Source organism: Cervus elaphus, chromosome 22 (genome assembly GCF_910594005.1).
Source record: "Cervus elaphus chromosome 22, mCerEla1.1, whole genome shotgun sequence".
Lineage (NCBI taxonomy): Eukaryota > Metazoa > Chordata > Mammalia > Artiodactyla > Cervidae > Cervus > Cervus elaphus.
This window is the reverse complement of record NC_057836.1, coordinates 22,945,412-23,006,359: the sequence shown is the minus strand read 5'-3', so window position 1 is coordinate 23,006,359 and position 60,948 is coordinate 22,945,412. Positions and strand designations below refer to the sequence as shown.

General features: G+C 43.8%; 2 protein-coding genes and 1 long non-coding RNA gene across 4 annotated transcripts; 2 read left to right on the top strand and 1 right to left on the bottom strand.

Annotated features, from left to right (window-relative positions):
* The first annotated feature begins 2,205 nt into the window (after nucleotides 1–2,205).
* Nucleotides 2,206–29,395, top strand: HEBP1 (heme binding protein 1). The gene is made up of 4 exons (XM_043882030.1): nucleotides 2,206–2,387; nucleotides 13,032–13,170; nucleotides 16,786–16,966; nucleotides 28,785–29,395. Exons 1-4 carry the CDS (start codon nucleotides 2,310–2,312, stop codon nucleotides 28,960–28,962), a joined length of 576 nt encoding a protein of 191 aa, XP_043737965.1. The 5' UTR covers nucleotides 2,206–2,309; the 3' UTR covers nucleotides 28,963–29,395.
* On the bottom strand, nucleotides 24,180–26,556 carry LOC122680535. Its single transcript, XR_006336711.1, has 3 exons — nucleotides 26,448–26,556; nucleotides 25,891–26,061; nucleotides 24,180–24,313 (listed from the first exon to the last, which is right to left on the bottom strand). It is a non-coding gene; the product is annotated as an uncharacterized LOC122680535 (long non-coding RNA).
* Nucleotides 29,396–44,622: 15,227 nt separating the features above from the next.
* On the top strand, nucleotides 44,623–51,640 carry GPRC5D (G protein-coupled receptor class C group 5 member D). Of its 2 annotated transcripts, XM_043881565.1 has the most exons (4): nucleotides 44,623–44,775; nucleotides 45,510–46,444; nucleotides 50,221–50,289; nucleotides 51,384–51,640. In XM_043881565.1, the coding sequence occupies exons 2-4, from the start codon at nucleotides 45,550–45,552 to the stop codon at nucleotides 51,389–51,391; spliced, it is 972 nt and encodes a 323-aa protein (XP_043737500.1). In that variant the 5' UTR covers nucleotides 44,623–44,775; nucleotides 45,510–45,549; the 3' UTR covers nucleotides 51,392–51,640. The 2 variants fall into 2 exon arrangements, with proteins under 2 accessions (XP_043737500.1, XP_043737501.1); XM_043881566.1 differs by lacking the exon at nucleotides 50,221–50,289.
* The last annotated feature ends 9,308 nt before the right edge of the window (nucleotides 51,641–60,948 follow it).

Below are 60,948 nucleotides of genomic sequence, written 5' to 3'. Positions count from 1 at the left end.
AATCTGAGGCCAGCAATCTTCTGAACAGATGTCTTCTGATTCCTAAATGTTTTTGCTACACGACCACATGAAGAATTCAGTTTAGTTCAGTGCTCGGTCTTGTCCGACTCTTTGCGACCCCATGAACCACAGCATGCCAGGCCTCCCTGTCCATCACCAACTCCCGGGTCCACCCAAACCCATGTCCATCGAGTCAGTGATGCCATCCAACCATCTCATCCTCTGTCATCCCCTTCTCCTCCTGCCCTCAATCTTTCCCAGCATAAGGGTCTTTTCCAATGAGTCAGCTCTTCGCGGGAGGTGGCCAAAGTATTGGAGTTTCAGCTTCAACATCAGTCCTTCCAATGAACACCCAGGACTGATCTCCTTTAGGATGGACTGGTTACATCTCCTTGCAGTCCAAGGGACTCTCAAGAGTCTTCTCCAACACCACAGTTCAGAAGCATCAATTCTTCTGCACTCAGCTTTCTTTATAGTCAAACTCTCACATCTATACATGAGTACTGGAAAAACCATAGCCTTGACGAGACAGACCTTTGTTGGCAAAGTAATGTCTCTGCTTTTTAATATGCTGTCTAGGTTGGCCATAGCTTTCCTTCCAAGGAGTAAGCATCTTTTAATTTCATGGCTGCAGTCACCATCTGCAGTGATTTTGGAGCCCAGAAAAATAAAGTCAGCCACTGTTTCCACTGTTTCCCCATCTATTTGCCATGAAGAATTAGGCCCCTTTTCACTGTACCTAGTTTAGTAACTAAAATAGATGATCAGCTCTAATATCAAGACCAGCTTTGTTAATCATTCTACAGTCATTATGCAATCCCTGGCTGTTGTGAGTGAGGAAAAGGCTAAAGCAAAATAGATCTTTACCCTTGAACATGTTCACTTATAACAAATGGACATGGCTATGAGCAGCCCCTCTCAGGGACTCTTGAGAGCAACATACAATTTCTTATGAATTGCAACCTGCACGCTACTTCACATTTTAATATCTCTGGATGCTGTAAAATCAACTGAACATGACAGTTAACTTGTTAGCATTTGTGTTCTATGTTAATGGGACGTAAAATAACATGCCTCTTATAAAATCAATGGCATCTTATAAAAGTCAAGAAAATATAAAATAATTAAGTGGCCACTTATTTTATAGCAATCAACAAATATTTGTCAAAAAGTAAGCCTTTTTATCCACAGGTAATAAAGTTAATATCTGTTACCCTAAAACTGGAAGTCATTAGTATCACCGTTATTGATTCCCACTACCCAACTCGGGTTCAAGGTCTTTCATCCCAAGATACAAGCACAGCAAGAAGTTCCTCAGTGTTGGTTCAGAAAAGCCTGCACAAAGGAGGCAAACAATTAGGTTGACAATCCCAGATGACAGTGTAACCAGTGGGCAAATATGCAAAAAGCATAATCATGTTGAACTTCGGGTTCCTCCTTTGTAAAATGACTATAAAATACGTTTAGTGGTGTGATGAGGAGAGAGAATGTTTGTAAAATATTTGGTAAGGACAGCACTCAATAAATGGTAATATAATTGGTTAGAATGTTTTGAATAGAATTAAATCCGAAAAGCTGTGATTTGAGAAATTAACGTAGTATCTGTGACTAAAACGGGTTGGATAAAGAAAGTGCTAAGTAGAAATCTAGTTAATATGCTTTTTCAACCGTCTGGATGAAAGGTGGAAGAGTAGGGAGGCAGGTGGGGGGCAAACTAGGACCTCTATCGGTGGAGATGCGGCAGTCGGGGGTCCCTAGGGGCGAGAGCTACAGAGACTGTGAAGCTGGTACGGTACCGGCCTGGGTACTGAGCCCGGTGGGTGGAGGCCCCGCAAAGCACGCGAGGAACCCGGAGGGTCTGCAGTCTGGCGCCCAAGTACCAGAGAGTGGACGCGGAGGGGGGAGAGACTGGGGGTGTGGGGGGGACAGGTGTTCACCACCGCTACCTAAGTCCCGCCCTGGGGAGCCTCTGTATCCAGGCAAAGAAGTCAGTCAGTACCGGAGGCTTGGACTGGCAGAAACCGGTTCCCCGGCGGGATACTGGCGGACAGCCGGGCGGAGGCGGAGCGCAGTCCCTGCTCCGCCCCTCTGGCCTTCCCGCTCCTCCGAGCGCGTTCCTAGGGGCGGAGGCCGAGACGCCCCGCCCACCGTGGCCACCCCCACTGAGGGGCGGAGCCCAGTGCGCCACGCCTATAAGGGCGGCGCCCCACCCTCCCGCACTCGCCCGGGAGCCCTGCCTCCGCCGGCTGCTCCAGCCGTTTTCCCCTTCCCAGCGTTTCCCCGCGCGTCCTGAGCACCGCGGCGACACCATGTTGGGCATGATCAAGAACTCGCTGTTCGGGAGCGTGGAGACTTGGCCTTGGCAGGTCCTGAGCAAAGGGGACAAGGTAGGCCCACAGGGCTGTTGAGGACCGGAAAGGGGGCTCTGCTGGGAGGAGGGGGGACAGAGACAGGATGGGTTTGAGGGGAGAATCCCAGCTTAACGAGATGGGCTGCGCCTGTTGAATGTACGGGTCCATTTATACATTACAAACATTCTGAATGTTTGTGTGCTGCGAGGTCTTCGGTTGCAGGAAGGACTGAAAAAGTGCTTATCTTTAAGAAGCTCCCAAACCGTCCTTGGTGGAGAGCGGAGTTTAAAAGAACAAGATCCGTGCCGCGTGGAGGTAACTGTGGAAGGCCAGGAGCACCTAGCAAGGAGCAGTCCAATTCTGCCAGTGGGTGACGGTGAGGCCTTCGCAGAGGAAGTGCCTTCAGCTGGGCCTCGGGGCTATGCAGGAATGCTCAGGAATGAAAAGAGCCTGTGCAAAGGCTCAGAGCTGTGAAATGGCTTGTTGGTCAATGGAACTCCCAGAACTGGGCGCCTAGAATACAGAATGAGTGAGGCATCAAAGCAGTTTTCCCCCAAACTGACATCAGAGCTCACCCAGGCAGATTGGACTCCTCCCTGAAAACAAGGAATCTGCCACTGGGTGATAAGCTCCTTGAAGCCAGGTACTTTGTGCTCCTCCTGGCTGGATACTGAGCTCCCCACCCAGTGCTTCTTTTGTTAAAAAACCATGTTGTCTGGGCAGCCAAGGCCAGGTACCCATTACACAATCATCACACAAAACCCTCAACTAGAGTCTGGACTGTCTAAGCAGCTAAGAGCCAGAGGCCTGTGCCTTTGTCTTTATCTGTCTCTTTACTCATATGTAGAATGAGCAGTTTAGATCTATCAAAGGTGACCTTTTCAGATGCCTACAAGCAGCCAGGCATGTGATGAAAATGGGTGACAGACTGAGGCAAGCTGAGGCTAACTGGAGTGAGAACTCAAGTTCCCATCTACAAAGAGTGATTCCAGGCAGTTGTCATGCAGTGGTAAAGAAGCCACCTGCCAGTGCAGGAGATGCAGGAAACGTGGGTTCGATCCCTGGGCCGGGAAGATTCCCTGGAGGAGGAAATGCAACCCACTCCAGTATTCTCGCCTGGAGAGAATCCCATGGACAGAAGAGCCTCATGGGCTACAGTCCGTGGGGCTGGAGAGTCGGCCACAACTGAGTGACTGAGCACACACGTCATGCATCGATGTGAACCAGAGTTGCCAGGTTTTTAAGGAAAACCAGCAATCCAGACTCTTGTGTGTGAAATCTCTAGATATAAAATTTATTCATTCAACAAATAACGGTTTGTTAAGTGCCAAGTGAGGGTCAGTTACTCTTATAGGCAGCAGGGTAAAATAGTGAACAAAACTGGAAAAAATCCCTGTCCTCGTGGAGTTTCTGTTTTAGTAACTAATGAACAATTAAATGTCAAGTATTTCATGTATTGGGTGGTGATCAGTACTGTGATCAAAAAAAAAAAAGCAGAGAAGGGGAGGAAGTACTACTAGAGAGTGTTAGGCTGAGGCTGTAGTTGGAATAGGGCAACTGTGTCAGTTTTAACTGTTACAAATGTTTGTAAACACTGCAGATCAGGTGGGCAGGAGGAGGTGTCTATGATGGGATGTCGCCCTTGTGCACACGCATGTGTGGACTCAGCCCAGTGACCTCCAGGGTCCTTGTTGGCCTTGACACTGAAGAATCCGCCTGTTACTTAAACCTCGCAGAGAACTTTCCTTTCTGTAAAAGACTTGGGCCCACTTTGTCTTTGGGGTACAGGATTATTTGCAATGCAGGCTGAGGGTTTGGTCTCCTGGGAGAAAGGACTAGAAGGAGCCAGGAGGATGGGAAGAAGGGAGAGACCAGGGTATTTCTCGTCTCCTCCACCCTATGAGGTCTCTGGAACCAGGAGCTTCTCTGGATCTCCACCTCTTGCTGGCCGGGTTACCATGGTTCTAGTTTTCCCCACATGACCCAGGTATCTGAGCTCAGGTAACAGATCACCCTCCCTCCACAGCCCTGTAGGGCGCTTGCAAACCTCTGGGTTGCTTCACTCTTCCCTGCTGGGCTTCTCAGCTCTTTTGCGAAGTTGTTCAGTCGTGTCCGACTCTTTGCAACCCCGTGGGCTGTAGCCCACCAGGCTCTTCTGTCCATGGGATTCTCCAGACAAGAATACTGGAGTGGGTTGCTGTGCCCTCCTCCAGAGGATCATCCCTATCTAGGGCTCGAACCTGCCTCTCTTACATGTCCTGCATTGGCAGGCTGGTTTTCTTCACCACTAGCACCACCTGAGAAGCCCCTTTCAGCTCTTTTAGTATCTGTGAAGTCAATTCCTTGAGTCAAGGTGCCTCTGTTCAAAAGTCTTTTTCCTTATTAGCCACTTCTCAGTACAGAGTCACCTGCCACTGATTTGTTGTCTCCAGGCATAAATGCACCTCCCTGATAAGCATCTTTTCTCAACATTTGGTAAGAATATGGGGCCAGTTTGCAGCAACATGGGTATACCTAGAGATTACCATACTGAGTGAAGTAAGTCAGACAGAGGAGAAATATCATATGACATCCCTTATATGTGGAACCTAAAAGGAAATGATACAAATGAACTTACAAAACAGAAAGAGACTCTCACAGACTTAGAGAACGAACTTATGGTTGCCTGGGAGAAGGATGAGGAGGAGGAATAGTTAGAGGGTCCTGGATGGATATGTACAGACTCTGCCATATTTAAAATGGGTAACCAAAAAATAAATAAATAAAAATAAAATAAAATGGATAACCAACAAGGGCCTACTGTATAGCACAGGGAGCTCTGCTCAGTGTTATGTGGCAGCCTGGAGGGGAGTTTGGGGAGAATGGATACGTGTATGTGTGTGGCTGAGTCCCTTCCATTCACCTGAAACTATCACAGTGTTGTTAATTGGCTATACCCCAATAGAAAATAAGAAGTTTGAATTATGGGGCCATACAGGGTATTATTACCAAGCCGAAGCAAATCATTTAACCCGAATGAACCTCAGTTCCTGCAGCTTAGAAGGGGTATCAATATATCTCCTCCATCCACTCCCAGAGTTGATAGAAATCTTACATTTTTTTTGAGAAACATGAAAATGACTTATAAACTAAAACACCCGACAAATGTAGTGATATTGTTATGTCAGAACTCAGCTCAACTCCGCTTTCACTAGCTGCGTGGTCCTGAGTAGCTTAACCTCTCTGATGCTGATGAGGGAGCAAAAATAATTCACGTCTTATTGAAATTTAAATGAGAACCACTTATAAATTGTGCAACAGAATACCTAGCACTTGATTGTTAGCTCTCCCTTTCTTACAGGTAATTTGGGGTAAGTTTCTTAACCTCTCAGGCTCAGCTGGTAAAGAATCCGTCTGCAATGCAGGAGACCTGGGTTCGATCCCTGGGTTGGGAAGATCCCCTGGAGATGGAAAAGGCTACCCACTCCAGTATCCTGGCCTGGAGAATTCCATGGACTGTATAGTCGATGGGGTTGCAAAGAGTCAGACACAGCTGAGCGACTTTTCACTTCACTTTGCTTAACCTCTCAACCTCTCTGAACCCTCAAATTCCTCAACTGTAAGATGAGAATGACAGTGCCTTGTGTGGCAATTAAACATTCAAAGACTCTTAAAACCCTTTTAAAAGATATATACACTTTCAGGGTGTTATTATTGTGAAGAGAATCTTTTTCTGAAATGATCTCTCCTCGGAAAGAGTCTTAAGTCAGAAACTGTTGTCCACTGTCCTGGGTCAATGGATGGAGCGCATGGTATGCACCAAGTAGCTTGAGGTTAGGTTCAGCCAGATGTTCAGGGCTGATTCCAGGTACCTGCTGGGCGCACAGGCTGCTGCAGACCTTATCAGGTGCCTTCTGCATTGCCTGGAGGGGGAGAAGGACGCACAGCTCTCTGTGTGGAGTTGGGTGGGACTTGTGGGTTCTCAGTGCAGGACTGATATTACTAAGGGATATCTTTATGGGATTTGTTTCCAGCCTGTGCACAAGGGTTAGGACCCCACTGCCTGGCTCGGAACCCTGGCTCCACTTCTTGCCACTATATCTTGGGCACCTTGCTTAACCTCACGTGCTCCAGCTTCATCTGAAAATGAAGATAAGAACATTTCACTGGGTGGTTGGAGAGTTGAATGAATGGATCCACATAAAATGTGTCAAATAATACAGGGCACATAGAAAGTACTCAGCTTGATCCTCATTATCATTATTGTTATTCCCTTGTAATGAGAAAGCTGTCTTCCACAATCCGTGTGTATACCCACCAGATCAAGTGGCAAGGGGGAAAAACAGCCTTGCAGAGGACTTTGCAAATCTCATAGCAAGAGGCATTCTTACAACATCTCTGTCTGGGGCTTGACTATGGTTCCCACTGAATGTTGAAAACTGGTGTTTGTGGCCACTGGCTGAAATCCTCATCAAGTATCTGGGAGCATGAGCTAGCTGAATGTGGGGCCAGGAAGGGTCATTATTTTGTTCCATGTAGCAAGGAAATGCACTCAAGGTGTTAAATTTGAAAATCAAATATGCTAACAGTGTTAACTTAGGTGCTTTATTTTCTGCAGAAATAGAGAGAACCTATTTAAATTGAGCTCCCTGGAGAACAAGAGTAGTTGGATAATAACCCATCTCTCAAACCTGAATTTTCGTAGTGATCCAGCAGTTCAGATGAGAAGTTGCAGGCGTAGATGCTGTGAAAACAGAGGGTACCTGTTGGAGAACCTCCTTCAGACAGTGTGATGCAGCCTTCCTCCAAGACGTATATAGTTAGGCTAGGGTCTCATCTCTCTAGTCATCTATGGTTGCCGAATTCCTTGTCGTTAGAGTAAAGCCAGGTTTCACCCCACGGCCTCCTTTCCCACAAATCCTTATAGAGACCCTGCTGTATATATGAAAGACATGGTCCTCGATGCTGAGATATAACACTGGTAAACAATGTAGACAGTCCCTGACCCCGTGGGGCTTATGGTTGCCAGTAGAGATTAAACAGGTTATTATTCCATTACAATTTCCACTGTAATTATATTCCAATGTTGTTCAGTTGCTAAGTCATGTTGGACTCTTTGTGACCCCACAGACTGCAGCACGCCAGGCTTCCCTGTCCTTCACCATCTCCTGGAGTTTGCTCAAATTATGTCCATTGAGTGGGTGATGCCATCTAACCGTCTCATCCTCTGTCTCTGCCTTCTGCTTTTGCCTTCGATCTTTCTCAACGTCAGGGTCTTTTCCAATGAGTCAAATCCCCTTCAGGGATCAGAGCCTTGTCATGGCAAAGGGGCTTGCGTAACTCAGTGTAACTCATATTACATCAGATATCGGTTTTGTGCTTCTGTCAGTATTTTTCTTTCCCGTGTTTTTCCCCTATGAATTCATCTGGAACATTTCCGATTACAGGGTTTAAATGTCCCGTACATTAGTCTTCTTGCCTCAATGGCCTAACATTTTCACTCTAACAAAAACAATGTTCCACAAATTTCAGGTATAGTATGAATTCTTTAGACAATAAAACAATACATGGGAAGGGCTACACAAACATGTTTGACGTTTCTGAGAATAGTACCATGTGAAAACCCTGATATTTTTCTTTACCTGAAATTACAAAGTTTATAGTGATTAACTGTGAAGCAGCAAAACACCTCTAAAGCAGCAAAACACCTCTGTTAATAGTGAGGGAATGGCAGTAAAGCTGGTTAATATAAATCTTCTATTGAAATCCTATGTACCCCATTTCCTAACTCTACAAAAATACCCATAATCTTCCATGTTGTTTAAAGAAAGGGAAACAGTGGACAAATAGCAGCAAGGAAATAGCAATAATGAAAACCCTCTCAACCACGGAGCAAGTAAATAGAAGCAGTATATCTACTTCTAAATCTAAATGCCTCTACTCTTTTCTATTCTAGAACATTATAATCTTTTAAGCAAGCAGCCGAGCTATGCCTGTTGCCTTTTCCTTTATGATCTGATGTTTATGGTCGTATCCTGAGCCAGAGCAATCATGAGCATTTCCAAATAGGCTTGGACTTTTCCAGGGAGGCCTGATCACTATATGTTACATTTCCAAAAATGAATACAAAGCCCAACAACAGTAAGACAGAAAGAGGAAAGAGACATACCGGGCCTCCAGGACAACCCCGAGGGGAAGAGTTGCCTTGGAGGTTCCTCTCTCATCCCATGACCTTATCACGGTCTGGGTACGTCCCGGTGATTCTTGAGGGGACCTATCGGGTCCCCGGGGCAGCCCCGTGTGAGGAAGAGCTGCCTTGCAGGTTCCTCTCTCGTCCCATGACCTTGTCACGGACTGGGCGCATCCTGGTCCCATGAGCTTGTCACGGACTGGGCGCATCCCGGCAGCTCCCAGCACCATTCCAGTATTCTTGCTGTGAGAACTCCAAGAACAGTATGAAAAGGCAAAATATCATGGGGCACCTGTTTTAAACTGGGATCCTCTCTGAGGAAGTGACTTTTAGGTTGAGACCTGTTGGATGAGTAGGAGTTCATCACGCAGAGATAGGAAGGGAACCCCCAGGCAGAGAGAGAGGCAGGTACAGAGACTCTGAGGCAGGAATGACCAAGACATTGACAAAAATAGCAGAAGGCCAATGAGGAGGTGCTCTGGTGTGGCTGCCAAGGTAGGTAGACACTTCGGTGGTGCCTGAGCCATCACAGGAAAGAGCTTGGTGAATGACAGCTTTTGGGTGGGGATTCATGAACATGATTTATATAGAATGCTCTGTATACATTCCCTGGGGTTTCCCAGGTGGTGTAGGTGGCAAAGAATCCGCCTGCAATGCAGGAGACTCAGGAGACTTGGGTTCGATCTCTGGGTCAGGAAGATCTGGAGGACCACATGGCAACCCACTCCAGTGTTCTTGCCTGGAGAATCCCATGGACAGAGGAATCTGGCAGGCTGCAGTCCTTGGGGTTGCATAGAGTCAGACACGACTGAGCACACAGCAGCACAAATATACATTCCCTGGGCAACACATCCTCTTTCACAGCTTTGGTTACCCCTCTGCTGATGCGTCCCAACTGAGCCAGGCCCTGGCTGAACTCCGGACCTGTTTGTCCAACTGTACAGTGGACTGCTTGCTTGTAATAAGAGGCAAATGAACTGATGGATTTGTAAGCACCCTTCCAGCTCTTACTGGAGAGAGCTGGTCATTGGTTTCTTCATTTGCAAGAGAAGGAACTGAATTGAAAGACTTTTGATGCCCTTGATCTGAGTTTGACACGGGCCTACAAGTGTCTGTCAGAAATGCCTACCTCTGTACCTAAAGAGAGAGGCTGAAAAACACTCACTTCATCCCTCATGGAGCTTGCAGCCTTGTGACAAGTGTTAGACCACTGAGTGGAAGTCACTCAGTCGTGTCTGACTCTTTGTGACCCCGTGGACTTATACAATCCATGGAATCCTCTAGGCCAGAATACTGGAGTGGGTAGCCTTTCCCTTCTCCAGTGGATCTTCCCGACCCAGGAATCGTACCGGGGTCTCCTGCATTGCAGGCGGATTCTTTATCAACTGAGCTGTCAGGGAAGCCCCTAGACCAGAGTCTGGGGATTTAAATTCTGGTTCCTAGTTTCAGACACTTAGCAGCTTTATGTTGTTCAGTCACTAAGTCATGTCCGACTCTTTGTGACCCCATGGACTGCAGCACACCAAGCTTCCCTGTCCATCACCAACTTGCGGAGCTTGCTCAAACTCAGGTCCATCGAGTTGGTGATGCCATCCAACCATCTCATCCTCTCTCGCACCCTTCTCCTGCCTTCAATCTTTCCCAGCATCAGGGTCTTTTCCAAGGAGTCAGTTCTTTGCATTAGGTGGCCAAAGTATTGGAGTTTCAGCTTCAACATCAGTCCTTCCAATGAACACCCAGGACTGATCTCCTTTAGGATGGACTGGTTGGATCTCCTTGCAGTCCAAGGGACTCTCAAGAGTCTTCCCCAACACCATAGTTCAAAAACATCAATTTTTCGGTGCTCAGCTTTCTTTATAGTACAACTCTCACATCCAGACATGACTACTGGAAAAGCCATAGCTTTGACTAGGCTGACTTTGTCAGCAAAGTAATGTCTCTGCTTTTTAATATGCTATCTAGGTTGGTCAGAGCTTTTCTTCCAAGGAACAAGTATCTTTTAATTTCATGGCTACAGTCACCATCTGCAGTGATTTTGGAGCCCAAGAAAATAAAGTCGGCCACTGTTTCCATTGTTCCCCCATCTATTTGCCTTGAAGTGATGGGACCATATGCCATTATCTTCATTTTTTTGAATGTTGAGTTTTAAGCCAGCTTTTTCACTCTCTTTCACTTTCATCAGAGGCTCTTTAGTTCTTCACTTTCTGCCATAAGTGTGGTGTCATCTGCGTATCTGAGGTTATTGACATTTCTCCCAGAAATCTTGATTCCAGCTTGTGTTTCATCCAAAAGGGAAGGCTGGGAGAGATAAATTAGGAGTCTGGGATTAACATAGAAACATTACTATATGTATTAAATAGATAACCAACAAGGATCCAGTGTATAGCACAGGGAACTGTACTTAATATTTTGTAATAATTTACAAGGGAAAAGAATTTGAAAAAGAATATATGTCTGAATCATTTTGCTGTACTCTTGAAACTAACACAACATTGTAAATTGACTATACTCCAATTAAAAAAAGGAAAGGCATGTATCATCATGCATCCAATCCGTAAGGGTAAAGTGTTATTTTGTGAAACTTTGCTTCAGACATGTATGTCCATGATAGGCCATGATGTAAAAATGTATTTCTTGTTCTGGATTGTGGGTTTTTAAGTTTGAAAGTACTGCTTTACTGTATGTTCGGGAATGCAAAATTATATCGTGTTTGTTTGTGTGTGTACTGTCATGTCTGACTCTTTGCATCCCCATGGACTGTAGCCCACCAGGCTCTTCTGTCCATGGGATTCTGCAGACAAGAATACTGGAGTGAGTTGTCATTTCCTTCTCCAGGGGTTGAACCGATATCTTATGTCTCCTGCACTGGCAGGCACATTCTTTACCACCAGGGAAGCCCAATATCATAATGAGACGTCAAAGGACAAGGAGGAGGAAGAGGGCTGGAGGAGAGCTGTGTGGGTCTGTAGGGTAAAGGTAATGACTTTAGGACAGAGTCGATGCAGGAGGAGATCACTGCCAAGGAGGAAGGTTTGAAGGGGAAGTGACAGGGCCGCCGATTTCTCAGGGGATGTGCTTAGTGAGATGGGCTGGGAAGAGGAGTCATGATTGGGAGTACAGTGCGAACAGAACTACTCTGACTCTTCTTGAAAGGCAGTCCTGCTACTAGATTGAGGCTAATCTCGGGGCCTCAGAGTTTTGTGGGCTTGTCATTGTAGTTGTTTCCTCCTTTGCCATTTTGATTTCTCTTTTCCTGCGTGCATGTGTGCTCAGTCGCAAAGTCATATCCAACTATTTGTGACCCCATGGATATAGCATGCCAGGCTCCTCTGTTCATGGAATTATCCTGGCTAGAAAACTTGGAGTGGGTTGCCATTTCCTCCTCCAGGGATCTTCCCAACCCAGAGATCAAACCCTGGTCTCCTGTGGCTCCTGCATTGGTCGGCAGCTTCTTTACCCCTGAGCCACCTGGGAAGTCCTCTCTTTTCCTAGATCTCTCATTATTCAGATGTTGGAGCTCTTGGCTTGATCCTTTTCCTTCTCTATTTTCTACATCTTTGCCTTTTTACTTGATTTTCTAGAATATTTCCTTCAATTTTATCTTCCAACCTTTCTGCCAGATTTTTCCTCCTCTGTTATATTTTTAATTTCCCAGAGCTCTTTGATCTCAGACCATTCTGTTTTTACAGCATTCTGGGGCTGTTCTGGGTGGTTTGGGATGTAATATCTTGTTATTTCTCTGAGAATGTTGATTATATGAAGTTGTTTCATGTTCTTGATAAGGCATGTTGTAAAAGTATTTCTTGTTATGGATTGTGATTTTCTTTTTAAGTTTGAAGGCACAACTTTACAATGTGGCAAAGGGTGAAACAAACCAATACAACACCAATCACACAAAACTCTGAGGCCCCAAGACTAGCCTCAATCTAGTAGCAGGGCCGTAATTCAGGAAGAATCAGAGTAATTCAGTTCACACTGTACTCCCAGACGTGACTCCTCTTCCCAGTCCGTCTCACTAAGCAACACCCCCGTGCCCCTGAGAAATCAGCTGCCCTGTCACTTCCTCCCAAATCCTTCCTCCTTGGCAGCAATCCCTTCTCTGCTGTCTCTAGGTCTGTAAGAACTCTTAAGAGTCTATTTCTTATGGTCCTTCATACTCCGGCCTGTCTCTTCCACTGTCACCAGGGTTAGGCTCATCATGTAAAGCTCCTTAGCAGTTTGGGCCTCTTGTAACTGGACTTTTACTCCTTGTAGGGGCTTCCCTGGTGGCTCAGATGATAAAGAATCTGCCTGCAATGTGGGAGACCTAGGATCGATCTCTGAGTCAGGAAGATCCCCTGGAGAGAGGAATGGCTACCCACACCAGTTTTCTTGTCTGGAGAATTCCCTGGACAGAGGCTACAGTCCACTGGGTCACAAAGAGTCAGACACGACTGAGCGACTAACACTTTCAGAGTCCTCACAGGTTGCTCCCTCACACCTCTTCAGCGCTGTGTCTTCTCTGCCTCCAGGGAGATGTCTCCTACGAGGAGAGGGCCTGTGAAGGCGGGAAGTTTGCCACAGTGGAAGTGACAGATAAGCCTGTGGATGAGGCTCTGAGGGAGGCAATGCCGAAAGTCATGAAGTATGTGGGAGGCTCCAATGATAAGGGTGAGTGTCCCTGAGGGATGGGCTCTGGTCACCTGGGCCAGGGCTGCCGTCTCACGTCATCGATGGAAAACACAGGAAGGGACCCCACGACGCCTGTCACCACCTGTTTGAGTGAAGTGAGACCTTGCTGTACTGTGTGGGCAGGGAGGCTCTGGGGAGACCCCCTGACTTCATGCCCACTCACTAGCCCTGAGTTCATGCTTCTCTCCCCGCTATGAAGACACACGCTTTGTTTGTTCGTTTGTTATTTTTTAACCTTACAGTGCTTATCTTTGGATTGGTGGACTGGGTAAGGTGTGTCCATGGTAAGCCAGGCCACAGAACAAAGCTGACCTCCGACTTGAGACCTCTGCTCCCAGGCTGAAAATCTCGAGTCAGCCCCCTAGTCGCTCAGATTCTATGGGGTTCTGAAGATCAGTGAGTGATGAGTGTGGCTGGTCCCCAGCTCTGTTCTGGCAAATCGAGAGCCTGAGAATTCTTAAACACTCGACAGTCCATGGGGATTCCCTGGCGGTCCAGTGCTCTCACTGCTGGGGTCCAAGGTTTGATCCCTGGGCAGGGAACTAAGATCCTACAAGCCACGTGGCACGGTCTAATAATAATAATAATAAGACTTGGTAGTCCATGCTGGCTGTCTCCCTGTTTTTATGATAAAATGAGAGGCCTGAAGTTTCAGTGTACCTGTTTGCATGTAAACCATATTTAAATAGGACTTTAACACTTAAGGGCTTCCCTTGTGGCTCAGCTGGGAAAGAATCCACCCGCAATTTCGATCCCTGGGTTGGGAAGATCCCCTGGAGAAGGAAAAGGCTACCCACTCACGTATTCTGGCCTGGAGAATTCCATGGACTGTATAGTCCATGGGGTCACAAAGTGTCGGACACGACTGAGTGACTTTCTTAAGCTCTCTAACTTGGTCTGCACTTTAGAATCAGTACAAACCCAAAATGGTTCAGAATACAAGATGAAAAAAAATGTATTTCATATTTAGGATATATCTCAAGTTGATAAATGAGAAAGAAGATCGTATCAAGCTTAGTAATATTTGTTAGAACCAAAGAAATCAGGCTTTGGACATAACTCGACCAGTAGGAGGTCACAAAGAAGTCTTTCCCTTCTTAGCACTGTCATAAATTTTCTTCAGAAGAATATGTGTGTAAAAATTACAAACTCATCAAACATTTTTGAAAATAATAAAACAGCACCCCAGTCCATCTTTTCTAATGTAATCATTGTCATCTTTGAATGTATTTTTAGGGCTTTTTAATAGGTTTTTGTGTGTATGTGTGTGTGTAATAAAGTTTTATTAAAGTATAAAGGAGATAGAGAAAGCTTCTGACATGGGCATCAGAAGGGGGCAAAAGAGTACCCCCTTTGCTAGTGTTAGCAATGGAGTTATATACTCTTCAATGAATCCAAAGAATGTCTGGAGGTTGTAAAGACCTCACCAGACCTACTCCCATAATTTACATTTTAAGATAACAGAATTAGCCAGAGGGTTTAATCCAAAGACTGTCCTCAGGCAGGATACATTATTGTTATATAATCCTAAGGAATGTAGAGGAAAAAAAGTAAAAAAGTTTGTCCTTTCTTCCTCCTTGAATACCCCAGACCTCTCTCTCCTTGGGGACCCCTAGACTTCTTATCACCCTGCCTAGGAAATGACTCTCTCATTCCCCCCTTTTCTTTTAGGAGAATTATGTTGCCTAGGGAAAAGGGGCGTCCTCATTCCATAACTGCTTCTGAGCTGACAGGGGGCGTTGTCCCTAAATTGGTGAAGCAACATATTCTCCTAATCCTCATAGTGAGGATGTCTGATCCAGGGGCTCCAAGTAATAGTTGGAGGAGGCTGTGGCACTCATAGGAGCTCGGACAACTATTTGTAAATTAAAAGCTTTTAGACGGTTAGAAAACCCCATTATACAGTTACAGATGTAAGGCAAAATAGTCATTAAACCAAGTTAACATCAAAATGAAAAGTCACATTATGTCCATAGTTACATCAGTCCATCTTAAGGTTGTTAGATGTCATCAGTTTAAGAAGAGGCATCACATGCGATTGTTGAAGGTATTTGCAGACTTGGAGAAAGTCCTTTCCTTGAAGTGGAGATGTTCACCATGGGACGCCTTTCACGGATGAAGAAGGGAGTGGTCCACAGACCCAGCAGTTAAACCGATTGTGGAATGCAGCATAGGAGTGAGCCCAGTACAGGAAGGCATTGTCTTGAGGATCAGACAGCAGACTCAGGATTTCTGGAGTCAGCAGAAGTAGGCTCACATAGATTATCAGGCCCATCTTGTCCTGAAGGATCCTATTTTTAATAGGTTTTTAAAATGTAATCATAATAGCATCTTCCCTGGTGGCTCAGATGGTAAAGGGTCTGCCCACAATGCAGGAGACCCAGGTTCAATCCCTGGGTCGGGAAGATCCCCTGGAGTAGGAAATAGCAGCCCACTCCAGTATGCTTGTCTGGAGAATTCCCTAGACAGAGGAGCCTGATGGGCTACAGTCCATGGGGTTGCAAAGAGTCGGGCATGACTGAGCGAGTCACACACAATATGTAATCATAGTGTTTGTGCAATATATCCTGTTTCTGTTCCTTATTTCATAATTATTTTCCATTGTAGCTAACTGGTCCTAAGCATGACTATTCATAGCTAAGTTGTATTGCATCATGTGCCTATAATTTACTTAGACATATTCCTCTTTTGAACATTTATATAAATCCCAATTTTTCACAATTATAAATTCTGCTGCAAGGAAAATCCTATTCCCTAAATAGCCTTTTTCATATTGTAGATTATTTCATTAAAATCAGCAATTATGACTTCTCTGGTAGTCTAGTGGTTAAGAATCCGCTTCCACTTGCCAGCAGGCAAGTGGGGTGCCGTGGGGCAACTAAGCCCATGCACCACAGCTACTGCAGCTCGTGTGCCCAGAGCCCAGGCTCTGCAGCAAGAGAAGCCACTGCAGTGAGAAGCCCGAGCATCGCCACTAGAGAGTAGCCCCCACTCTCTGCAACTAGAGAAAGCCCATGCACAGCAATGAAGACCCAACACAGCCAAAAATGAAAAATTAAATAAAATTTTAAAATATATAAAATCAGCAATTAGACAGGAAGTACTCTGTTGTGTTTAGACACTAAGTTGTGTCCGACTCTTTTGCGACCCCGTGGACTGTAGCCCACCAGGCTCCTCTGTCCATGGAATTTCCCAGGCAAGAGTATTGGATTGGGCTGCCGGGGTATCTTCTCCAGGTACCTTCTCCAGGGTATCTTCCTGACCCAGGGGTCAAACATGCATCTCCTGCATTGGCAGGTGGATTCTTTACCACTGTATCACCTGGGAAGTAATTAGACACTGATATATTTACAGTCTTGATATATATTGCTAAATAATTTTTTCCAGACAAGTTTGAATCACTACCTCTAGTATGTACAATTAAGAGTCACTTTATATGTGTGTGGTGATACACACTAATGCCTGAAATGCCTATTACAAATTTCAAGAACAGCAAATATTGTCTTGAAAGAATGAGACCAGCAGATGGTCCATGGGCCTGAGCAGGTTCTGTCTCTAACACCCATGTCTTTCTGTGCGGTTTTATGTTTTCAGGACTCGGAATGGGGATGACAGTTCCTATTTCCTTTGCTGTGTTCCCCAGTGACGATGGGGACCTACAGAAGAAACTAAAAGTCTGGTTCCGGATTCCAAACAAGTTTCAAAGTGACCCGCCAGCTCCCAGCGATGACAGCATTAAGATCGAAGACAGGGAAGGCATCACTGTCTATTCCACGTAAGGAGACAATTCTTTGGGCATCCAAGGGTAGCACTTGATTTTCATAATCACTTCTTGAATCATCTGCCATGAACATTTGCATTTAAATTATTTTTTTTCCAGTTTTAAGCTGTAATTGATACATAATGTTGCATTAAAGTGTACAACATAATGCTTTGATTACATAGTTATGAAATGATTACCAATGGAAGTTAGCATCTTTCATTTGACAAAATTCCAAATCTTTTTCCTGAGATGAGAAATTTTAACTCTCTTAGTAACTTTCAAATATGTAATGCAACATACAGTGTTGTTAACTCTAGTCATTTTGCTGTACCTTACATCCCCAAAACAGATTTATCTTATAGCAGGATGTTTCTACCTTTTGTCCACCTTTACCCATATCTCCCACCCCCTCACCTCCCCACCCTATGGCAATCACCAGTCTGTTCTGTATCTATGAGTTCAGATTTTTTTAATTCCACATATAAGTGAGATAATACAGTATTCCCCTATCTCTGTCTGTCCTATTTCATTTAGCATGATGCCTTCAAAGTTAATCCATGTCATCACAGATGGCAAGTTTTCCTTCTTTTTATGGCTGAATAATATTTCATTGTATGTATATTCCACATCTTCTTTATCCATTCATCTGTCTGTGGACTCTTAGGTTATTTCTACATCTTGGCTATTGGTAAACTGGTGCTCCTGTGAACATAGGGGTGCCTTTGTCTCTTCAAGTTAGTGGTTTCATTTCCTTCAGATATATACCCAGAAGTGGAATTGCTGGATCATGTGGTTTTTATTTTTCATTTTTTTGAGGAACTTCCATACTGTTTTCCATAATGGCTGCACCAATTTACATTCCCACCAGCTTTATACAAGGATTCCCTTTTCTCCACACTTGTTACTTCTTGTCTTTTTCATAGTAGCCATTCTAACAAGTGTGAAGTGACATTTCCTTGTGGCTTTGATTTGCATTTCCCTGCTGACTAGTGATGTTGAACACCTAATTATATACCTTTTGCCCATTTGTATGTCTTCTTTGGAAAAATGGCTCTTCAGATCCTCCGCCCGTTTTTTTAATTAGATTGTTTGGAGTTTTTCAGTCTCAAGTTATAGGAGTTTTTAACATATATTACATATATATGACTTGCAAATAGTTTCTCCCATTTAACAGTTTGCCTTTTTCCTTTGCTGTGCAGAACCTTTTTAGTTTGAAGTAGTCTCACTTGTTTAGTTTTGCTTTTGTTGCCTGTGTTTTTGGTGTCCAACACAAAAAAAAAAAATCATTGTCAAGACTAGTGTCAAGGAGGCTACCCTCTATGGTTTCTTCTAGGAATTTTACAGTTTCAGGTCTTATGTTCAAGTCTTTTATCCACCTTGAGTTGATTTTTGTGTATGGTGTAAAATAGTGGTCCAGGGACTTGCCTGGTGGTCCGTGCTCTCGATGCTTCCATTGCAGGGAACATGGGTTTGATCCCTAATGGGGGAACTAAGATTCCACATGCCACACAGTGTGGGCAAAAGTTTTTTAAAAAAAAAAGATAGTGGTCCATTTTCAGTATTTTATATTTGACTGTCCAGTTTTCCCAACACCATTTATTAAAGACACTGTCCTTTCCCCGTTGTACATTCTCAGCTCTTTTGTTAAAAATTAGTTGACCATATATGCATGGGTTTATTTTGGGGCATTCTATTCTGGTCCGTTGATCTATGCATCTGTTTTTATGTATCATATTGTTTTGATTATGATAGCTCTGTAACATAGCTTGAAAGTAGGAAATGTTATGCCTTCAGCTTTGTTCGTCTTTCTCCAGATTCAGGGTCTTTTGTGGTTCCATACAAATTTTAAGATTTTTTTCTACTTCTGTTTTAAAAAAAAAAAATTCCATTGGAATTTTGATAGGGATTGCATTTAATCTGTAGATTGCTTTGAGTAGTATGGACACTTGAACAATATTAGTCCTTATCCATGAACCTTTTGTCTTCTCCAGATTTTCAGATTAATGTTTTATAGTTTTGGGTGTAAAAATCTTTCACTTCCTTGGTGAAATTTATTCCTGGTTATTTTGTTCTTTTTGATGCAATTGTAAATGGGATTGTTGCTTAACTTCTCTTTCTAAACTCATATTATTGGTGAATTAAGTAAGAAACGCTGAGTACCAACAGTTTCTCTCAGAATTTCTTCAGCCTACAGCACACAAACATTTGCATTGTATCTAAGTAAACGCCTTTATGTGCTGTGTGTGTGCGCTCAGTTGCTCAATTGTGTCTGACTCTTTATAACCCCATGGACTATAGCCCACGAGGGTCATCTGTTCATGGAATTTCCCAGGCAAAGAATACTGGAGTGGATTGCCATTTTCTTCTCCAGGGAATCTTTCTGACCCAGGGATCAAACCCATGTTTCTTGTGTCTCCTGCATTAGCAGGCAAATTCTTTACCACTGTGCTTGCCACCTGGGAAGCCCAAGTAAATGCCTTTGCATGTTGCCAAATTGATTTGGATATAGAGAATATCCTCCCAACCCCAGCTGAAGCTGGACACCTACATTAGCCACAGCAGAATTCTGGAAGAATCAGAATATCTAGGTCAATCTGTAGTTTGGGGTCATGAATACCTGGGGAGCATAAAGGGCTAGAGATATCTCTAGCCCCCCTTGAATTCCCCACATTCCCCTTGAATGCCAGAAGGGCAGGGAGTGTTATTCATGGTCTGTGGGCTTTTAGCAGGGCACACATGCATCCTATTGTTCTAGTGCTGTTTCCAGGGCCTCACGTGGGGTCCAGGTCCCTTGACTGTAGAGAACAACAGGTGCACGTGTTTTCATCATTTTATTCTTTAGGCCTCAGCCTCTCCTAAGAAGTCAAGTCTCTTCTGGATAGTCAGGGACTTCCCATTTGTTAAAATCCTCCTGTGTGACAGGCGTGAAACCATGGAGAGATGAGCGAGACCAGAAGCTTCACCAGGGTTCTGCTCTAGAACAACCTCATGAAAAATATACAAATAATCTCCCACTGGACAGTTTTTGTCCACTCCTGGGGTCTCCAAACTTAGTTACTTTTATCTGCACTGCTCCAGCTCCACCCACAAGGGTGCAGCTTTCAACACAGCTGCTGCGGCTGCTAAGTCACTTCAGTTGTGTCCGACTCTGTGCGACCCCATCGACGGCAGCCCACAAGGCTCCCCCGTCCCTGGGATCCTCCAGGCAAGAACACTGGAGTGGGTTCCCATTTCCTTCTGCAATGCATGAAAGTGAAAGGTGAAAGTGAAGTCGCTCAGTCGTGTCCGACCCCTTGCGACCCCATGGACTGCAGCCCACCAGGCTCCGCAGGCTAATGCCGACAGTGTAAGCTTGGCTGCCCTGGGCTGTCCTAGACTGGGTGACGCAGAGCCCCCCAGAGGACGCTATGTGCACTGCAGCTGGGCGGCTGGAACTGGAGCCGCCAACTCCCACTGCAGTCCTCATTCAGACTTTCCAGCCTTCACTGCAGAGGCTGCAGAGAAAGCAAACTCTACTTGGAGCATGTCAAGACTGTCTTTTCACAGGGCAGGGAGTAAGGTAGGGAGGCGGGGTGCCTGTTGTGCAAAATTTAGGGAGGCGCTCACTCTCACCGTTGTCTAGTACATATAGGGTAGGCCCTGAGAGTGAAAGAAAAGTGAAAGTGTTCATCACTCAGTCGTGTCTGACTCTTTGTGAACCCATGGACTGTAGCCCCTCCAGGCTCCTCTGTCCATGGGATTTCCCAGGCAAGAATACTGGAGTGGGTTGCCATTTCCTACTCCAGGGGATCTTCCCAACCCAGGGATCAAACCCAAGTCTCCTACATTGCAAGCGGATTCCTTATTAACTGAGACACCAGGGAAGCCCCTTAGTAGCCAGAATACTTCAGTAAAGAGAACCTTCCCTCATCTACTGTTTGGTTTCCCTAAGACAAAGTCATAGAGAGAAGGCCAGATACCTTCTCTTTAGCTTGATGCCTTCTCTTTATCAGTTTCCAGAATAATGACTTCTTTTCTTAACATCCTCCAAAGGGGAGATAGTGTTGATCTCTGTTTTCTGAGTATCAATATAAATATATGAATTCAAACATAATTGATGTGTTTCAATTGTTTGCAGTTATTATTCTCATTGATGCTCAAATTGTCCCATCTTTGGCCAGTGAGAGCCTCTTCACTGGCCATGGTCAGTTGGTTGGTTGGTCCTTTTGGTTTCTTGGTCCTTTTGACATGACCCTGGTAATCTCCAGTAGCTTCCTTGGTTATTGGTAGGACAAGATATTTTAAGCACACATCTTAACATTTCTTGCTCTAGAGCTGAAATTAGCCATTTCGCCAAGGAACGCTGCTACCCTATGGTGGAAAAGGGTCTCTCTTTAAAAGGTACTTTTCAAGCCAGGTCTGTGGAAGTTTCCTTTACTGCAATTTAAACGAACTTCTCTCTTCTAAACAGAGGAGAATGTCTAGCATATCTTGGTGAATTTTTTTTTAACTTGTTTATTATGTCTGATAGACTTTCTTGGATTTCATTCCCTGGGTTGGGAAGATCTCCTGAAGAAGGGAATTGCACCCCCACTGCAGTATTTTTGCCTGGAAAATCCCATGGACAGAGGAACCTGGCAGGCTACAGTCCATGGGGTCGCAAAGAGTCGAACCCGGCTTAGCAACTAACATTTTGACTTTATCTTTGATGCTTTTAGTATCTGATCATTCCTCCACTTGCCACTTGGTGTCACTGCATAGTCAAGTGTGCATTTAAAAGTACCCTTCTGTGGAAGGCAGTTAATAACAATAGCCGAAGGTACAAGTCCTGTTTCACATACACATGGGTGCCCACTCACTTCAGTCATGTCAGATTTTTTGTGACCCTGTGAACTATATAGCCTTCCAGGCTCCTCTGTCCATGGGATTCTCCAGGCAAGAATACTGAAGTGGATTGCCATGCCCTCATGGGAGGGATCGAACCTGCGTCTCCTTCAGCTCCTGCATTGGGCAGGCGGGTTCTATACCCCTAGTGCCACCCAGGGCACCCTTCAAATACACAGTGCATCCTTAACTCAGTCTTCCTGTTTTGTGACCTTGTGATGTCCATTGATTAGTAGTAGGTACTGCAGATGCTTTTTAAATGAATAGAAGTCTATGAGGAATTAAGAGTTAACAGCTGTCCCTCTGGTCTTTTACAGACTGGTGCTTACAAGGGGCTTCGGTCATCCATTTCCAGGTGGATGAACCCAAATCAACAGGGCCAGTGCTGCTGCCTTTTGTCCCAAGTTTCCTGGGAGGTTTCGCCAAGTAAACCTCCTCTGTGCCGTGTGTGCTGTGTTCAATTGCTTGAGTCGCTTCTGATTCTTTTCCACCCAAAGGACTATAGCCCGCCAGGCTCCTCTGCCCATTGATTCTCCAGACAAGAATAGTGGACTGGGTTGCCGTGCTCTCCTCCAGGGGGTCTTCTCCACCCAAGGATCGAACCTGCGTCTCTTACTTCTCCTGCATTGGCAGCCAGGTTCTTTACCACTAGTGCCACCTGGGAAGCCCCCAAATCCTCATGCCCTGATGGAACTCAGATTCCCTCCCACTGGGTTCTGTGTTCTGCCTTCCTAGAGGTCCCCTCCATCCTCCCCATCCCGTTCAGATCCATCCTGACTGCTCCGTCTTCGCATCAGTAGCTGGCCGAGTCCTCGTCACCCCCTGCTGTGCGTTCCCCTCCATCCTTATGACCACGGTCTTCATCATCTCTTGCCTGAACTGTTGCAAGGCCTCTTGAACATTTCTAGTTCTCCCACTTTTCCTGCCTCTTCTGACTTGTCCGTTTGTCTCCTCCGGCCCTAAAGGTAAGGACCACCCATGGCACTACCGCCCCCTGCTGTTCGACTCTGGAAGCGAGCCTCGCCTGCCTCTGCCTGGGGCACACCCAGAGGTTGGGACCAAGCCCAGAGTAGCAGTAAAACCAGACGGGAGAGGGATAGGCTTTGGGTTGGGTCCCCAAAGCTTCCACCAGGCAGTGAATCCTTCGGAGTAAAGAGCCTTGTCGTGGCACATGCTGTCTTCTACAACACAGCCCCACTCCAGGGTTCCACCTGGCCTCAGAGCATCCCATCCCCACCTCCCAAAGCCCACTTAAACACACACGTACAACACCCACGACCAGACCTTCACTCACTGACCCAGCACCTCTCGGCCCCTCCCCAGTCTCTGCTCATTGCCAGCAACACAAGAGATGCTCCAGCAGTAACAGCTTGATGTCACATCCTCCTTAGCCTCCTCCCCTTCACGTTCTAAGTGGGAACCAATCACTCCTTGTTCCTTGCCCCGAGAGCATTCTGTATGTACCTCCATCCTAATCTTTTCTCCTGCCCTGCGTAATTCTTCTGTTTCTGTCCTGACCACTACAGTTGGACCTCGCTGGGGCAGAAAGACGTCCCCATCATCTTTCCGGCTCTCTGTTGTCAAGTGTGTATTTCCTGTTCAGTGATGCTCAACTTGTTAAGCCTGGTTCCGTCTGACTGAATGGAATGCCATGCGGTGTTACGCTTCTTTCCCATTGACATGGAATTACCAGCTCTTTGTCTTAGGCGTCTCTTGCCTAGCACAGGAGCTCCCTGCATAGCAGACTCTCCGCAAATCTGTGCCGACCTGTAGATTATGAAAGTTCTAGACCACGCCGAATGGTCAGGCTCAGAGTCGTTCCATTTCTCCTCTTCCTCACTGCACTGCCTGAAAGATAGCACTTGATCATTTTTTGAACTTTGGACCAAAGCGTCCATCTGCTAGCCTGCCTTCATCCCCCTCCACCCCAACCCTTCCACACCTTTTAGTCAGTTCCTTTTGTATATCTGGAATCCGGGGTGTGTGTTTTCTTTCTCGGTTCCCATGGCAACCAAATTCTTGGGAATACTGAACTCTGACGTTGAGTAAGATTAAAAAAAGACAGCCCTGGAGGTGAGCAGCTTTGAAGATGGAGACTTAGACTCTTGTTAACAGACTTGTATACAGTCTAATGTATAGACTACTCATTTATTTCTTTTGAGGAGCTCAAAGAGCTTATGAACATTCCTCAACAGGCGCAAACATGCCCGTGGACTTGGAAAATGGGGCCCCACATGGTTATCTTCCAAGTGCAGCATGGAAGCTGAGCTCTGAGGAGTGAGGCAGCCAGAGCTAGGCCTCCTTCACATCTTACGGCTCTGGGCCTGGAAGAGTTTGTGTCCTGGCTCATTTGCATGGTTCTGTGATGGAGGTTTGGGAGGGATGGTTAGAATGAAGGCAGGGACACACATGGATCTTTCTGCAGCTCATTCAGCTTTGTTTCCTTGATGAAGCAAGAGGGAGATTTTCATTCTCGTTATGAGCATCTCAGTCGGCCTGGGAATAAATAGCGAGAGTCAAGGGTTTTTATTCCAGTAATGAATGGAAGAATCCCTGAATGATGACGTTCTCCACACCACTCTGGTGGGTCTCCCTGGACTCAGACGGCTCCTTCTCAGTGGCCTTTTCTGAGTCCTCATCCTCTTCCCACCACCTGGGGACTAGGATTCCCGAGAGCAGCGCGCCTGTTTGCTCCCCACCTGGCGTCGTCTGCCTCTTGGCCGTGACCACAGCCAGCACTCACTCACGGGTGATGCCCAGATGCCAGTGTCTGTCACTGGACCCGTCTCTTTCTCCAGTTATTTCTCTGACTCCAGTTCTTTCCAGAGTCTGAGATTTCACAATGCCCTCCACGCACTTAGGGGCACAGTGACTGCTGCATGAATGTGGTTCATTTATAGAGAGACCTTCATATTAACATGTCCCAAACCAGATGATGAACCCACCCACCCCTCCTCTCCAATGGGACTCTTCGGAATTCCTCTTCTGTTTGGCGGCATCCATTTCCATTCAGAGACTTAACTGGAAGCCCTCGAGAATCCTCCCTTCTCCCCACCCCACCCTCGCCCTGGCCTCCCCACCCTCCAACTCACCTCCCAAACTTGCCTTTGTCCAGGCTTTGATTGTCTCACATTTGGCTGTTCCTAGCCTCCGTGTCTCCCTTCCCGATCCCTCTACCACCTCCAGAGGGGTTTCTTCAAACTATAGTCTGATGATGGCTGTCCCTTAACCTTTTTTTTTGGTTGGGGGGGGGGGGGGGCACATGTTGTGGCATGCAGGAGCTTAGTTCACTGACCAGGGATCAAACCCATGCCCCTGCAGTGGAAGCACAATTCTTAACCACTGGACCATCGGGGAAGTGCCTAGACCCTTAACTTTAAAACCCCTTGCTGAGTCCATCTTTGTATCTAAGGTCAGGCTCAGAGTCCTTAGCCTGCCCTTCAGCGTGACCCTAGTCAATCCACTTCCTTTGAATTCCCACCACTGTGCTGTTAGTAGGTGCTTCAGATTTTATTCTACAAGTTAGTGAATATGGAGGCCAACAGATTCAGTGCCCTCATCTTTAGGTCTATCAGCCCAAAGACAACAACTTTGATTGTTTATCGCAAATTTGTTCATTTAGCCAAGGGGTCTGATATATGTGTTAGGTCAGAATATGCTGGTGGACAAAGAGTGACCAGGATCACTGCCCCCTGGGGCATGAGTCTCCCTACCACGGAACTCAGACCGTAAACAGTGAATAATTTATATACCATGTTAGAATAAATTATATAGTATTCAATATGTTAGAAGGTGAGAAGTGCTGAATAAAGAAAAGGATAAAAGAGAAGGAAGGAAGAAATAGAAGGAGGAAGGGTAAGGAAAGAATGGGGAAAGGGAATGCTATTAGACGATAAAAAGTATTTTGCGAGGAGGTCTCACTGAGAAAATGAGATTGTCATTTGAACCAGGTCTTCATTATTAGGCCCTGGGTTCTGGATCTTACTTTTAATTGCTATCCTGTCCCTCACCTTGGGAGTCAGGGAATTGAACAACTGTTCTGAGTGGACTATGAAGTACAATGACAACAATACCTGCTGTTTGTTGTGAGTTTCCTCTGTGATGGGCATGAGGCTGAGTCGTTTGCAGGGTCTTCTCGTCTGTCATCTTCACAACAGTCTTCTGAGAGTGACACCCTCATCCCTACTGAGCAGATGAAGGACCAGAAGGCTAGAGACATTAAAGCACTTGTCCAAGACCAGGAGCTAGACAGACAGTAGAAGAGCTGGGATGTGAGCCCACAGTTAGCCATTTTGCCTCCAGCTGATGAATGAAGAAGGTTAAGGACCAACCACTGCTTTGGATGTTTCTAGAAACCAGTAGCTTAAAGAGTCAACATTGTCCATTTTCATAGAAAACAGCTCAGTATCAATATGTGAGAGGGAGCCGCAGAGGCACTAAATTCCTGCCCCCCGCCCCATTCAGCATTTGATTGGTTGCAGACTGGTGGTCCTCAGTCTATAGACATTCTTTGAAAATAAGCCCAGTATCTTACAGGCTTTTATTGCCAAACCAGTACCTCCTTAATATTCACCCTCTGTCTCCTCATCCAGTTTTATCTCACTGGAGCCTCAGTGAAGCTAGAACTCACCTTTCTCCATCAGCCTTACACTCTTTCTTGCATAGACTTGAAGAACTAACCGTCACGTCTCCCAAATTGGTCTCAGCCCTGTGTTCTGTAGCTGTTATCTAGACACTGGAATAACCAGCTCCTTCAAGATGAAATCCTGGGTATTTGCAGATCAATAGCCCTGTGATGTATGTGCTGAATACTTAGCAAGCCTGACTAACCGCTCATAAAAGAGCAAAGCGTGAGTCAGAGAACCCCACCAAAAATAATGCATTTGGTCGAATCTTGGCTTGGTGTGGATTCAGGCCTTTGAGTCATAAAGCTCATTAGAAATGGGGATGTCCTTGACTCTAATAAAGATTTTAGTGCAGCCCAGATTTAGAGTGGTATATTTAGGGGAGGTCACAGGATGAATTTTTGGAGCAGAGGCAATGACGTAAGGAGAGAGTCATAGTCTTGAAATGACAAGCTTTATTGTTTCTCTGTCTCCACCTTCTGCCATCAAGAGAAATGCCTGATTTAGGAAAATTCTCTTTACTTATTAGAAAATGAAGGCTTTCCTGATTTGAACAGGAGAAGGGGTTCATTGAATCTTCCCTGGTAGCTCAGATGGCAAAGAATCTGCCCTCAATGCAGGAGACCCAGGTTCAATCACTGGGTCGGGAAGATCCCCTGGAGTAGGAAATGGCAACCCGCTTCAGTATGCTTGCCTGGAGAATTCCGTAGACAGAGGAGCCTGGTGGGCTACCGTCCATGGAGTTGCAAAGAGTCAGACATGACTGAGCAACTAACACACACACACAAGGATTTATTGGGCTTCCCAGGTGGCGCTAGTGGTAAAGAACCCACCTGCCAAAGCAGGAGACATAAAAGACACGGGAATCAGAAAGATCCCCTAGAGGAGAGTATGGCAGCCCATTTCAGTATTCTTGCCTGGAGAATCTCATGGACAGAGGAGCCTGGTGGGCTTCAGTCCATGAGGTCGCAAAGTCAGACATGACTGAGCGACTTAGCATGCATGCATGCAGGGATTTATTACAAGTGATTTCTTGGCGCATGCTTCAAGCTTGCCTTGGAGCCCTCCCAGGGCTTCCTCGGGTCCCTGTCTTTGGCTGCTCTGTATTTTAACAAAGCTGCTACTTGTCCCAGCTGCGATGTGTGAGAAACCAGTGTTCCATCTTCACCCTAACACCGTGGTCCTCCCCCATCCCCTCCACCTCTCCCCCCACCCCCACCCCAGCTGGAGACAGAGAAGCAGCTGGGGCAGCAGAGGGAGCTAGAGAAAACAATGAAGACTTGGCCTTGGGAAAAGTTGGCCTCCCCTCTCTTGGGGAAATTTCAGGAAGGGAAGGGAAGCTCGCCTTTAGTACAGTACTGGTTCCATGAACCCCGCCATTACCAAAATCCAAGAATGCTCGAGTGCCTTATATAAAATGGCATATAATCTGCATACATCCTTCTGTATACTTTAAATCATCTCTAGATTACTTACAATGCCTGTCACTGTAAATGCTATGTAAATAGTTGATGTGTGTCATTGTGCTCAGTCACTCAGTCGTGTCTGACTCTGAACCTATGGACAGACTGTAGCCCACCAGGCTCCTCTGTCCATGGGATTCTCTAGGCAGGAATACTGGAGTGTTTTGCCACTTCCTCCTCCAGGGGATCTTCCCAGGCCCGGGGATCAAACTCTTGTCTCCTGAGTCTCCTGCATTGCAGGGGGATCCTTTACCACTGAGCCACCAAATAGTTGATGGGCAGGTGGCAAATTGAAAGTTTTGCTTTTTGACACTTTCTGGAAGGTTTTTTTTTTCCCCTAAATATTTTCAATCTGCCATTGATGGAGTCTGCAGGCCCAGAACCCACCAATGCAGAGGGCCAATGGTACTGTGTTTCAGGTTCTACATAGTTTTTTTATACCCGTGATTGTAGTTAATGTTCATAATCAATTGGAAGGAAATGGAAACATACCCCAATTTTGGTTTTCAGGTGTCACTAGTGGTAAAGAACATGCCTGCCAATGCAGGAGACATAAGAGACTCAGATTCAGTCCCTGGGTCAGGAAGATCCCCTGAAGGAAGAAATAGTAGAGAAGCCTGGCGGGCTACAGTCCATGGTGTTGCAGAGAGTTGTACATGACTAATGTGACTTAGCATGCATGCACCCAAATTTTACACAAGATGCTCTGAGGCTCAGTGAGCTTCAGTCCACCCCAGTAGGAAGGGGCAGATGCGAAATCTTACTACTATAGCCTGCTTGTTGTAAATAAGAGTGATGAGTGACTTTTTTGGAAAAAAAATCCCCCCTCTCCCCGGGACTCTGCCCTTTGTTAACCTGCAGCTTGCTCTGTGTCCCCAGGCAGTTTGGCGGTTATGCCAAGGCAGCTGATTACGCTGCCCAAGCCGCCCAGCTGCGCTCCGCCCTGGAGGGCACAGCAACGTACCAGACGGACTTCTACTTCTGCACCGGGTATGACCCTCCCATGAAGCCCTACGGACGTCGCAACGAGGTCTGGCTGGTAAAGAGCAGTGGATGAGTCATTGGCTGAACCCGAGCTCCCCGGGTGCCTGCATCTGTGCCCACTTCCCCTGGGAGGAAGCAGTGCCCCTGTGCCGCTCCAGCAGAACCAACTTCCCTTCAGAGCCAGTCACTGCCAATTTCCTGAGATAAGCACCGTCCAGATGCTGAGGCTCTGTTTCTCTTGGTGGAAAATAATGTACCCACAATACACATGTGTCCTTATAATTGACTTATAGACAATTCAGTGGTAGGCCAGAAAAACCCAGCAGCATTTTTCCAGCTCTCTGGATCCCCTAAAAACAGATTTTTAAAAATCATGAAAACTGTATTTTTGTTAATCCACGAAGAAGTGTGATTTACGTGTGATCTTTCATATGTAATTCTTAGAAGAGCTTTCTTTAAAAAGAAACCAAAAATAAAGATGTTTGACTTAAAACAGCTGAAACAAATCCTGTTGTTGTTTAGTCACTTTCTCTTCTATCCCCAAAAACCCCAAACAGTGGAGCATCATCAAATGACGAAGGGAGGACTTTTCAGTCTCCTGTTCCATGGTGAGGACACAGGTAATGGGATGGTGTCAAACAGTGAATTAAGAAAAGATAGGGACAGGAACCAAGGAAATATTAATAGGTTGTATATCTTCATTCTGGATTAAATAGTGAAAAATAGGACAGAGACCAAGGTGGCTGACTGTCAACCTGTGGACTAGTAAAGCAATCTTTTTCCCAACTTCAATCCACTTTCTTGTCCGCATATTTCCCAAAATAGAGGTTGATGAGAAGACCTTGCTCATCCCTCTCCTCCTCTTACTAGGGCCTATAGTAGAACATATGGCCAATATTTTAAATTTAGATTGTTGTATGATTAAGTTGGAATACAGTAGACAGTAGAGATATTAGCAAATATTCAAACTGTGCTCTAGATGTAATGCTCGGGTTCACAGCCTTAAGGCTGCAGGCTCTCTGGAGCTGCACATATAAGGATGCTCTGCATTCCACCACAAACCCTCTTCCCATGTCATTAATATTCTTATATGCAACTCAACAACAAAGAACAAACAACCCAATCGAAAAATGGATTGAAGACCTATAGACATTTCTCCAAAGAAGAAATACAGATGGCCAATAGGCACATGAGAAGATGTCCAACATCACTAATTATTAGAGAAATGCAAGTCAAAACTACAATGAGGAACCACCTCACACAGGTCAGAATGGCCATCATAAAAAGTCTATAAATAACAAAGGCTAGAGAGGGTGTGGAGAAAAGGGAACCCTCCTATGCTGTTGGTAGGAATGTAAGTTTGTGCACCCACCATGAAGAACAGTAAGGAGGTTGCTCAGAAAGCTAAAAACAGAATTATCATATGATCCAGCAATCCCTCTCCTTGGCATATATCCAGACAAAACTAAAATTTAAAAACCCCTATATTCATAGCAGCACTGTTTGCAAAAGCTAAACACAGGAACAACCTAAATGTCCATCAGTAGATGAATGGGTAAACAAGATGTGGTAAGGCTTCCTTGGTGGCTCAGTGATAAAGAATCCGCCCGCCTGTGCAGGAGACACGGGCTTGATCCCCAGTCCAGGAAGATCCCACATGCTGTGGAGCAACTAAGCCTGTGAGCCACAACTATTGAGCCAGTGCTCTGAAGCCCAGAAGACACAACTATTGAGCCTGTTGCTGCAACTACTGAAGCCCTCACATCCTAGAGCATGTGCTCCACAACAAGAGAAGCCACTGCAATGAGAAGCCCAAGGACCACAACTAGAGAGTGGCCCCCCTCACCACAACTAGGAAAAAAGCCTGTACAACAATGAAGAACCAGCACAGCCAAAAATAAATAAATAAAATTATTTTTTAGAAACTCCAAAACTTGTATTTAAAAAAAGATGTGATGTGTATATGTATATGTATACACACACACATATATATATAGTGGAATATTAGCCATAGAAAATGAAACAATGCCATTTGCACCAACATGGATGCAACTAGAGATTATCATACTAAGTGAAGTAAATAAAAAAGACAAATACCATATGGTATCACTTATATATGGCATATAAAATATGACACAAGTGAGCCTATCTATGAAACAAGCAATCACTAACAGAGCAGACTGGTAGATGCCAAGGAGGAGAAGGTTGAGGGAGGCATGGAGTAGGAAGTTTGAGGTTAACAGATATAAGCTATAGAGTGGATAAACAACAGGGTCCTAATGTATAACACAGAACTATATTCAATATCCTATGATAAGCCATAATGGAAATGAATATTTTTTTAAAGTATATATTTACATATATATACATATATATGTTGCAAAAGGAAATGGCAACCCACTCCAGTGTTCTTGCCTGGAGAATTCCATGGACGGAGGAGCCTGGTAGGCTGTGGTTCACAGGGTTGCAAAGAGTCAGACACAGCTGAGTGACTAACACACACACACACACACACACACATGTGTATAAATGAATAACTTGCTGTACTGCAGAAATGAACATTTCTGTAAATCAACTATACTTCAATAAAAAATATTGGTTAAAAAAATAAAACATCCCTCAAGAAAAAAAATTATCCTTGTATGTTTTGTGATCACACCCAATAAACTTTGTCCTGTATATACCACAACATAATTCCACACTCTCCTGCTTACACAAATGCTTAAGGGGCCATCGGGTGATTGTCTATACCGTGCAATGCTTGGCTGAGCTCAGGGTCATCACCTTTCTAAGACCTCCTTCATTTACATTTGGCTTCTCCACTCCTGAGTAATGTTACTTTGATCTTGAGCACTGTAATTAAAGCTTCATAGCATGCCACACAGATGGGTATTTATTTGGTTGAATGCCATAGGTTTTGCCTTCCAATTTATCTTTGACAAGCTCTAGGTTTTCCTTTAAAGTATTTGGTTTCTATAGCAACCATAATTCTCTAGGAATAAGAAGATAGACTGAAACAATATCTACACATGCAGAGTCAGAAACCAATCCATGTAAGGTGGAAAATGGCCAGGGAAGACTGCAGGTGTGGGCTGCATAGAGTCATCTCATAATCAAACATGGAGTAAAGTCTGAATCACCTTTTCTTGACAATGAATTATCAGTCACTTCAGTCATGTCCGACTCTGATCCCATGTACTGTAGCCTGCCAGGCTCCTCTGTCAGTGGAATTCTCCAAGGAAGAATACTGGAGTGGGTTGCCATGCCCTCCTCCAGGGGATCCTTCCTGACCCAGCGATCGAAGCTGTGTCTATCTCCTGCATTGACAGGCAGGTTCTTTCCAACTAGAGTCACCTGGGAAGCCCAGAACTTCATCAAAAAGTCACTTTATGTGCTGGCTCAAACACAGCCTTTTCTCACATCACGCCTCTTCCTCTCTCCTGGGTTCCCTTCCCTCTAGCAGAAACAGAATAAATGCTGCTTCCCCTGCGATGTCCCCCACTTTCATGCTTCATGACTTTGTTTACCTTGCCTCCCACACCTAGAATCCACCCCCCACCTCCCTATCCATCTCTACCCATCTCTCAAGTCCCAGCTCAAGTGTCTTTGAATCTGTTAGAATAGGAAAAAGTTCAGAATGGCGGTGGCTAAAAGACAAGGAAGGGAAAAACCCTCAAAAATAGAACAAAGAATGGTCCAAGGACCAGAGTGAGGACCTCAGGTAAAACAAACAGCTCTCCTGGATAGCCCAATTTACATAGTGCAGGCCCAGGGGGAGGAGAAAGAACGTATAAAAAGAGGAGCCAAAGGGTGGGGGTGTCTCTTCTCCCTCTCTCTCTCCCCCCACCCCCCTCTGCCATCTAGTAGGTTCAGACTGCAGCCTCCCCCTACGGCGAGCCCTGAGGACACTCAGGATGTGAAAACACTGGATGCTGGCCCCAGATAGCTGAGGTGCATATCAAATAAATGATTTTAGTGAGCCCAGGCTCTTGCATCTTTCCATACAAAGAACAGTGCTAAATTCCTTAACTTATTTTCCTTTTAATTCACAATAATGTCTTGATTACCTGCCCTTGGTTCAGACTACCAGCCCTTCGTTGCAAAACTTTTGTGTAACCTGGTTCCTCTGCCTCCTCAGAGCAGTTCTCTCAGGGTTACTTGAGATACTGGCTCCTGGGTTTGAAGTCCTAAAAATTCCTGCTGAATAAAACATAACTCAACGTTTAGGTTGTGAATACTTTTTAAGTCTACAAGGGTATGTGTACAATAGACGCTCGGTCTTATTAATGTAGATCAGCTGAATTTTTAAAGATAAGAGTTATTGATCGCTAACATTTATTAAGCATTCACCACGTTCCAGGCACTACGCAAACTTGTTACATGAATTCCCTTTTTATTAGACCCCACAATCCTAGGAGGGAGTCACAGGCAATACCCCAATTACAGATAAACTAGGGCAGCCCAGAGAGGTTCATTAACATGCTCTAGGCTACACAGATGATACCCAACAGAGCCAGAATTTGAACTTAGGCAGTTTAACTCCAAGACCAAATACACTGAACTCTCAGTTCAGTGTCTATTTCCCTTGTCTGGCAAGAAAGGTAATGAGGCAGAATGTGACTCTACAAGTGAGTGTACAAGGTGGATGCTCCCTCCTCCCTGTATCATTTATTCTGAGGCTCAGCCAATGTGGCAGTGCTATGATCCCTGTGTCTCTAGGGCATAAGCCGCTGCCTGGAGTGTAGATGAACAAATTCCATGATCTTATAACTCTAGAAACAGCACAGAGAACCAGCAGCAACCTATTTGCCCCCTGTCACATCAGCAGCCCTGTCTATCCTCTCTCTTGATTAAAAGTCTGATAAAAGAAGTTCTTGTGACCCCAATACTAACAGAGGACCATCATCCCTCCTTAAATAATGTCTACAACATAGGGGCTTTTTCTTCCAGTTTTAATGAGATATAATTGACATACAGCACTGTATAACTTTAAGGTGTACAGTATAATGATTTGACTTCCATATGTCATTAAATCATTACCACAGTAAGTTTAGTGAACATCCATCATCTCATATAGAAACAACTTTCAATGGGAGTTCCCTGGTGGCCTGGTGATAAGGACTCTGGGCTTTCACTGCCAGGGCCTGGGTTCTGTCCCTGGTTGGGGAACGTCCCAAAAGTCACATGGTGTGACCAAAAAAAAATGAAGACAGGAAGGAAGAAAGAAAGAAACAACATTAAACAAATAGCAAAATATTTTTTCCTTTTGAAGATAACTGCAGGATTTCCTATGTAACAGACATCAGTGTGAGTTATATTTATCCTTTTGTAGGGCTTCCCCGGTGGCTCAATGGTAAAGAATCTGCCTGTCAGTGCAGGAGACGTGGGTTCTACCCGTTGGATCCTGGCCCTTCCAAGCAGGTAGGGAAGATTCCCTGGAGAAGAAAATGGCAACTCACTCCAGTATTGTTGACTGGGAAATCCCATGGACAGAAAAGCCTGGGGCTACAGTCCATGGGGTTGCAAAAAAGTCAGGCACAACCTAGCGACTAAACAACAACAACATGATTGATTCACTATTTGTGTTGGTTTCAGGTGTGCAGCAAAGTGATTTGGTTCTACATAAACACATGTATCTATTCGTTATCAAATTATTTTTCCCATTTAGGTTATTACAGAGCAGGGTAATACTATTCATTTCTGTACCCTCAGCTCCCAGCAAAAGCTCAGTGTATGAATGTGGGATGAATAAATGAATGAATGTGTTTCCCAATTCATGCAGCAGCTGAAAGCAAGCTGGAAAATGAGGGATGGAGAGGGGTAGCCGGTGCATCTGTTAGCCATCCAGCTTGATATACGTCTACAATGCCAACAGGAAGTTAAACATTTTTTAAAAGTACAAAAAGGCAGAAATAAATCTATAAGCTCCAGATGTATGGATCCAACGACTTGCTTGACATTTTCACTTAAGTAATTCAGATCTCTCAGATGACACAACCAGAATGGAACTTTTGGTTCAGATTCTTTAATCCCCTCAAATCTTTTCCTTCCTCCATCTTCCTGGACTCTCTGAACAGCACCACTGTTCACAAACTGACTCAAGTCAAAAAGCCAGAAATCATCCTGAGATCAAGACATTTGCCCAAGACCAGAGAGCTAGTTCTTAGCAAACAGCCAGACTCAAGTCAGAGTGCCAGCAAAAACTCATTTAACGAGGCTAGTATTTTTCAAGCTTTTTTCTTACCCCGATCCACAATCAGAATTACGTTTTACCTTTCAACCCAGTACAAGCACCCACACATATGTGACACGTGTTTTATGAAGCAATACGTTCCATTACTCCCAATGGTAAAGTAAAAAAGCACAGCAGTGGAGAGAAGGAGGGGTGAGTAGGTGGAGTAGAGGTGATCTTTAGAGTAGTGGAACAATAAATACCGTATGACCCTGTAATGATGGATATATGTTATTATACATTTGTCAAAATCCATAGAATTTACAACAGAAAGAAGAAGTGTGAACATCATAAACAGTAGACTTCAGAAAATAATTCCGTGGACAGAGGAGACTTCCCTGGTGGCTCAGAAGGTAGAGAGTCCACTCCTTTGTCCACGGAATTCTCTAGGCAAGAATACTGGTGTGGGTTGCCATTTCCTTTTCCATGGGATATTCCCAACCCAGGAATTGAACTCGGGTCTCCTGCATTGCAGGCAGATTCTTTACCATCTGAGCCACCAGGGAAGCCCTTAGAAGATACTAGTGTATCAATATTAGTTCATCAATAGTAACAAATGTACCATACTAATTCAGGATGTTAATACTACCGGAATCAAAGGTAGGGAGCAAGAAAGGGGGAGAATGGGAAATCTGTGTTACACTCAATTTTTCTGTAAAACTAAAACTGCTTCTGAAAAAAAAAAAAGTCTTTTGGGAATTCCCTGTCTGCCCAGTGGTTAGGACTCCATGCCTTCACTGCCTGCCTAGGGCACAGGTTCAATCCCACAAGCCACACAGCCTAGCCAAAATAAATACATAAATAAATTTTTAAATTTAAGTCTACTTTAAAAAGCATGGCAGAGACAACATTGCATAGTATTTTATTGCTATTCATACAGAATATAAAAATTCTAAACAAATAACACAAACAAAAATTTAGACATGATTGTTACTGAGTGAACAGATGTGCTTATCTGTGTGTAAAATTCTTTCCAGTGGACCGCCTGAGGACACAATAGCATGTACATCTGGTATACTATTGGACCTGGTTCTTTTTAAATCCAACCAAAATTTAAAACCCTAAAAATTCACCCAAATAGGTTGTTGTGATTGGTAATATAGTAATCTTTAATATTTAGCACTGGAAATTTTTCTTTAATCTTAATCAACATGATAAGCATAATGTCAGTATAAGAATTAAATGAAGTCATTTATTCTCTTCTTTGTTCAATTACTGATTCACAGTTTTGAAAAGCAAGTGCCTTTTATTCACATTTTTCTTTCAAGCTTCATATTTTCCTCTAAAAAGTAATGATTGTGACCTTGAGAGAAAAGCAAGACGTAAAAATGCATATCTCTAACTTTATTTCATTCAAACTGACTTTATAACATTCCATTCTATGTATTGCAATCATGTTGAAAATATGCATCAGCTAGCATTACTCCGTTTATACAGAAAATTTAAAGACTTTGGAATGAGCATCCTTTTCGATGGAATGCTGGTGCCTCTGAGAATACCTGAGCCTAAAGGGATGCGTGCCTTTGGCTTCAACTAGGCTATTTCAGAACTCTTTAGAAATAAACTTGAACTTGTAGAAAACTCAGAGCAAAGCAAGTATGTCTTGCATTTGACAAATACACAAATTCTGTTCGGCGAAGATTTGATTGAACTGCTAAAACAAGAGAATCCATTTCCCAGCTGACTTCCATTCCCATGTCTAGTCCTTTGGCCGTGATTGCTGGGAGGCTGGGGTCAGCTGGTGATGTTGACCAGAGAACCTACGTTGTAGTCTCTTATATGGCTTGGGCTTCTCAGAACAAGGAAGCTGTGTCTCAGGAGAAATAATCCAGAGTATTCCAAGGGACCAAAACTGAAGCTGGAAGGCACATTTTGACCTAGCCTTGGCAGAAATTGCATATCATCACCTCCACCCCATTTTATTGGTTACAAGAGAATCACTAAGGCCAGCCAGAGCTTCAAGTGGAGGGGAATTCAACCCCATCTCTTGATGAATTACAGCCCTCTTCTAAAACTGCCACATTTCTTGGAATCTTCAAACATGTTTGACATGTTAAAATATACCATGGTTTTCTTCCAAAATTGTACTCAAGAATGTTCAAACAAGCAGTTAAAAGCACACTTTTATTATCCAAATATCATGTCAAATATTGGCCAAATGAGATAGTTTTTCAACTCAAGAAGTCGACATCTTATTTCTGAATTTATGTATTATGCTCAGCTTAGTATTGTACCTTCTGGCAACCAGGAATTCCACCGTGCGCAGTAAGTGGATATAGTCAGTTCCAACATGTGAACAAAATATATCTGAAAGTTTTGCTCACTGGCAGTTCATTTGATTTCAAGAAATCCAGGAGGTTCAAGTGAAATATCTTTAGGTTACAAAGCTTCATGATGAATAAACCAGGGTTGTTAGTCATTTTTAACCATTTTTTATAACTCTGCCATATTTTTGGTCACATTTGTTGTCTAAGTTTATAAATCCTTTACAGTTTTTCTAGTTTAAACAGTTGAGTTAACAATCTATTTTTCCAACTCAGAGATCATACCTAATCCAGTGTGAGTGAAATTAAACAGCACAAGAAATCCTCTATAAAAATTGTTTTTTCCACTCATTTCTAATCTCATCAAAAGTGCTTTTATCAAGCTGAATCATAGACTCTACATCACACTGTAATTTCGTAAAAACATTGCTTCCCTATGTTCTGTAGTAATACAGATTTGATGAACTATTATGGGATACTGAGAGGTATCATTTTTCACTGGTAGCTGATTTATCATTTTATCCTCAAAAATCATATGTACTATTCCATGGGGCTGCCCTGGTAGCTCAGTTGGTAAAGAATCTGCGTGCAGTGCAGGAGACCCAAGTTCGATCCCTGGGTCGGGAAGATCTCCTGGAGAAGGAAATGGCAACCCACTCCAGTACTCTTGCCTGGAAAATCCCATGGGCAGAGGAGCCTGGTGTGATCCCATGGGGTCACAGAGTTGGGCACAACTGAGTGGCTAACACAACAACATATATCCTGAAAGAATTAATTTTTAGCAGCTGTGTGCCCGGTTTGGTTTTTTTCTTTTTTTCTTTTTTTGCCACCTAATACATTGTTGAGCTGTCCTGAGGGTTCAGTGGTAAAGAATCTACCTGCCAATGCAGTAGACACAGGTTTGATTTCTGGCAGATCCCCTGGAGAAGGAAATGGCAATCCATTCCAGTATTCTTGCCTGGAGAACCCCATGGACAGAAGAGCCTGGGGGCTATAGTCCATAGAGTCTGCAAAGAGTAGGACCCAAATTAGCCACTGAACACACACACACACACACACACACAGAGTACATTGCTAAATAGATGATTAGAAGCTTCTTTCGTTAATAGTAGATGATAACTTAGAAATCATTGATAAATTCATATATTTTACCTTTGGAAATATGTATAGGATTTATTGACAGGATACCATGTTGTTTCCCTGGATATGTTTTTAATTTTGAAGATTTTAAGTTTTCTTTTATAAAAATTTCATTATAAATTATATGTTGAGTCTCACTTCTGTTGTTTTGTGTATTTTTAAAATCACATTTAAATAATCTTCATTATAAGACCTTGCTTCTACTTTTTCCTTTTCAGAGTACAGCTCAAATAAGATAAAAATTTTTATTAATCAACCTTTTTCTCAGTATTGTCATGTTTATACTTCCAGATCCAGAAGTTGAACTTTAACATACCTCTATATTTTTCCCATCATCTGCTTTCTTCTAATAATGATAAAATAACCCAATATAATAGCAATGTATATTAGTTAGGGCTTCCCTGGTGGCTTGGTGGTAAAGAATCCGCCTGCCAATGCAGGAGACCCAGATTCGATCCCTGGGTTAGGAAGATCCCCTGGGGAAGAAAACGGCAACCCACTATAGTATCGTTGCCTGGGAAATTCCACGGACAGAGGAGCCTGGAGGGCTATAGTCCGTGGGGTCACTAAGAGTTGGACACGACTTAGAGACTCAACAACAACATATTAGGTCAATTAAAATGTTATAATAGGCAAAAACTGGAGAAAAATGTCAGATAACTTCGCTCCCCCCAAATACTCTATTAATTAAATAAGGCTTGGTTTAGTTTTCACAGTTTCCTGACCCAAATAAAACACTGCAGTTCTTCACAACTATTAATAACTTCACATTATAATATACAATTAAACTTTACAATATTAACATCCTGAAAGGAATTTGATCAAGTTAGCCATTATATGCCAGAAAATTGAAGGAGATGACCAGGGCTAGTTACACAATTTGCATCAGTCAGTTCAGTTGCTCAGTCGTGTCTGACTCTTTTCAACCCCATGGACTCTATTACGCCAGGCTTCCCTGTCCATCATCAGCTACTGGAGCCTGTTCAAACTCATGTCCATCGAGTCGGTGATGCCATCCAACCATCTCATCCTCTATCATTCCCTTCTCCTCGTGCTTTCAATCTTTCCCAGCATCAGGGTCTTTTCCAATGAGTCAGTTCTTTGCATCAGGTGGCCAAGGTACTGAAGTTTCAGCTCCAGCATCAGTCCTTGCAATGAACACCCAGGGCTGATCTCCTTTAGGATGGACTGGTTTGATCTCCCTGCAGTCCAAGGGACTCTCAAGAGTCTTCTCCAACACCACAGTTCAAAAGCATAATTTGCATGACCCAGTGCAAAATGAAAATGTAGTATCCTGCCTGGTCATAAATCAATCCCCCCTTTCCAAGGGCCTATCACCCCAACCTATGTCAAACAGGTGAGCCCAGGTGGAGTGTGGAGGGAGTCTAGGGACAGGAGCATAAATGGGGAAACCAGAGGCCCTGGGGCCCCAAGGGGTGGCAGAGAGAGGGTGGCCAAGAACCTGTCCCAGGGAGATAGGCAAGTGATGAGACACAAAAGAGATGGGAGGCAGGATCATGCATGAGCCTAGGCTCCAAGTCCCATCTGACTTCACTCATAAATTCAGGGACTTCCCTGGTGGTTCAAGGGTTAAGACTCCACCTTTCCACTGCAGGAGACACCAGTTCAAGCCCATATCAGGGACTTAAAATCTCGAAAGCAATAAATAATTTCTTTAAAAAAAAATTTTTTTAAAGCCAATGGCTTTTTCATTAAAAATAAATAAATAAAACGCAAACTCAAGCTTAAATTATTAAGAATTTCAAGATGGTGATGGCGGGACATTAGACTCTAGCACAGGAGCCCTCTGTGTTTTGGGCCCTAAACAGCTACACTTCATGGGATTCTGGCAATCCCATGAAGCCAGATCTGGAAAGGCCAGTGAGCAAAAGAATCAGTGATGTTCCTCCCAGCCAGATCAACCCATCTCATACAACTTGTCCTCACATGTTTACCAAGATAGCTGAAGCTCCAATATTTTGGCCTCCTGATGCAAAAAGCTGACTCACTGGAAAAGATCCTGATGCTGGGATTGAAGGCAGGAGGAGAAGGGGATGACAGAGGATGAGATGATGGAATGGACATAAGTTTGAGCAAACTCCGGGAGATAGTGAAGGACAGGGAAGGCTGGTATGTTGCAGTTCATGGGGTCGCAAAGAGTTGGACACGACCGAGCAACTGAACAACAATGACTGCTGTTTTGGGATAAAGGGTATATAATGCACTCTCCTAATGAACATTTTTCTTTCTTTCTGATCCTGACCCATTTGCCACATCTGAGGGCTTATTCCTCTTAGGGCTGGTCCTCACAATATGAAACATATCAGGAAAGTAACCTGGTAACACAGCACAAATGGGACCAGGAGTCAGACAATGCTGGCTGTCTCCCCTAACATCCCGCCTCTTGGGTACCTCCCTTCATCTCTCTGGGCCTCCGCCTCCCTGTTGTTAAATTCCTTCTATTATCATGGCGGCTTCCTTATTATTATTAATGAAAGGGTTAGATTAGGTCACCTCTAACACTCCCTCCAGCTCTGTTTCTAGGAGAAGGAAACAACACAGAAAGATGTTTGGCAAAAGGCGTTTGGCCTCTTGACAGTTTTATCTCTGTTTTTAATGGACTTGTTGTAATCAATATGCTTTGATTCATCAAAGCCTGAGCTGTTTGGTGTGATGTTGTCACAGCATAAAAGACAAAAGGAAAGAGATGTGAGTAATTTGAATGTGTGTAGGCAAAGGGAGCCCTCTTTCCTTAGGGCCTAGAGAAGATGGGCTAACTCTATTACCCTAGATTTTAAAATAACAATAATTAGTACCTGAGACAGTTCTTTTATCTAAGGTGCTCAAAGGGCTTTGTGGTCTTTAACCCATTAATTCACCTGCCTCAAGCCATCAGGGGGTCAGGAGGAATCTCCTTAGAAGACAAGTATGCCAGGAACTCAAACCTCACAACAGTGAGGAATGCCCATGACTAAAGCCAGAGGGGTTGACCTTCTCTGTCTCTCCTCCAAAGGTCACCAAAATGGTCATCTTGGAAGAATTCAATGGGAAATCCTCGCCTGCTGGCCTAACAGCAACTTCACCATTCACAGGTGTCTTTGGGTGAATCCTCCCAGATGTCATATTTCAGCATCTGGAAAATCCCTTTACCTTTAGTGTAAACTTTATAGATAAGCTTTTACAGCTTCAGACAGACCGTGATTGTGCCCAAAGCATGAGTAAAGGGGAGGACGCTTCTCTCTAAAATAGTCTTCTCTCAAAGGAAAAAAAAAACCCCACGGCTTTTTAAAGTTAAGGAGATTCTAGATGATAGAATACCACTTCAGAATGAATTTGTCCAGAGTTTGTTAAGATTCTTATCTCAGGTGGCTTCCATTTAAAAGCACGGGTTGGAAAAGCACATTGCTAAAAAGTAACTTCATGCAGCCTGGAATTCTATCCTTAGAATCCTTCCATTAATCAGTTCATCCATCACCTAGGAGGTGCTTCCTGCAGGGCCAGGTGCTATGAGGACATAAAATATGGAGCCTAACCCCCAAGCAGCTATAAATCTAACCAAAGGGATGAATTACAAATAAAAGAAATTAATAAATATTTTTATTGGAAAAGACCCTGACGTTGGGAAAGATTGAGGGTCGGAAAAGGGGACGATAGAGGATGAGATGGTTGGATGGCATCACCGACTCAATGGACATGAGTTTGAACAAACTCCAGGAGACAGGGAAGGACAGGGAAGCCTGGCATGCTGCAGTCCGTGGGATCGCAGAGTCAGACATGACTTAGTAACTGATCAACAACAACGACAATTGTTTTTATTATTATTTATTATTTTTTAACTTTTTATTTTGTATCAGGGTATAGCTGATTAACAATATTGTGATAGTTTCAGGTGGAATGCAAAGGGACCCAGCCCTACATGGCCCAGATCACAGGAGACTTGAAACCACACTATACATGTATCCTTTCTCACCAAATTCCCCTTCATTCCAGGCTGCCATATAGCCTTGAGCAGAGTTCCCTGTGCTATAGAGTAGGACTTTGTTGGTTATCCATTTTAAATACAGCAGTGTGCACATATCGATCCCAAACTCCCTGCTTATCCCTTCCCTTCATCCTTCTCTGCTGGTAACCGTTAAGTCCCTTCACTAAGTCTGTGAGTCTGTTTCTGTTTTATTAGTATTTATTATTTAAATTCATTTTATTTCTTATAGTTTTTCATAAATTGATTAATACAAATAAAATGGGCAGAAAATATTATTTCCATGACTTTGGACAGTACAGACTGTGAAGTTTCCTGAGGGAGTGATCAGTGAAGGCCAGAGTGATGAGGGCAGGAAGGAACACTCACAGAGGAGATAAGATGAACTAAATCATCGAGGCAGAGAAAGTACTTGGGTAAGAAGCAGGATGAATGGGAATCGAGCACAGAGGATAAATGGGAATAGAATAAAAGGCAGTTCAGGACAGGGACAACCTCAAAGAAAAGGCGAGCAGATGGGAGGGAGAAAACTGACCTGAAAGAAAAACAAGACCTGGAGAGGAGAAAGAAATATGGTTGGATGGTGGAAGGAGGGGCCGGATCATGGGGAGACTTGAAACCACACTAAAAAGTACTGATTAGGGTCTTTAGAAGTCCTCTGTTGGAGCTTCCCTGGTGGTTCACCAGTTAATACTCCATGCTTCCACTACAGGGGTGCAGGTTTAATTCCTGGCCAAGGAACTAAGACACCACATGCCAAAAAATAAATAAGTAAATAATATTTTAGAAGCAAATATCCATATATTCAATAACCCATGATAAACCATAATGGAAAAGAATATGAAAAATAATATATATACACACAGTCAAGTGGTTCAGACATGAAATAACACAACATTGTAAATCAACTATATTTTCAATTTTTAGAAATTAATTATAGCTAAGTAGTAGGAACCTACTGTACAGTACAGGGAACTCTACTCAATACTCTATAATGGCCTATACAGGAAAAGAATCCAAAGAAAGAGAAGATGTAGGTGTATGTATAATTGATTCACTTTGCTATACACATAAAACCAACATTGTAAATCAACTATATCCCAATAAAACTTTTTTGATCAAGTTAAATTAAAATTTTTAAAATAATTTAAATAAAATTTTAAAATAAAAACAGGACCCTGTCCTGTGTTCTGTATTATACATCACCACAAGAGAAAAAGAATATGTTATACCAATATGAGCTGGAACTGTTAATTGCACATTCTTCTGTCTTGGGCCCTGGGAAAGCCTCAATGGAATGAGACCCAATAAGAGTGCATTTTGATAAGGGTGAGGGGAGCAAGGAGAGAGGGAAGTTATACCAAAGGCCTTGGCAATCCTGGAAGAGCTGGTCCAGGTAGAGCCCCCACCTTATGGGCAGCCAAAGCTTGAGGAAGGACCTCCAAAGGAGAGGAAAGCGGCAGAGTAGAAAAGTCAAATTTCCCTGAAGTCACAGAGATGGCAACCAGTGGACCTTTTAATGTGCATGATCCTTCTAATCCTTTATGGCTCAGTCAACCTTTGATTCCTTTGGAAAGGATGCTCCTTTGGATCTTAAGATCAAAATCAAGATGTGGGAAAGACTCTGGAGATGGCTTTGTAGGGAGTGGTGGTGGTGGTTTAGTCACTAAGTCGTGTCCACCTCTTACAACCTCATGAACTGTATCCCGCCAGGCTCCTCTGTCCATGGAACTTTCCAGGCAAGAACACTGGAGTGGGTTACCATTTCCTTTTCCAGGGGATCTTCCTGACCCAGGGAGAGAACCCGAGTCTCCTGCATTGCGGGCAGATTCTTTACCACCGAGCCACTTGAGAAGCTCTTTGTAGGGAGTAGGTCAGAAGAAGAATGGCATGCCCTCATGTGGCCAAGGGAAGGCCTTTTGCAGCCCCCCATCACATCGGCGCCTGTGCGGAAGAGGCGGTCTTTCCTAAAGCCACACCCCCCTTCAGGACCTCCCTAAGGTCAAGGTGCCTCTGGTTAGCAGTAAAATGAAAAACAGTTGTTCTCACCAAAGAAATCTCTATAGACAGGCTGCTGGGAAACTTGAATAGGTGTGTCTTTCTGACCTTCCGGTTCTTTTTATAGGCGCTGTAGGAACCCCAGTGGGTGCCTCCATCCTTCCGCCCATTTGGGGAGAGATTAAAGACACTGAGGTTGTCTCTTTCTTACTCATTGGCAGTTACAACCTCGCAGCCACTACAGCCTCAGCCTCCAGCGTGGACACAGAGGAGGTAAGTGGGAATGAAGAGACCATGCCCTCAGCTGTCAGGCTGGGTCACTCAAGCCAGCTGGCTTGGGAATAGCCAGAGGGGAGTGGAATTGGGGGTATTCAGCTGCTAGGTACTTGTTTCCAAATGAATATGTGTGATATTTTTTCTAGACAACCCTACTCAAGACAGTTTGGTGCTACACTCTCCAAAAAATTAATTGAGGGCAGAGACCACTTTGTAAAATTCTTTGACAAATGAACAGTGGGTATTTAAGAATAATGTGTTGGATTGACTTGAATTAAAAGAAGGAACAGTCATTAAAATGACTGGGAAGAGCCTGTCTCCTTTGAGCAGCACCTCATGTCTTGAATGATCAAATGGTCCACTAATGTTGGCAACCCTTTTTCTGGAGCCTGCTATAACCGGAGTCCAGCAATCATGCAGACGTTGTCACACACCCCATCTTTATGAAAAAAATTCTGCCTTAGGCTTCAAAAAGCCTTGGTGGAAATTATGACATGAAATTCATGAATGATCCAGAGGCCTCAAATGAAGATGGTTCTCCTTTCCTAGCAGGATGGAGCTAGGATAGTTTTGAGGGGTGGATAGTTCTGAGCTATTTCATTCAATGTGTCCAGGCATTTTCATCTGGGAATCAGAGATATTATAGTGTCCTGTCCAGGACTACCCAGCAGACGTTCTTGTAGGTGAAGGTAAAGTCGTGTTTGTTTCATCTTGGTTTTTTTTTTTTGCAGGGAACAGAAGATTGTTCTAGTGAGGTACCAAGAAGTCACCATGTATGAGGACTGCAAGGAGTCCACTGGGGACTATTACTTCCTCTGTGACACCGAGGGAGCGTGGGGCATCGTTCTGGAGTCCCTGGCAGCAGTTGGCATAGTGGTCACAGTTCTGCTGCTCCTGGCGTTTCTCTTCCTCATGAGAAGGGTCCAAGACTGCGCCCACTGGAATGTCCTCCCCACCCAGTTCCTCTTCCTCCTGGGTGTGCTGGGGCTCTTTGGCCTTGCTTTTGCCTTCATCATCCAGCTCAATCAGCAGACTGCCCCCATCCGCTACTTTCTCTTTGGGGTCCTCTTTGCTCTCTGCTTCTCGTGCCTCTTGGCTCACGCCTCCAACCTGGTGAAGCTGGTCCGGGGTCGAGTCTCCTTCTCTTGGACGACAATTCTGTGCATTGCTATTGGGGTCAGCCTGTTGCAGACCATCATCGCCATTGAGTACGTGACTCTCATCATGACCAGGGGTGGCATGTTTGTGCACATGACGCCCTATCAGCTCAACGTGGACTTCGTGGTCCTCCTGATCTACGTCCTCTTCCTGATGGCCCTCACGTTCTTTGTCTCCAAGACCACCTTCTGCGGCCCTTGTGAGAACTGGAAGCAGCACGGCAGGTTCATCTTTGTCACCGTGCTGGTCTCCATCATCATCTGGGTGGTGTGGATCTCCATGCTCATGAGGGGCAACACACAGCTCCAACGGCAGCCCCAGTGGGACGACCCCGTCATCTGCATCGCCCTGGTCACCAACGCGTGGGTTTTCCTGCTACTGTACATTGTCCCAGAGCTGTGCATTCTCTACCGATCATGTCAGCAGGATTGCCCCCTGCCAAGCAATGCCTGCCCGCTCCCGACTTACGAACGCAGCTTCAGAGCAGAGACTCAGGAGCTCTCAAGAGGTACTCTCTGGGGAACTTGGGGAGGCTCTCCTGTGAGCAAAGCAGGAGGAAAAACAGGGCCAGAGGATAAAGCAGGAAGGAACAAAAAGGGAATGGTCAGGATCTAGCGTTAGTCGCTCAGTCGTGTCTGATTCTTTGCGACCCCATGGATTGTAGCCCAGCAGGCTCCTCTGTCGATGGGATTCTCCAGGCAAGAATACTGGAGTGGGTTGCCATTTCCTCCTCCACAGGATCTTCCCGACCCAGGGATTGAACCCAGGTCTTCCGCATTGCAGGCAAACTCTTTACTGACTGGACCACCAGGGAAGACTTAGGGAGGTGACTAAATAGCTCAAGCCTAGAGAGGCAGACATAGGCAAGGTTAAACTTTTCTGAAAAATCAGCTCATCCAGAATACAGAGATTCATGAGGAGAGGCCAAGACAGAAATGACTCAGAGGTCCTAAATAAAGAGGGTGTGGCTCTGAGTATTCTTACTGGATAAAGAAAGGCACCCACTATAAAATGAGTTTACCAGCCCCAAATTAGGCTTTGGTCGTGCCCTTGCATGACATAGCGTGCTAAGTCCAGATATTTTGGCCATCAAGTGCAAAAGTCACCCCTGGCAGCAGTGACTGACATTTTTAAAATTTAAGTCTCAAAATTAACTTCCCCAAACATCATAGTAGACTGATTCGTACGACTCATCATCTCATTAGAGTCACAAAGCCCAATAACTTCTGATGTCTACTTTGCAAACCATTCACTTCTTGAGAGCCTTCAAGGTTTACAAAAAGTGACAGGAAGCGCCATTAAGTGAGAATTCTGAGCAGAAGCTCAGATGTGTAATCATTAATAGAAATCAAGAACTTGCTTATGTGACATTTTCATAATAATTTCTGGGTCAGATTTGAATCCTTATGTAAGACCAAGTCACCTGACTATACGTTGTTAAAGAATAAAACGTATTATCCATGATAATAAGGAGACTTGGACTCCAATAACCTGGGGGAATAAATGGCTAATATCAGTGATCTGGAAAGACATCAAAACTCATTAATTCCTTTCAGAAACATCTGGCCCATTATTCATAACCAAATATCACAGTTTTACATCCATTTCTGTGTCTTAATAGGCATCTGATTTTTCACAATGTATTTCTAATGTGCAAAGATGATGTTATTTTATGTATTGCATAGCGCACATTATATTCACCAGGCTCAAAAAAATTAATAGAAGCTTTCCTGTCAAGTCATACACTTTTTGAGCTGTAATCTATGGCTAATTACACATTCAAATTAATTCCTGTTCAGATAGCTGCATCCATTAATTCTGTTCAGTTCAGTTGACCATGAATCGGAAATTGAGACTATACATCCTTCCTATATGAGTTTCTCATTACTTTTGATGATGTGAGGTTCATGGCAAAGTTGCAGAGTCAATCTTTCTTGAAACGACTTCTCATAGTTCTCACCAAAAAATAAGATAAAACTTTTGTGTCTGCTTTGTTTGCTGTCATATGTCTCTAGGAAACAAAATCAGACAGAAAGAGAGTTCTTGGTGTTTCATAATACCCAAAACACATTGGGACCTGTAGCAATCAATTTTCCATACCCCCCAAAGATTAGGCAGGTATTTAAAGTGTTCTAAGACATGTCCTATGGAAAAATAAGAGCTTTCAAAAGCACAATGTTTCCTTATAACTATCCTTATTACTAGAGCATTGGTAGAAAATTCATTTCTGCCAGAGATAGTCATTGTCAATGTAATTTGATATTTTGTGGGAAGAAAAATCAATGGTGTAGAAAAGAACATGTAGATTGCTCTCCAAAACTGGGCGGAATAACCAGAAACTTAAGCTTAGAGAAGGGAATCAGGATGTAGGTCACCTGGAAAAAAGTACAGATGTCAAAAATCAGAAGAATGATTCAAACTCAGGAAAATGTATGAAATGACACCTAGCTCAGAAAAAAACATACAAAGAGATGCAAAATAGATAAGACCCAGAGCAGGACAATGTAATAACAATAATGTAAAAAATTCTAAGTGTTGCTGTGGGTCAAGAGCTGGCTGTGGGAAAGCAGCTCACAGCTGTGTTTGGTTTTGTCTGCTCAGGAAACAAGCGCAGTGCTGTGTAGACAGATGTGCGGTCAGCAAGAACAGTCAGGCCTTTGTTCTCAGCGTCGGTCAGTCCCTGACAAGAATACCCATTCCAGCTCTGGGACCCACTGAGGAGAAGTGTGGGGATCTGGAGAGACTTGGTGGAAAACCTCCAAGATGATGAAGGGGTTAGAACAATAGACCTACGTGGGAAGGTGAAGCAGATGAAAGGGAGATGGTAGTTCTTAAGCTTTAGGTGCCTTTCTCACCAACATTCAGGTTCTCTCTAAATTCTGTACCAAAACACATTTTGTTCCAGTCTGTGAGGCATGCATTTGTCATGTGTGTCTTCTGATTTATAGCTGTGATTGCAGTCACATAATTATTTGATTTACCACTGGGTTCTGAGACCAGAGTTAATCAGTTAAAAGAAGAGTAAAACAAGAGGGGATTAGCAGGGAATTTCACACACATGATGACTTCTCCCCAAGAGGCTGCTGTCCTGTTTCCTGTCTCCAGTTAAAGATGAATGGTAGAAATAGACTCAAATGGAAGCGCAAAGCATTCAGATTAAATGCAAAGAGTTGGTACACTGAAGTAAATCAGCAAAGGGGATTAAGGATTTCATTTCCCTGGAAGTCTTTCAAACGATTAGTCTTTAAAGATTCTCTCTAAAGTGATATATGGACTTAGTTCAAAGATATAAAAACATCTAGATGAAGAATAAAAATCCAATCAGGCATATTACTACAAAACACCAAGCAAATGGGTATAAATAGTCTGTGCCCTGTGATATAAACATGCTCCTGAAAAACTGCATATCGACTGAATTTTTAAAATCAATTGCTCTTTTAACTGAGAATTTTTAGTGTGATATCATTTGCAAAGATCCTAAACCATCAGGGGGACTTCCCTGGTGGTCCAGTGGTTAAGACTCCATGCTTCCATTGCAGGTAGTGGGGGTTCAATCCCTGGTCAGGGAACTAAGATCCCACATGCCTCAGGATGTGGCAAAAAATAAATAAATAAAAGCAATAAAAATCTAGAATATCAGACATGAACCTTTTTTTATGAAAGGAAAGCTGCTATTCTAGTAGTGCCTACTTTATCTGTTTTAGATTACTTAGAATATTGTTTTATCAAGTTCGCTAAAACCAAGACCCATGTGCATTTTAATGAATCACATTATTGTGGGTATTTTTTTCTATCCCTTGTTTAAATATCTACAGACAAATCTAGTATGATTTTTTTTGGAAGGTATTAAGACAGAAACAATGAGGCTATGCAATGTAAAAACCGAGTCAATGAATAGCAAATGATGGAAAACAGGAGAAAAACGTTCTTGCCAACACAAGCCCTTCAGATTATTTTCCTTCCTGCAAATACCAACTTTTGCTCGTGAAAGTGACGATGAGGCTTCAGCCCCTTCAGTTACTAAGCACAGAGGTACTTCTCCTGCGTACACAATTGTGATCTGTATGCAACCTTCCTCTGAAGCTTTAACAATGCTCTTTTTTTTTTTTTTTAACAATGCTCTTTTTTAAATCACAAATTAAAAAAAAAAAAGTAGCCTCAGTGGAGAATTTATTTTTAAAGGACGGAGCCTCTTTGCAAGCCACTGAGCCCCACCCTCCTAAGGTGATGTTTCCAGGTGAACCTCTGACACTAACCCAGACCTTCCCCCCCTTTGGCTTGCAGCCCGAGACAGTGATGGCGCTGAGGAGGATGTAGCATTAACTGCGTATGGTAGCCCCCAATCAGCTGCAGGTAAATGTGCTTATCTGCATTCTCCAGGGAAGGACGGAGGAAGCCCACTTCCTCAGGCGAGCTATCAGGCTTCCTCTCCAATGGCTTTCCAGACTCAATAGAAGATAGACAGGGCAGGGTCATTCCTCCAGACATGCAGAGCCTGAGCCATCCAGACTGAATCCACATCAGGGCAGCACAATGAAGCTAAACCCTGCCTTTTGCTTCTTCCCAAACCATTCCCAACCCCCCACTGCCACTGCCATTGGCAATAAATTCTGATGCACGTGAATGTCCCTGAAAGAAATGGCAGCTTGAAGGGTTCATGGGAGAGTGAAGAGGAGCAAGCTCACTTTTCGCCTTGGGGACAAGGGGGAGGGAGGTTAGAAATATGCATGAGAGTAGGAACTGTTTTTAGCATCAGTTGTCTAAATGCATCTCCTGGACCATGCTGGCTGCCTCTCTGAGTCACTGTCTGGGCCGCCCCAAGAACTGGGCTGGGTGTGTCAGCATCATCTGGACGCCCAGATGGGTGCACCCATTTTATGCCTGCAAAAATAGGGACACTGCTGAGTAGAACCAGAGTTAACTTATATTTGTGCCATGATGGCTAGAAGACAAACAAAGCCAAACAGCCAAAAATACCACTTTGGGACACACTTGTATTATGGGGTCAGAAGTCACTAAAATCCAAGAGAGAAAGCCATGCCCAGACTGCTCGTTCAATGAACTGTACTAGGCAACCGTAACTAGGTTAATCCCTTTGGTCTGTTATCTGACGTTGCCTTTTCCTGGAATGACACATAGGCCAGGACATAGCTATATCATTTGCTGTAATTAAGCCTCCAGAGGGTATTTACATGATGAGAAAATCTTCACTATCCCCGCCAAGAACTTCTTGGGTTACTTTTAACTTCCAGTAATTTTGCAAACAGATTCTTATTAATGGCTAAGAGCAAAAATGATGTGGGTAGACTCAACATTTTTTTTTCTTTTTTGTTTCATTAACAAAGGATTAAATGATGGTGAAATGATAATATTTCGGGCATAGTTTTGCAGAGTATCATCCCCTATGTTGGCTGAGAAAGCTATTGATGGCATTTCTTCTGTTGCAGATTGTTGATGCCACACAGAAATATCTCATTCCATGGGCTAAAGGAAGCCCCCAGCAAGATGCAGAATTAGAAAGTCCACAGAAAACACGAGTCGTGAAAACCCAGAAGATCATCCTGTCACCCCAATGGGCAAGTGGGAAGCCTTTCTGCCAACAAAGCATCCTTCCTTCCCTGCCTCCTGCTCCTCTCCATCCATCTGGGGCCCTTCATCAGGACCCTGCCCTTCAAGCATAATTACAATCTTTCTGGCCACCCTACCGTGACTATGTGTCTCTTTCTTCATTCATGTAACTGAAAGATTCTCTTCCCCAGCAATGCTAGGACAAGTTGGCACCTCTTACTAATGAGACCAAAAGACCTCAGTTTGATGAACTTAGGGTCATGCTAACGTGACAAAGTACAGATGGCAGCAGCAACTTACTATTGGATTACTCCTCTAGCCGTTTTTTCAAAAGGGGCCCCTCAATATGATTGACCCAGAATTTGCAATAAATGTCACAGCAGAACCCTCAGGATCTCCACAATTGTACATTTCATGGGCTTGCAATCCAGCAGGTTTCTCCCACAGCATAAGAACTCCTGCAACAGCAAGTATGGCGTAGACATGACTGAGATCAGTGACCTGCTTTGATGAACCAGTAACAGCCAGGTAAGAGCCACTGAGTTGATGCTCATAAAGGATTGCAGCATTGTCACCCATCCTCCTAGTTTTTATCCAAAAAATGATAACAACAACACCTTCAACACAATTTTGTTTCGTTTAGTTTCAAAGGTAAGAGGTGTTTGAGTCAGCTGATAAATTTCAGTAAACCCATTAAAGACATATAGGATGGCTAATGCTGTTTCCCAACATGTTTTCCCTAAAATTAGTAAAGGTAAAATTGAACCTCTTTGTACCAAATTGCCTCTGAGGCTTATCCTCATTTTATTTGATCAAACTTTGGACCATGTGTTAGTTAGATTTGGGGGGTTGTAAGGCTGCAAAGTGTCTTCTTCAGGCTGTCTGAGGAATGTAATTGTAAGGTTACACGTTTCAGGAAAGAGAGAAAATCCTCTCTGGGAACCCTCTACAGTCACTCAGCCAGCTTCACAGAGATGGAATACTGGTAGGTATTGAGGGGACCCTGTTTTCTCCTGTCCCAGTCCCACAACCACTCCTCTCCTAACTCTTTGACACTTCCCTCACTATTTCCTTTTGTGGTTTTTTTACTTATCCATCCACCTACTACCAGCTGACTCATTTTCTCCCTGTATGACCTCATTCAGATTCCTGAGAGAGACTCTGATTGGTCCAGCTGATCGCCAGTGTCTCTGATTGGGCGCTCTTTTGCAGTGGTCCACCTGTTAACTTGTAATCACCCTGTGGATTGGCTGCCCTTGGGCCCGGTACTCACCACTGGTGTATTCGGCTGTGTTTGGCAGTGGTCATGTGGTACAGACTTGACTGCATATGTCTGCTCCCTCAGTGAGACACTGTGGGCAGGGAATTATGCTCTGGGCAGCTAGGGAACAATAGCATGCCCCATGAGTGACCAACTCCAGAAAGATGAATCCAGAAAAATATAATTTTATGAAAACTATAGAGTATCTTTATGAAAACATCAATTCTTTTGAGTTTATGCAGCAATTCACATAACACTAAACACCCCAATCATCTTCTGAGTTGGGATCCATGAGGAACCACTTAAAAGAACAGATAAAACTATTTATGGTTAGCTTGTGTTCTTAGTTGCTCAGTCATGTCCAACTCTTTGCGGCCCCATGGACTGTAGCCTGCCAGGCTCCTCTGTCCATGGTATTTCCCAGGCAAGCATCCTGGAGTGGGTTGCCATTTCTTCCTCCAGGGGATCTTCCTGGATTGGGAATTGAACCCACATCTCTTGTGTCTCCTGCATTGGCAGGCGGATTCTTTACCACTAGCACCATCTGGAAAGCCCATGATTACCATGTTGCAGTCAATTAATCAATTCAATAAGTAGTATTTGAAGATCTAAACACACTTACTGAGACTTCTCTGGTGGTCCAGTGGTTAGAAATCCGCCTTGCAATGCAGGGGATGGGAGAAAGTTTCCATCCTTGGTGGGGGAATTAAGATCCCCACATGCCAAGGAGCAACTAAGCCAGAGAGCTGCAGCTACTGAGCCTGTGCACTCCAGAGCCCAGACACCACAACTAGAGAGTCCGTGAGCCACAGTGAAAGGTCCTGCATGATACAACAAATGTCCTGTGTGCTGCAACTAAGACCTGTCTCAGCCAAATAAATAAAATATGTGTGTGTGTGCTAAGTCGTGTCCGACTCTTTTCAACTCCGTGGACTGTGGTCCACCAGGCTTCTCTGTCCAAGGGATTTCCCACGCAAGAATACTGGAGTGGGTTTTCATTTCTTCTTCCAGAGGATATTCCTGACCCAGAGACCAAACCCACATCTCCTGTGTCTCCTGCATTACAGGGGGATTCTTTATCTGCTGAGCCATCGAGGAAGCTCATAAACAAAATAAACTCATTTACTGAATGTGAAAGCTGTCTATTCTCTTAAATACTTTAGATCATCTTCTGATTTTATTTATTTACCAAAAGAAAGTGAATCAATGAAAAAATTCATTATAAAACACCTTCCTGGTGGAGCATGACTGATATGCTCAGTAGAGCATGGTGCTAATGAAATACCTTGCCAGGTAAAATTGATATCTTTCATCTTGATGATTTTTTTTCCCTGATCCAGAGCATCAGAGATTTGTTTCCCTCCACATTAAATTTTATGATCTCCTCATCAGCTTAAAAATTCTTCTTGTTGTTGTTTAGTCTCCCAGCCATGTCCAACTCTGCAACCCCATGGACTGCAGCACGCCAGGCCCCCCTGTCCCTCACCATCTCCCAGAGTTTGCCCAAGTTCATCTTCATTGCATTGGTGATGTCGTTCAGCCATCTGATCCTCTGATGCCCTCTTCTCTTTCTGCCCTCTATCTTTTCCCAGCATCAGGGACTTTTCCAATGAGTTGTCTGTTCACATCAGATGACCAGAATCCTAGCACTTCAGCTTCAACATCAGTCCTCCAAGTGAATGTCCAGGGCTGATTTCCTTTAAGATTGACTGGTTTGATCTCCTTGCTCTCCAACGGACTTTCAGGAGTCTCCTCCAGCACCACAGTTCGAAGGCATCAATTCTTTGGCATTCTGCCTTCTTTATGGTCCAGCTGTCACAACCGTACGTGACCACTGGGAAGACCATAGCCTTGACTATATGGAACTTTGCTGGCAGAGTAATACCTCTGCATTTCAATACACTGTCTAGTTTTGTCATTGCTTTCCTGCCAAGAAGTAATCATCTTCTGATTTCATGGCTGGAGTCACCATCTGCAATGATTTTGGAGCCCAAGACGAAAAAATCTATCACTATTTCCACCGTTTCCCCTTCCATTTGCCATGCCATGCTGGATGCCATGATCTTAGTTTTTTTTTAGTATTTAGTCTTAAGTCGGCTCTTTAAAAAGGTCTTATGCCTTATTTTAGCCTGTGGTCAGGTCTGGAACAAGATCCCACATGCTGTGGAGCAACTAAGCCTGCGAGCTGCAACTACTGAGCCCAAGTACTCTGGAACCCAAGCACCACAACACTGATGAAGTTTCCTCATTCACTATACCCATTATTCTTTCTTCTTTTAAACAAGCACTCCCTTTTTTCTTGGGGTTATATCTACTTCATATTGGTCAAATTCATGCCTTCCTAGCCTTCCTTTCCTCCTTCCACAATCAGTTCCAAATCTACTTTTTCCCAGAAACTCTCTGAAGACATGGGGACAATAGGGTTGTCCCACATGAAACCTAACTTAACTTGTGGCAGAATGAAAGTCTCTTTTTCCCTTCAAACTCAGATGGTAAACAAGATACTTCAGCCTCTTCCTCAGAATAAGCCTAATCATCTATTTCAAAAGCACATAATTCATGAGAAATAAACTAGAAAATCTTTTTCTGCTTCCTTGATACAGAAGCCTCTGTATTATGCATATGAAGGAAGGCTTCTCAATTAACATTGAATGGGAGTGAACATCATTAACTTCTAAGAAGTCATGCTTGACATCTGAATAAAGAAAAACTTTCTCTTGGAGTTGTTTAAAATGTCCTAGTCAGACATGACTTAGTGACTAAAACACCAACAAAATGGCTCAGACCAGTTTCAAACTACCGGCCTCCAGTGGGAGATCTTCTTTGCCTATCTATCTTCAAAGATAGATTAGTTATAATTAAATTTGCATTTTAACATATATCGGAACTTACTTACTCAAAGAACTTCCAAGGCATAAACATGCACCTTTACTTAAAACATTATTAGGATGCCTTTCATGGACAGTCTTCAAGAATATCTCTGGAGGCTTCCCTGTGGCTCAGAGGTAAAGAATCCATCTGCCAGTGCAGGAGATACAGGTTTGATCCCTGATCCTGGAAGATCCCACATGCCTCGGAGCAACTAAGCTTGTACGACCCAAATATTCAGTCTATGCTCTGGAGCCCGGGAGCTGCAACTACTGAGTTCACACAACTACTGAAGCCCTCACACCCTGGATCCTGTGCCCCAGACAAGAGAAGCTATTGCAATGATAAACTCGTTCACCACAACTAGAGAGTAGCCCCTGCTCACCACAACTAGGCAAAGCCCTCCCAGCAACAAAGACTCGGCACAGCCAAAAATAAATAAATAAAAATAAAAATTTAAAAAGTAACCTGTAAAAACGACAGAGGATGAGATGGTTGGATGGCATCATCGACTCAATGGACATGAGTTTGGGTAAACTCCGGAAGTTGGTGATGGACAGGGAGGCCTGGCATGCTGCGGCTCATGGGGTCGCAAAGAGTCGGACATGACTGAGAGACTGAACGGAACTGAACCTATTAAAAAAAAGAATGTCTCAGGAAAATCAGAAGGATTGGGTTGCTAGGATGGTCAAACTGTCCAATCAGAGTGGTGAGTTCCAGGGGTGAATTTTTTTTTAATGAAACCCAACCAATTTTATTCAAATTCTCCAGAATTTGAAGCTCCAATACTTTGACCACCTGATAGGAAGAAAAGACCACCTGACTCATTAGAAAAGACCTTGATGCTGGGAAAGATTGAAGGCAGGAGGAGAAGGGGATGACAGAGGGTGAGATGGTTGGATGGCATCATCGACTTAATGGACATGAATCTGAACAAACTCCAGGAGACAGTGAAGGACAGGGAAACCTGGCATTTTGCAGTCCCTGGGGTCAGAAAGAATCGGACACAACTAAGCGACTGAACAACAACTGTGGCTGGTAAAGGAGGAGATCAATAATGTCTTGACACCCTTTGGGGTGATAGAAGAAAACAAAGACCAAAGAATAAGCCATGTTCATGGCTGAAAAGACTGAAGTGGGGTTTTCGCGGATTTATTATCTATGGCCCCCATGTAAGGTCTTCCATGGATGCATCCCAATTCTGCATTAAAATTTCAGAAGTCGGTGTTTCCTAGCGTGAACTCAAAGCATTTCTTTTTTTAAAACTTTTTATTTTCTATTGGAGTATAGCAGATTAATAGGCAATGTTGTGATTGTTTCAGATGAATAGGAAAGGCACTCAGCCATACATATATATGTATCCATTCTCTCCCAAACTCCCTCCCGTCCAGGCTGCCACATAGCGTTGAGCAGAATTCCCTTGCTATACAGTCAGTCCTTATTTGTTATCCATGTTAAATATAGCAGAGTGTACACGTCCATTCCAAACTCCTGACTAGCCCTTCCCCACATCCTCCCTCCCTTCCTCCTGCAACCATAAGTTCTAAACTCAAAGCATTTCTATCCACTGCTGGAACCAACACTCTAAAGAAGGAAAGATATTCTGCTGCTCCAGAGTAATTTCTGCATTCATATTGGCATTTTGCATGCCTGTAAACCTTCCCTAGTGGCTCTGATGGTAAAGAATCTGTCTGCAATACAGGAGGCCCGGGTTCAATCCCTGGGTCAAGAAGATCCCCTGGAGAAGCGCATGGCAACCCACTCTAGTTTTCTTGCCTGGAGAATCCCATGGACAGAGGAGCCTGGTGGGCTACTGTCCATAGGGTCACAAAGAGTCAGACACAACTGAAGTGACTTAGCACACAAAGTGTATCTAAATATTCTTGCCTAAAACCATGCTTGTCTGCCAAGTAGTCAAACAACATCTGACCGTCCCTGGCTGACTGCATTTGCCCTGTAGTTTCTAGATCTTCTAACATTTTCACAGTTGGTTCAGTTTCTACCTGAAGCTGTTTCAGTTGTGCAATAATAGTGGTTCTTTTTTTCTCCCAATGCATGAGGAATACCCTCAGAATAAAGTATTTTTATACTTCCATAGCAAAGCCTACCACGTTGGTATCACTAAGAAGATCCTGTTTACCTTGTGACAATTCTTTTTCATTATTTAATCTCCTTTACAGAGAAAAGTTCAAGCAATGGAAAGACTAGATGCTGATCCAAAAACTGCATGATGCAAGTAATCATGTCGTCCCTGCCATCTTGCCAAGGAAAAGGATACACTTCTAATACTGATCTCATCCATCGCTCAAAGAACTACTAAGTACACTTTGGAAATACTATTGTCTATCTTTCCAGATTTTTCTAAAGCTAGTGGAACTATTAGAATTTGAACCATATTTAGGACGTGGTTAAATCAAGTCTGGTTTGGAAAAGAATCCTCTGGGCAGATTTTTTTAAATGTAAAAATTAAGAGTAGGATATTGACTTTTCTATGTTCTTGGAGAAACCCTTTCGCATCTAAACGTTTGACATTTGATCTGAGATTTATTCACACTTTCACACTTGAGTTCTTTCATTGGAGATTAGACATAATTTTTCATTTCAACAGGATTTTCACATGATTATAGTCACAAATTCTGGAGGCACAAGTTCTGTGTCATCACAGAATTCAAGACAAACAAAACTGATAGGATCTATCAGTAGACAGATTATAATTGTCCACAAACTGTAGGATAAAGGAGTCTATGCTGTAAACACAGAGAAAGCTATTCATTTAAAAATGTGTAAAATATAGACAAGGAAAAGAGACAAATGGTGGCATTGCATATATATTTCAATTTATAGAACTGACATTTCTGAACTCTAACATGTCCTTTCTATGATATAAATGCACTAAGGGAGCACTTACTATAATTAAAGGGAGAAATTAAAATTTTTTTAATGTGAAATTCATCCCTTAATTATTGTTTTTAAGAGTTAAAGATTTGGGGGAAAATGTTAAGGATGTGTATATCTTCTACCAGTGTATACAGAGAGGGGCTGGCTTTTTAAAACATATGCTAAAGAGGGAAAGTGGACTTTACATGTATTTAGGAGACACTTGTATAGACTTCATCTGCAATTCATTTTTAAATTCCTTAACATCTCATTCAGTGGCGTCATTCCCAGGGCAATTTGTTCCTGGAAAAACTGAGTTTTTCAAGTTTTGTTTTGAATATATAGCTGATTCATACTGAAAGAATGTTTTCTGTGGTTCTGTTCTTATTAAGGGTTTATTTTAAAAGCCCATGAAAATCAACAGAAAAGAAATGAAAAAAAAATACCTGTGGCAGGAGAAGATCTTATTAATAGAACATAAAGGTCTTTGGGATGGCTAGTCCATTGAGCTAACAACAATATGGTTTTAAATAGAATTTACATTTCAGCATTTTACAATCTACAGAAAGTTTTCACATCCACTACCTATCTCATTTGCTGTATTGGATGGGTTAGGCAATTTATTTGTGTGACTAAGACACCAAGAATCTCATCTAAAACTTAACTTGGGCCACTACATTCTGTTGTTTTTTGCAATATAATCTGAACTATAAAATAAAATAGACACATACCCCCAAAGAATCCTTATTTATGAGCAGAGATGTCACTGAACATTTTCCCAAAAAAACCTGTGCTTTGGGTTTTAGCTTTAGTTGTTATTGCCATGTCCTGCTGTTGATGATGAATTTTTCTGAATGCCAAAACAACTGGTAGAAAAGGCTATTTAAGAAATAAGAAAGTCAGTCAATTTTATGGAAAGTGTTGACTCTTGGAGTCATCAGTGCTGTTTGCCAAAAGTTTCCATGCTCTCCTGCCCTCCAGGAATATGGTAGGCTTACACTTTTTGTCCCTTTAGAGGTTGGGTGGGACCATGACACTAATTCTGGCCAGTAAGTTGGAGTAGAAATGATGTCACTTCCAAAACTGATTCCAGGAAGAAGCAATTCATTACTGGTACCAGACTGTCAAGAGTTTTTTTCCTCCACCACAGTGGCAAGCAGAGCTGCAAACAGTGACTGCTCCATCCATCTGGGTTCCATGAGGAACATGTGGTGTGAATGAGAAATAGAACTTTCTTACTGTAAGCCCCCAATTTGTTATCTCAGCTAGCCATGCCCAGCCTGATTGACGCAGCCAATTGTTTGGTACCTTGAAGTAAAACAAAGAAGGTACTCACCTGACTTTACTACTTGTTATTCCAGTATTCTTCAAAGGCATCCTTAGATTAAAGAAGAACCACCCTGAACTTGACCGATACAGGCCAGACTTCTGTGGCAGGCGTGTGGTTTTACAGCTGTCCACATAATTACACTTCACTGGGACAGCTGCCATCATAAAAACATGCAGAGGATGAGGTGGTAACTCAGAGTCACTCTGTCTCAGAGACCGAGGGCAAGAAAGACTTCCCAGTGGAGGTCAAAGCTTGAGCTCTGTCTTGCATGGGAGGGAGGGAGGAATTCATGGGGAAAGATGTGGGGAATGATACTCAGAGCCGCCACTAACAGGGAGTCTTTGTCCAAGCGAGAAAAACGTGCCCCTTCTGGGTGGGTGATGGGCTTCCCTGATGTCTCAGACGGTAAAGAGTCTGCCTGCAATGCCGGAGACCCAGGTTTGATCCCTGGGTCAGAAAGATCCCCTGGATAGGAAATGGCAACCCACTCCAGTATTCTTACCCGGAAAATCCCATGGACAGAGGAACCTGTCAGGCTACAGTCCATGGGGCTGCAAAGCAACTAACTTTGACTGAGCAACTAACACTGGGTGGATGAATGGGAAAACAGGACCGCAGCCCCCATGGATACAGCCTCATGCCAAGCACACTGTGGGGGTAGGGGGATGGGGCGATGGGGTGAGGGGCTCCATAAGTGGAACAAGGTTGAATTCCAATCCCACTCACCATCTCAGCCAGGTATCTCTGAGCAGTACAGAAATCAACAACTATGCAACTGGCTGCAAAGACCCAGATTTGCAGAGAAGAAAACACCCCCAAAGTAATGGTGTTGCTATTGCTGTTTAGTCGCTAAGTTCAACTCTGTTGCAACCTCGTGGACTGTAGCCCGCCAGGCTCCTCCGTCCATGGGATTCTCCAGGCAAGAATACTGGAGTGGGTTGCCATTTCCTTCTCCAGGGGATCTTCCCCACACAGGGATCAAACCTGCGGCTCCTACATCACAGGCGGATTCTTTACCACTCAGCCACTGTGTAATAGCATATCTGCAAGGAAAGCCGAGGCACTTTGGAGAGCGGCAAGGCATTCCTTATTGAATCACACAAAGAGG

What these genes read in the sequence shown, in the direction of transcription:
- HEBP1 (XM_043882030.1), top strand. Translation starts at nt 2,310, where the DNA reads ATGTTGGGCATGATCAAGAACTCGCTGTTCGGGAGCGTGGAGACTTGG. An exon ending in TCCTGAGCAAAGGGGACAAG is followed by an intron (nt 2,388 to 13,031) that starts GTAGGCCCACAG and finishes CTCTGCCTCCAG; the next exon opens with GGAGATGTCTCCTACGAGGA. An exon ending in GGCATCACTGTCTATTCCAC is followed by an intron (nt 16,967 to 28,784) that starts GTAAGGAGACAA and finishes CTGTGTCCCCAG; the next exon opens with GCAGTTTGGCGGTTATGCCA.
- GPRC5D (XM_043881565.1), top strand. Translation starts at nt 45,550, where the DNA reads ATGTATGAGGACTGCAAGGAGTCCACTGGGGACTATTACTTCCTCTGT. An exon ending in GACTCAGGAGCTCTCAAGAG is followed by an intron (nt 46,445 to 50,220) that starts GTACTCTCTGGG and finishes TTTGGCTTGCAG; the next exon opens with CCCGAGACAGTGATGGCGCT.